Source organism: Lynx rufus, unplaced genomic scaffold (assembly GCF_022079265.1).
Source record: "Lynx rufus isolate CCGP_SWC_20201006 ecotype Redwood Valley unplaced genomic scaffold, mLynRuf1.p SCAF_5, whole genome shotgun sequence".
Taxonomy (NCBI): domain Eukaryota; kingdom Metazoa; phylum Chordata; class Mammalia; order Carnivora; family Felidae; genus Lynx; species Lynx rufus.
In genome coordinates, this window is record NW_025814867.1 from 114,764,767 (window position 1) to 114,836,855 (window position 72,089).

Consider the following 72,089-nt stretch of genomic DNA (forward strand, 5'->3'; position numbering starts at 1 on the left):
TTCTCTGTTCTATTCTCTCTTAAATATAATAAATCTCTGGTAGTAAACTCCTTTGTTTTTTTTTTAATTTTTTTTGTTTATTTTTGAGACAGAGACAGAACATGAATGGGGGAGGGTCATAGAGAGAGGGAGACACAGAATCTGAAGCAGGCTCCAGGCTCTGAGCAGTCAGCACAGAGCCCGACGTGGGGCTTGAACTCACAGACCGTGAGATCATGACCTGAGCCGAAGTTGGAAGCTCAACCGACTGAGCCACCCAGGCGCCCCAACTCCTTTGTAATTTCTATTAAAAATAATGTGAGAGGATTTTGCTTTTTAGCATTTAAAGATCTTGTATGATTAATATTTTGTACATAATTCAGAAAAAGTGTCTGCATTCTTTTAAAACAGCTATTCAGCTAAGTGAAGAGTGAGTTATAATGATACATTTTGTTGGGCAATAAGACTGAGGTGTTAAAATTAAACATGAATCTCTCAAACTTTTACGGAAATAACTAGGTTTGGCCTATGTAATTACTTTTCTGGATAAACATCTTGACAAATACCAACACTGACATAAGCATTTTATTCTTGATCCTATTTCTGCCAGATTTCAACAGTCATGTAAAGACTGCTCAAGACTGAGAAACAAAGGGTTGAATGGCAAATACGTATGATTACATTTGCATTTGATCTTTCCACGTATATGTGTTTAGTTAACTGCATTGGTCTTAAAAACTAAGACCTTTCAGTATTGCTCTAAGTATAAATTGATCTGAAAAATTCTTGTATCTTCATAATGAATTGTCCAGTAAACTCTTACTCTATGATTTTCCTCTTGCCAAAGCAAAGGAAAGATAAAAAAGTGTAAGATGAAATACCTAACCTTAAGATTTGTACAATCCAGTTATATAGGTCATAAATTAGTAAGTAAATAAATAAGTAAGCAAGCAAGGCATTTGTTTTGATGCCTCTCACATTACCAGGTTCACAAGCTTCTTTATATCATAAGCATCTCATATTCTTTTATCTTTTTAACTACATTAAATTTTGAGGAAATAGAACCAGACATTTAAGAATTTAGTCTATAACCTGACCTTATCCCTTAGACCTCAGGGTCACATTCACCAATGGAGAAAGCATGGATCCTGTTCTAATTAAAGGGCAAGAAAGATGAGCCTATACATGTTTCCTGGCTCAGCACCAACAATAAATTCTTGCTCTTAGGCTAGTAGGACAACTCCTAGAATATCTGTAATGCCTCTAACACTCTAATTTCATTTCAATTTGGTTAAAATAAGGCCACTTTAGACAGACTATAGATATTCTTTATTTGTAAAAATTGACCTTAATTTCACACTAGTCTTTTCTGTTTAAAATTGCTGTATGTTGACCTAGCCATGTGTCAAACCAGTATATCCTTCAACAATAGAATGCCTTTTTCAAGGTGACTGAACATGAGAAGTGTTACTTCACTTAACACTCTCATTAACTGAGTGCCTTTAGTGTTGTGCTCTCTGTGAATTAAAATTGGCAGATTTAGGTCTGAATTAAACTCACTCTGCCTTCTCTGCATATTTTTATCACAGACAGTCACAGCTGTTCGTTTTTTCTCCCTTTAGTATGTTAACACATTGGCGCCCCATATTCTTGTTTTGCAATAAATAGAAAATAATTTTCATGTAATGATATACCTTTAAATTTTAATTTAATTACTCCATTTAAAAAGTGACGCAAAATAATGTAAAACTTTATCAACCTTTGTCATCCTAACCAAATATAATGCAATCATAGAACAATATCACATGCTTTACCATTAATTGCTTAATTTTCACAATTACTCTGAGAGATAGTGTTTATTAAAGAAAGTAAGTGGTCCTTCAATGATCATTGGATGATTAATGATCAAAACTTGGATTGATCCCATCTTGCCTGACTGTAAGTCATATCGCTTATTAAAAGTGTTTAAAAAATTTTAAAAAGGGAAGGATACCAAATCAGAGAATAAATTATAAACACTTAGATTAATTTAAAGCCAAAAAATACCTTTAATGTCAACAACTCAAAAAAGTCAGGTTACAGTTGAAGAATGTAACTTCTAAAGAGCGTGAGGCTACGCCTGCCTCAAAAACTACAAGTAGTGTTCTAAACCCTGGTGGAAACAAGTCTCGAGCATCACCAGGCGACATAGCCTGTGCTGAAACAGAGATATATTTACACAGGATCCTGTTTGTAACTATAAAAACACCTAAAAATAGAAATGAGTGCATAATGACAGATATAAACTGGGACTATCTTAAGCAAACCAGAATATATGTTCACCCTATCACTAATATGAACTTTTCTGAGTCTTACACTCTGTTTTTTAGATAAAGCTGTTTCATCTGTTAGTTCCTCCACTAACTGGCGTACCACTCTGTACCCTCTCCAACTGACCTCGTAACATAAAACACAGCATATTGCCAACTTTCAAAGCTTTGGGCTTTTCCCCTGTTTTTTCTTTTTTTATCCCTGTAGCATAATGGTTCAGATGTTTTGGTCTCAAGACCCCTTTACACTCTTAAAAATTGGTGAAAGCCCCAAAGAGATTTAGTTAATATGAGCTATGTCTTTTGATATTTACCATACTAGAGATTAAAAATGAGGATTTAAAAATATTTACTTATTTACTCACTAAAAAATGATGATAGTAAATTTTTACATGGAAAAACTCTTGTTTAAAAAATTTATTTTCCAAATAGAATAAAAATAAATAAGAAGAGTGATATTGTTTTTGAACTTCTTTATTTCTTAAAGATATGGCTTAACAGAAAATAAACCCCCATATCTTCTGCATTCAATCTATTGAAATATATTAATTGGTTGAAATATAAGAAGAGAATCAAGCATCACACAGACATGTAGTTGGGAAAAGGAGGGCATTTGTATAGTATTTTCAGATAGTTGTAGACATTCTTTCCTACTACATAAAAACATACTAAATAGTAGTTTCTTGAAGTAGTTGCGTTGATCAATTTGGAAATACATGAATAAAATTTTCATACTTTATTACATTGGTCTGTTTGTACTTTCAATGGATTATTTACCTAAGCATTATTTTGAAATATTATGCAGTGGTTGTTCAGAAAACAGTTTCACTGAGTTATATAAATCTTCCACATATTACATATTTCATGATATAATAGCAAAAAATCGTCTTTTAAAAAAATCACAAGTAACCTCATAAAAAGTCTATCAGTATTAGCTGTTGGGCTAAAATAATGCATGGTGGATGCAAAGATCTACATTTCCCTTGAAAGCTCAAAGTTAACATTGACAACAAATGCCGCCATTTTTTAAGCAACAAGTTTATTTTGTTCATTTTCCAGAAAGAAAAAAAAAAGGTTTGCCAAATAGAAAGCCTGAAAAACATTGTTCCTTTATCAGTCATTCTTTCAAGTAAAAATGGCATTTCCCAGAAAAATAAAAGCAAAATAACCAGTTCATCTGAGAACACAAATCATCAAACAAACCTTTATTATTCTAGACAACCATATTTTTTTTTTAATTTTTTTTTCCAATGTTTATTTATTTTTGGGACAGAGAGAGGCAGAGCATGAACGGGGGAGGGGCAGAGAGAGAGAGGGAGACACAGAATCGGAAACAGGCTCCAGGCTCGGAGCCATCAGCCCAGAGCCTGACACGGGGCTCGAACTCACGGACCGCGAGATCGTGACCTGGCTGAAGTCGGACGCTTAACCGACTGCGCCACCCAGGCGCCCCTAGACAACCATATTTTTAATACACTAGAGGTGTATTATTTGTATTTCCTATTTTACCACACGGATTAAAAATAGGTGTACTCAGATTAGGATTTTTAAAAAAGAATAAATTTACTACTTCATAAAATACGTTCTTAAGTGAAAGTTTTTTGTTTGTTTGTTTTTTTAAGCTGTGATTATGTGGCATTAAAGAATAGGACATTCAGTCATACCTAGACAGATCAAAGGAGTTTTATGGAGAAGGATGATCTTGAGCTGTCCCCTAAAATGTGATTAACAGGTAATAGCCAGGTGGATGGAGAGGGAGAAATATGGAATCATAGAAGTGTTTAAGTTGCCATTGTCATATCACAAGCATGATTCCATCCTTGTACTTATTAAGATGTATTTGCTCACACTTCTCTCCTTGTGACAGAGACTGCATTTTTATTTTTTTAATCCCTGTGTGTGACACAAAACATGACACATATTAGGCATCCAGTAAATGTTTATAATGAACTAGTGACTTCTGGTAATTTCTGTGAGCCTTTAAGAGAAGAGCCAGCACCAAAACCTGTCTCATTACCTCAGTTGATTTAAAAAGAATATATCGTACTTCTTACATATACTGGGATGTAATATGTAATATAATGTAGATATGATGTATATAATGTAATATAATATATAATGTAATATATGACATAAGGGTAAATGGTCTATTTGGCTGTAAATGGAGGTTTACAAACTTCTACCAGTAGGCGAGGGCCAAAGATTTTACATTTGTGGATTTTAATATATTCTTTACTATACCTTAGAATTAATCACTTATGAAATGAAATGGTTGAGCCATGAGAAAGATGAAAGTTACACTCAAAAAGAGAATTTTTATCATTGACTGGAGACCTTATCCCTTAACGAAAATCTGTAATGTAAAGCATTACATTACATGTAATATTTTCTGATCACATTTTCAGATGCATTTATAAACATTTAGAAATAGAATGCTCTTCAGCTTTTTGAATCAGTTTCTATATTCCATGCCTGCTTTCATAAGTGGTTTTCATTTATTCTCTGTCATGTACCTTTGGCTTGTGGTGATATTTATAATGAGTCAATCAGCAAAGGTGACTGACTGAATTGATTTATGCCAGATGGGCCTATCCCCTTCACATATAAATGGCATGAACTCCATAAATCTAAGTTCTAAAGGTGTTACCCAGCTTTAATGAAAGCAGGGACATTCACCCAAGAGGAGTGAGCGATGACTTTCCCCTCTGTTCTTTTATCCTGTAAAGAGCAAGAAGAGTTCTCATATGTAGCAGACACAACTTTCGATTATTTCCTCGTTGCCATATGTTTTCTATAGCTTACATATTTTAAACTTTTGAATTTATGAATATTTCTCAGAATTATTCATATTAAGAGACCCTGAGACATTAATTAGTCAGTAGATATGAATAATAGGATGAACAGTTATTGAGCAACTGCTTTATACAAGGTATTAAGATGAGGAATTGGTAATTTCATTTATTCTTCATAAGAATCTTTTATAGTAAATCCTAAAATGGCTAATATTATTTAGCATTTGCAAAAACAAAAACATTAGAGAAGTCAGGTAAAATTCTCACAGTCACACCACAGGTAGGGACTGTAGCAACAATTTAAAACTTTATAGTCTAAGTCTAGAATCTAAGATTTAGGCAATACACTACATGACTTCTTACTACTACAGTCAAGACACTCTATATAAATAAATATAGATTTAAAAGAATCTTAAATTCCTTTATTTATTAATTCATTTATTTATTTATTTATTTATTTAAAGTTTATTTATTTTGAGAGAGAGAGAGAGAGAGAGAGAGAGAATGGGCAGGAGAAGGGCAGAGAGAAGGGGTGATAGAGAATCCCAACCAGGCTCTGTGCCATCAGCACGGGGCTGGATGTGGGTGGAGCCCGTGGCAGGGCTGGATCTCAGGAATGATGAGAACATGACGTGAGCTGAAACCAAGAATTGGAGGCTTAACTGACTGAACTACCCAGGTGCCCCAAGAATCTTATATTCTAAATTTTAAAAAGTACAAACATAATTTAATAGGAACCTGTTTAAGAGGAAACAAAAGTATATATATTTGAAAGTTCAAATAATCACCAGAATTAAAAAAAATGGGGCCATTAGCAGCAGAAAAGGAATTAGAAAAATACTAAAATAATCTAGGGAAGAGAGAAGGAAGTTCTAAGTTCTATGACAGGGAAGCTATGCAGAAGTTGGTTGGAAATATGAATCTCATGGAGATATTCCTTCTTATAACAAATAAGTATCACTTCTTATGTTTAATTTTTTTTCTGTATAAGAAATGTAACACTGGAAATAATTAAAGTGATGTTTAGTCATGGCTGTCAGCTTTGAGAATCTCTTCCTCATTGCCGTGTCTCATAAATCAGTTAAAAGAGAAAAGAGAGATCAGTCTGACTCATGGAATCTTAGGGTATAATACTGGCAGCATGTTGAAAAGTATCCACATTCACAAAAATATTAGATAGGAGTTGTTATTTATTACAAGAACATTTGTCTTCTGAAGCTACTCATTACTATCTTGCTATAACAACTCATTAGCCCTACCATTTCATAGTTGTTACTGAAATTTAAAATGTCTATATGTTCCAAAGGAGAAACTTCTGATGTTTGTATTTTGGTGATTAGGAGTAGTTTTCTAGTACTTCTTAATGAAGCACATTCTAAAATAACACTGAAAATACCCTGAATTGTCATCCTGCTCTTGAATGCTTCTGAAGGCTACCTAGTGTATTTTAAGGCCATATACGCTTTCCCTCATTGTAGCATATATATATATATATATATATATATATATATATATACATACCATCAAAAGAAAAAATTATGAATTTTTAGTTTTTGTCTTGTTATAAAAGCCTTACCAAGTGGTAATAGAGTATGAACATGTTTTCAGATCAGGACCGCTGCAGCCAGCTGTGTAAACTGTGCAGTTCATAACCCTACAGGACACCCCTCACAGCATCATCTACGTGACAGCCCCCCTCTAGACCCCGTCTTCATTGACACCAGGATGGGATATTAGGAATAAAGCGCCAATTAAGAAATTCAGACTTGGCTAAAAGAAAAAAAAAATGACATATTTAATGTGCTTTCACACGTCAGACTCAAACTTTGATTCTTTTAGGATCTGGGGCTTTATGCAATGAAATTAGGTCTTGTTAATACTAAGATTTTGTCCAACTGAGTACCTACTCATGGATATAGACCGATGCCAGCCTTTAATTCTCAAGGTGTATGAGACATCTACATAGATAAGTTAAGAGAGTGAGGAAGTGATAAAGTATTTTAATCCCAGAGGAGTGGTTGATAATTATGGGTGTTTTTTATTCCAATACTATGAACAATAAGTAATAGTCTCTTTGTATTTTTTGTGCCTTTAATATAGGTATAATTTGTAATGAAAAGTGTCTTTATATTTGATTAGGAAAATATTAGAAATTGTAAGAGTCTTTCCATTTAAATTCCACTAGAGTTTCTAGTGAAAAACATAACAGCCTTTGTAAAAAGCTACCTTCAAATTATTTGAAAATAAATTGAAAATATCTACAGCTATATTCGACACTTACAAAATGCTTTAATAGACAAGTCACATATCTCAGAGCTCAAGAGGGATATAAACTGCAAACATTACTTACTTTTTATTCATTTTGTCCAGAAGTATGTTATTCTAATGGCTAGTTAAATAAGACCAAATAATTACATTACATCTGAATTTATATCTATCAACCATTCATTTATGCCCTTTACACTAATGTCTATTTAATGCTTCGTTGTCTATTGTTACCATTTTATTTGAGAATATAAGCTCAGTATTGAAAGGGCCATTTTAGACTAATATAAAAGTGTTTTAATAATGTGGAAGATGGGCTTATCATTTTTATTTCAATAAATACAATTTTGGAATATTAAATAAAATACCTTCATTATAAGATAAGAAAAAGTGATACATAATTAAGTTAAAATATTTTCTTATTTTCTTATTTCTGTTATATTCTATCATTACAAAACTAAAATTCTATGCACAGAGAATTTAAAATTAAGTCAATTCTGATTTTGAAAAATGCTTACGTTGAGAAATTTCTTTCTTAGACATATTTACTGTATATCTCTTCTACTTTCAGCATTTGGGTACATTCCCTGAGGGTACTACACAGGGAAGAGAAAGGAGCTATTAAGAAAGACAAATGTGGTCTCATTTGACAACTTTAAGTAATACTTGTCAAAATACTGTGTTAATTCAAGCCTAGACCCCTGCCCCTAAAATAAATGTGACACGCTGGAGATGTTATCATGTTAGATTTTGCCAATAGCAGATATACCTATAGATATTTATTTTAATGGGACAAATCTTGAAAATGAGAAGGGTAGGGGCGCCTGGGTGGCGCAGTCGGTTAAGCGTCCGACTTCAGCCAGGTCACGATCTCGCGGTCCGGGAGTTCGAGCCCCGCGTCAGGCTCTGGGCTGATGGCTCGGAGCCTGGAGCCTGTTTCCGATTCTGTGTCTCCCTCTCTCTCTGCCCCTCCCCCGTTCATGCTCTGTCTCTCTCTGTCCCAAAAAAAAAAAAAATAAATAAACGTTGAAAAAAAAAATTAAAAAAAAAAATGAGAAGGGTAGAGTTTGTATAGAGTTATTTTTACTCACTATCTTTAAATAATAATAATAATAATAATAATAAAATTTACACTTAGAATGCATTCTTTTCAGAACAATATGTTAATATAAAAACATCAATGGAATAGAGGACGAACCAAGAGTTTACTTAGAGTGATGTTTTTGTTTGTTTTTTTTCATCTGCTGTACTATTCTATTTTCCAACATCACCACACCTCCAATTTAAGAAATTGTGAATCCTTCAGATTTATGCACTGACTATGGTGAAAATAACTGCAATCGAACTATCACATTATCAGGACTTCGTTTAATCATTTACTATTCAAGAGATAGTTGTAGAATACTTAAATGGGTCAGATACCATACATGACAATGGAGATACACAGTCCCTGCCCTTTAGGAGCTGACACCTTAGCATGGAAAGCAGGGGGCATGTTCAATATGTTAAATATTAAGTTTACGAGTGCTCTGATAGAGATATTCACACAGTGTGATGGGAATCAAGAGAGGTGGCATTACATTCAAATTACAGAGTCAAGGTAAGATTTGAAGAATAGATACAAATTTAAAAAAAAAATTAAATATTTTTGAGAGAGAAAGAGAGAGAGACAGAGAGCAGGGGAGGAACAGAGAGAGGGGGAGACACAGAATCTGAAGCAGGCTCCAGGCTCCGAGCTGTCAGCACATAGCCTGATGAGGGCTCGAACCCATGAACCATGAGATCATGACCTGAGCCGAAGTTGGACGCTTAACTGACTGAGTCAACCAGGCACCCCAGGATAGATACAAATTTGAAGAATAAAGTTGGATTCAAAGGATGGATGAGAATGTGTGGAAGAGAATTGCAGGGATGGAGGATGAAGGGGCCAAGGTATTTTACTTAGAGGCAATGGGATGTGCCATCACAGCTATGGGACTTTTAAATGTGGGTCTGTATAACATGTGTAGGAACTATGAAGCTAGGCAGATATTTGTGTTAGGCTTAGAGTTCTTGGTTGCATTTTAGAACAATTGTCCTAAATTGCAGGGATAAGGAGAGAATAGAGAAAGGTTCAGGGGTGATTAGATATAAAGATCCAGTGAGAAATTAGATACAGTATCTCAGATAAGGAACAGTAAGATTCTTGACTAAGATACTGGCTTTTACCATAATAAGGCCAAGAACTAACTTGAAAGGTAGAATCAACAGGACTCCTCTTTCAATAGAGATGGAAGAAGAATGAGAGAATATGGCTAAGAAAGCAGGATCCTCAAAGAAGTTGGAGGGCATGGACTTCAAATGAAAACTAAGGATTAGTAAATTGGAGGAGGCCTCTTCTCTTAATTAAGTTGATACTTAAGGTAGGTGCAATGATTGTAGATGGAGTAAATCCTAAGAATTGAAGTTGAAAATTACTGGAAGTTTCATTAATAGCTTTCATTTTCTCAGTTAAGTAGAAGGCAAAATTAACCCACTGCAGTCAAAGAGGAGATGGGAAAAGGTGTCAAAGGTGATTGGTAAATGTTTAGAATGACTGATAAAAGTAGTTGGGGAAGTAAATAATGAGGGATTGCTGAATGCCCTGTAGGTCTCACTACTAAAGAATGTTATTTTGTATATTTTATTTTTGATCTGTTTGCTTTTCAAAAAATGTGGTACAGTGCTGAGTAATAACTAATCTAAATGTCATCTATTGGCATGGATTGCAGAAAGGAGTTGAGTAGTGGTTACTGGATTTGAAGAAGCCAGGAATTTTAAAGATAGAGTTTTGGATAAGCCATTAAATAGACATTCAACTGTAAGGAATCATTAACTCATATAAGTGTGTTTCTTTTCGTCATTTTGTGTATGTTACACTTTATGTAAACATGAGGAAATACGAGTTCTTCAGGGAATTAAAATCTTATGAGGAATATGCTCTATACTTATAATATCAAAGACTTAGATGGAATTTGAAGTTATAATAGTAGTTCCTGTTGTTATAGTCATATCTGAAGTATTTGGAAACTCACCTTTCTTTTTAGACAGTGTTACTATTATTAATAGAACCACATTTCTCATATCATAATATGTATATATGTGAGATATATTTTGATTTGCCGAGTCATTCTGAAATGAGATTTAATAGTGATATTTTATATTGATTTGGCAGAGAATGACTTTGAGTAACTGTATTTCTGTGCTTACAAATAAATATGGTTAAAAGTTGAGTATTTCTACTCTCAGTATGTACAAAGAATTACTACTAACTAGTAAAGTGATTAGAATTGACTTGGAACAAACTTTCTTCCAGATTCTTTATCAACACTCATTAGAAAAGGGATATATTAAAAATATATTTATAATGTTTTTCATAAAATAGACCAAGATTGGGCTGCCTGGGTGGCTCAGTTGGTTAAGCGTCCAACTCTTCCTTTTCGCTCAGGTCATGATCTCAAGGTTCATGGATCAAGCCCCGCATCAGGCTCTGCACTGACAGCATGGAGACTGCTTCATACCCTCTCTCTATCCCTTTCTCTGCCCCTTCCCCACTCACACTCTTTCTGTCTCTCAAAATAAATAAATAAACTTAAATAAAAAATAGACCAGGATCAGCTGAAACATTTTCAAACTATCATGATTAATGTACTAAACCTGAAATAATTCAAATAAAATATTATAATGTGAGTTCATAGTCTGAGTATGCCATTTGCTTACATTGTCAGTTTTAAATAATACTTAACACAACAAATTTTAGAAGAAACAGAATTTGAGTAACAGAAAAGTGGCTTCATGCCAGCAGTTGAAGACATCATCATAGAATATGAAGTTCTAATTGAAATCTTTTCCTCTCAAAAGTAAAGGGCTTTTGACCACATTCCCCAAGAATGTAAGTATTCCAATGGTTATAGGAGATTCTTTCAGGCAGTACCTGAAACATCCCCTCCAATCTGAACAAATCCCGGCCACCTTTTCCTCACTCTCAAAAGGATCAAATCCAAAAGAAACACAGCATAACAAATGAAAGCACTGGAAAATAAAATGTTATTTTTTTTAGATGGAATCACTGGAAAAGGAATCACCTACATAGCTAATCCTGTGACTGGCATGCAGCAACCACTAAAACATGTTGCCTGAATGAACGAGTGAGTGAAAAGAGCATAAAAAGGCCTTTCCTCTAGTATTAGACAAACTTGGGTGACCAAAAGTTCTGTACTGGTGAAACTTAAACCAGAAACACTCTTCTTATTTGTAAATGGGAATAATAAAAACTCTTATAATTTTGACGAAAAGATCAAGTGAGACTTTATGCATGTCACCTAAAAGTTTTTTGGTTTTGGTTTTGTTTTTTGTGTAATAGGAAATTTGATCATTAAATGTAAATCCTTTCACTCTTCCTCCAACACATTTCTGGTAATTTAATCTGTTAATTTTATAAGGATAAGTTTTTCATTAACTATGGAAACAAGGATTTAGGGGGTTTACTTCTATACGTAAACTGTGTTGCATTAAAACATTTAAAATTTTCTGAACTTCTACATTCACAAATATTTCAAGAATCTTATATTTCCACCTGAACAAGTAGGAAAAGAACTAAACTTAGGTAGGGTTAAGTACTTTCTTGCAAAAATCCTAGTAGGATTTTATTTTAAAACAAACTTCCACAGAAACCCAATGTCCTCAAACATTAAATCTCTCTGAAGAAAGGAGAAGGATTAAAATCAGATACGCGTGGAATGCAAAATACAATGGTCCCTACTCCAGCACAGATGGGTTAAATTTGGGGACCCAAATGCTGTCGTGGGACTTATGGTCAGATAAACTCTGGATTTGTTTCTAGAGGTTAGAAACCTGAAAAATTTAATAGAGAATTAGAGCATGTCACTAAAACAGTGCAGAAATTGACGTTCTCAGAGACAGATAAGTGCTGGCTTATAATGTTCAAACTTTAGGGAGTATCTGAACTTCGAACAGCCCAAAAGTTCCATTTATGAATTGAATCACCCTACTGCCCTACAAAGAGCTTATGGCAAACTGGAATTCTACTGTTACTCATATGCTACGATTCATAACCTCGCCTCAATGGGAAGTTGGAAAGTATTTTACATGTATTTTTATGCTGGAAGAAGTATCTCAAATGTCCATCCCTATATAAAGTAAGGCTTAGAATGTCAGGAAGAGCTAGAATCAAGTTCATGGGGGACCAATTTACAAACCTGATGGCTCAAACAGCTATAAACATCACCACTGGATTCTCTCTCTTGGTGAAACTGATCAGGCATGAAAAGGAAGAAATGGCAACTGTGAATGACTCCCTCTGTGAATAACGATACACTTACATGGTCCAGGTTCTAAATAAAGTTGTAAACTTGGGAAGCCAGAAGTGATGCAATTACACTGTTAAGTGGACTCTGACAATGAACTCCCGGTGAGTTCAAATAATTATTTTTCCCAACCACAATTGGGATGATCTCTAGAGTAGTACCTCTTAAGATTTAATGTGCATGTGAATCACTTGGGGATCTTGTTAAAAATGAAGGTTTTGATTGAGTAGGTCTGAAGTAGGGCCTAAGATTTCACATTTCTAACAAACTCCTAGGTGATGTTAATGCTGCTGGTGTACAGAGAAAACCAAATAACAAGGATGTGGCCAGAACCAGCCTTAGAATCAAGTCGGTATCTGCAAATTTAATTGGTTTCCAGTGAAGCAGAATACATCAGCAGATAGACTGTCATGATCGATAAATTGCATATTCTCTGGTATTTCAAAGACTGCAACAAAATGGAATAGCATAGCGCTCACCCTAGATTGCTAGAAATATCAAGGCTCAATATAAAACCATGTTTTATTTAGTACAACAATGGCAGCCTTAGAAGCAGTTGTTCCAGGGAACTTTAAAAACTAATCATATGTAGGCCCCATCCCAGATCAGGTAAATCAGAAATTCTACAGTAGATTTCAAGGTGAAGTCAACCTGGGTTAATATCTAGAGGTTCTTATTCACCTTACTAGAGCCAAAAGCCTAGAGAAAAAAAGAATTAAGACCTAAGACCTCATATCTCCTCGGTAATTTTCTTTTCTCAAGTTTCAAGTTAGTAAAAGGGATATTAGTGGACCCAGAGAGACAGGCTAACCTGGGTAACAGCATAAAGAATTTTTTTTTTTAATTTTTTTTTTCAACATTTATTTATTTTTGGGACAGAGAGAGACAGAGCATGAACGGGGGAGGGGCAGAGAGAGAGGGAGACACAGAATCGGAAGCAGGCTCCAGGCTCTGAGCCATCAGCCCAGAGCCCGACACGGGGCTCGAACTCACGGACCGTGAGATCGTGACCTGGTTGAAGTCGGACGCTTAACCGACTGCGCCACCCAGGCGCCCCAACAGCATAAAGAATTTCAAACAGTATGATCAGCCAAGCAGGAGAATGGAGACATTTCAAGGTCAAAATTAAAAAAAAATCAGACTCTACTGGGGTCCCTGGGTGGGTGGCTCAGTCGTTTAAGTGTCTGATTTCAGCTCAGGTCATAATCTGACAGTTTGTGGGTTTGAGACCCGTGTCAGGCTCTGTGCTGACAGCTCAGAGCCTGGAACCTGCTTCCGATTCTGTCTCCCTCTCTCTCTGCCCGTCCCCCTCTTGTGCTCTCTCCCTCTTTAAAATAAATAAACATTAATAAGAAAAATAAAATAAAAAAAAATCAGGCTCTACTTCTCCCTCCCTCATATCCTGTCTTCAGCAAATTGATACACATCTACTCAAATGAAACTGCAATGAGGATAAAAGAAAATACAGGCAAGCCTTGGATTGTGAGTAACTAGTTTTGTGAGTGTTCTGCAAAATAACCAAACATTTCTGGTAAATTTTAACTTGATAAATGAGCGATTTCTCATAATATGAGTAGTACATGATGTGGAATGTCACATGATCAAAACTGAGCCAATGGTTCTCTCTCCTTCTCTCTCTGTCTCACTGTGAGATTGTGGGTGACTGTCTTCCACGCTTGGATGCTCGGTCTCCGGCTGAGGTGTTTAACAGAAATCAGTGATTTTTCAGAACATTGGAGGGTTCCCACAACTGGCACTAGTGTATTTTTTGTCACTTCAAATCACCTATGGACAGTCCTTTACTTTTCCAAACAAGAGTAAGCTTAGAAACGCTTTGCTTCAATCCAGGTCAGGCTGCCTGCAGATATAGACCCTTTCCTCTGCTGTCTTATTGCCAGTTACTTAAATACAGTATATGACAAGAGTTTATCAATACTGTACTGTAGTCAATATCCATGGGACTGTATACACTGGCCCCCATGCAGAAAAAGATTCCATTGAGCCAATAGATAGCACTGATTCTGTTAGTGACAATGAAAGTCATCCTGCACAATAACCCTCCTCTCTCTTGTCTCCCTCACACCAGCCACAAAGGTTTTCAAAGGTAAGTGCAGGTTTGTTTGTTTATTTTTCTCATTATTTTGTATTTTCATTATTATTTTATGTTACACTACAGTATTGTAATGATTTTTAGCTCAATGTTTTTGGGTTGTGGAATGAATCATCTGAGTTTCCATTATTTCTTATGAGGAAATTTGCTTCTATATACAAGTGCTTTGGATTACAAGCATGTTTCTGGAATGAATTATTTTTGCAAACCAAGGTTTTACTGTCTAAGCTTTTATTATCTTTCTTTCTCTACCAACTAAAGAAAACTATTTCTTTGGAAGCTCTGGCTTTCTTTGAAACCTCTTGCCTATAAAGAGAGATGTTAAGACAGCTGGTTGGAAGAGGTGTTTGCTTACATAAGCAAAAATAAGGAAAGTGAACAGAACTGGAAGAGAAAGGCCAATGGGGTATATCCACATTAGAAGGACTCATGGCATTGCTAAGTCTCTGTGCAAACTCTAATTGGCCAAACCAGGCAAACAAAGGCTTACAAAATTTTTATTTAGAGGAAAACTTTGATTTGCTGAGCTGACTCATACTTGCTCTCATAAATAAAACATAATTTTTTCTTAAATTAACAAATGATTCTTCAGATCAAAAGTGATAACAGGATTCTAATGGGTGATTTATTCAATTATCTTTTAAATGCTACAATTATTAAATGAAATGGCATATTTTCTATGGAAGTTTGTTAAAGCTTGTTACAATTCATATTAATATCTATAACCCACTAAATTACAGTGATTTTATTAAAATATTTTCTATCTCTAGATTTGCATAATGTTATTAAAGATTAAATATATATGGAAATTCCAAATTGGGTTTTCTTGGTTTAATTAGTCACCAATCAGGTAAATGTTCAATATTTCTGTTTTATAGACACATTCTGAGAGTCAAGAGTGCACCTTTAATAAAACATTCTTTTGAATGTTTTTAATTTTATTTAAACTATTTTACTTTTATTTAAATGTATTTGAATTTTATTCAAATAAATTATGCTTTTAGTTATTGAATATATTTTCTTATATTAAATCTCATGTTATTAATTCATTTGTTAAATAAAAAAATCCTTATTATGTGACTGTATCTTTGTGTGAATTTTGTACACCTATATATATACAGAAAACAAAACTATGGCTTATTATAGAGTGTTTTACAAATCTACATACAAAATGTACTAATTTCTAACTGCGGATACGTTCTTTAGTTTCTATTGTTGCTTTATGTTCTAGACACCTGCTTGCTCCTTGTTATTATAAAGAGTGAATTTTAATAACTGTTGCTTTTCACATGTCTATTGTACTGTATGCTTTTTACTAGAAACTATCATTTGGCTTTTGCACGCGAATAGAGATTGAAAAACTTTTGCAATTTTCTTTAAAATACCATGTAATAAGCTGCTTTTTTATTATACTAATAAAACATCTAAAGAGATTTTTAAACACTACAATAGTTTCTTTGGTATCTGCTTAGTTGCTGTATCATACGATGCTGTCTTATCATAATGTGGGGATTTTGTGGGGGTGGGAATCAGATGGCCCGACAAAGGCAGGCTTGCCTTTAATAACTATGTCTGCAAAACATTTATAAGAAGTGGCTGACACTAGGTCTGCAGGGCATTGTTGCAACCAAATGGATGGATCATGAGGCCAAATAGGATAGACAATAGTGACAGTGGTTGTGGTGTGAAAATAATATGAACTTGGATACTGTTTGCAAAATAAAGATAATTTATTTACAGTCTAAAGATAGTTAATCTAGAATACTCTACCTTGAGCTCAAATCTCTTGATAGCATTTAGTTGAATATTTTTCACTTTAGGAGTGAATTTAAATCTTCTCAGAATATTACTAGCATATGTATGAGTGTGTGTGTGTGTGTGTGTGTGTGTATGTGTGTATATCTATATATCTATATATCTATAGATATCCAGAACTTCTATTTTCATATTTACGTTTAGTTTTTGTTTTTTTTTTAATTTTTTTTTCCAACGTTTATTTATTTTTTTGGGGACAGAGAGAGACAGAGCATGAACGGGGGAGGGGCAGAGAGAGAGGGAGACACAGAATCGGAAACAGGCTCCAGGCTCTGAGCCATCAGCCCAGAGCCTGACGCGGGGCTCGAACTCACGGACCGAAAGATCGTGACCTGGCTGAAGTCAGACGCTTAACCGACTGCGCCACCCAGGCGACCCTATGTTTAGTTTTTAAACCCAGAGCAGGCCTTAAAATAATGTAATCACATTGTATTGACTGTATTAGTTTTCAAATAACAAACCCAAGACCTAAATAACTGAAGTTACTCTCTCCAGATCAGACAAAGACAAGAAGAAAAATCTGAATTCACCTAGATCTACTGACTATAGATAACGTTTTTGCAGCATTGGAGAGTTTTCCTATATAGATGTGCGTGGCTGACTCTTTTATTTCATCATTCCATGACTGTGTTACCAAATGTTTCCTTTATGGGGGTTGAATTAACAATAGCATATTTGTTTTCTAAAACAAAGCACATACATCCTGGCCCTAAGTAAATTGATATAAAATATATCTTTATATAAAACTTATTTTGAGAATCTTCAATATTCATTTATATTACGGGAGTATACTAAAGATCCCTAAAACCAGACTGTATATTATTGAATTATAATAATTTCAAAGATTTTAAATGGTATAACAGTCTTTTTCTTGTCATTATTTTTTTGTTGTTATTGTTAGGCTTTTTCTTGAAGCGTAAGCATATGTTTTTGGAATCTAACAGTGAATTAGCTAACAACTATACTAAAATATGCATGTGGAGAAACAAAAAATAAATCTCTCTTTGTCTCACGCAGACACGCATACATACACACACACCCTTCAAATGATCATTTTAAACCATGTGTTGAAACATAACCAATATATTCTGAGTGTCAAGTGCAAGAGGTTAAATAAAATTTCAAATACTATTTCAGTCATATTGCATTGAATGACTACAGTTTATTTGTATGAGTGATTCATAAGCAGTACTTTTAACTTCAGAACTCTGTCACCATGTTAATATAATTATGCTATTATTGCTGTCAATAAAAGCTAATCATTGAAAACAATCTTGTTCAAAAATTTTCAGGCACTATTTGTACTGAAATAATGAAAATTGCCTAAAAGAACACAATAACAGTACATTTTATCCATAAGAAATCAGGCAGAACAGACTGAAATTCAAAAGGTTATCTTTGAAAGGCTTAAGGGTAAATTAAAAAGATACTCATACTGTGTAAAATTTTTAAAAATTAGGAAAAAGCTAGGATTATAACGTATTTTCTCATTCATGATATCAAGGGAAAATTTTATAAGAGTTTTTTTGTTTATTTTGTTGAAAATCACTTAAGTCTGTTTCAAGGCAACATTGTCTATTTCTGTGATCCAGCAATAAAAGTTATTCTGATACCTAAGGACTTTCCCACCAATTGCTCAAACCACTGTGACATTACTGTTACTTTCTGAGCTGTTGAGTAACTGTTATGATATTGTCCAAGCTTAAATGGCTGCAGGGAGAGTCAACGTTTTATCTACGTATAATGCCCATGATGTAAATTCTGAATGCAGGCAGGGAAATAGACCTGGTGTTTTTGTTTGTTTGTTGTATCATCTTTCTTTGTTTTAATGTCAGCTGAGTGTATCATGCCATCAAAACCTGATCCAGAATTCTAGGAAGATCCATTTTATGTGGCCTTTTGGAATTCCACCTGTGAATTTTTTATAAGGGCAATTTGTTGCAAGTAAGGATGACATTATTTTAAAAGAGGATGCTTCCATACTCATGGATTGAAAGATTTAATATTGTTAAAATGTTCATATTACAAACTCTATCAAAATTCCAATTGCAATTTTCACAAAAATGAAAAAAATAATCTTAAAATCAGTGTGAAATCCCAAAGAGCCATACCAATTTGGAAAAAAGAATGAAGTTGGAGGCACCACACTTCCTGATTTCAAACTATTACAAAACTATAGTAATCAAAACATTCAAACATAGGCATAAAAACAAGAGACATATGGGGCGCCTGGGTGGCTCAGTCGGTTAAGCATCCGACTTCGACTCAGGTCACGATCTCGCGGTCCGTGAGTTCGAGCCCTGTATCGGGCTCTGGGCTGATGGCTCAGAGCCTGGAGCCTGCTTCCAATTCTGTGTCTCCCTCTCTCTCTGCCCCTCCCCCGTTCATGCTCTGTCTCTCTCTGTCTCAAAAATAAATAAGCGTTAAAAAAAATTAAAAAAAAATTAAAAACAACCCAAGAGACATAGATCAAAGGAACAAAATAAAAAACCCAGGAATAAACCCATGCATATATGATTAATTAATTTATGACAAAGGAGTCAAGAATATATAATGAGTAAAGAATAGTCTTTTCAATAAATGGAGTTAAGAAAACTGGACAGTCACATGCCAAAGAATAAAACTGAGCCACTGTGTTAGCCTGCACACAAAAAGCAACTCAAAATGGGTTAAAGAGTTGAATATAAAACCTGAGCCATACAACTTCTAAATTTTTTTTAATCTTTATCTATTTTTTGAGAAAGAGAGAGACAGACACAGAGCATGAGTGGGGGAGGGGCAGAGAGAGAGAGAGAGAGAGGGAGACATAGAATCTGAAGCAGGCTATAGGCTCTGAGCTGTCAGGGCAGAGCCCCATGTGGGGCTCAAACGAGCTGTGGGATCATGACCTAAACCAATGTTGGACGCTTAATCTACTGAGCCACCCAGGCGCCCTGAAACCATACAACTTCTAAAAGAAAGCAGCTCCTTGACATCAGTCTTTGCCATCCATGATTTTTTGGATTTGATACCAAAAGCAAAGCCAACAAAAGCAAAAATAAACAAAGGGGATTACATCAAACTAGAAAGCTCCTGCACAGCAAGGGAGACCATCAACAAAATAAAAAGACGACCTACAGAAAGGGAGCAATCTTTGCAAATCACGTCTGATAAAGGGTTAATATCCAAAATACATACAGAATTCATACAACTTAATAGCCAAAAAACCCGAAAATAATCCCAATAAAAAATGAGCAGAGGAACTGAATAGCAGTTTTCTAAAGAAGACCTGCAAATGGTCAACAGGTAAATGAAAAGGTTCTCAAGAAAACTAATCATCAGGAAATGCAAATCAAAACCAAAATGAGATATATCATCTCACATCTGTTTAGAATGGCTATTATCAAAAAGACAAGCAGTAACAAGTATTGGCAAGGATGAGGAGAAAAGGGAACCCTGTGCCCTGATGGTGGAAATGTATAGTTCCATAGTTCAGCCACTATGGAAAAGAGTACAGTTATTTCCTTGAAAAATAAAAAATAGAGCTAACTTCTATCTGTTGCAGTAATTCCACTTCTGAGTATGTACCTGAAGGAAACAAAATCACTCTCTTTAAAAGACAGCTACACCCCCATGTTCATGGCAGCATTATTCACAGTAGCATTATTCACATAGCTTAGGTTATGGAAATAACCTAAGTTTACAGTGACAGATGAATGGATAGAGAAGATGTGGTATATACATACAATGGAATATTGTTAGCCATAAGAAAGAAGGGAATTCTGTTTGCAGTGACATGGATAGACTTTGAGGGCATTATACTGAGTGAAATAACTCAGAGAAAATTCTATATGCCTTCACTTATATGTGGAATCTAAAATAAACCAAACTCATAGATACAGAGAACATATTGGTTGTCAGAGACGAGGTATGAAAACATTTCTATATTTTCATTTGTCTTTAATTCTTATTATCTTATTTTACTACCCTAGTATATGGTGTAATGTGAAGAAAAAAATACATAGATTTATTTATAGACATATTTTACAGAACCACTAAAATGCAATTCAAGAAGGCAATAGGACAAAAATTAATATATAAATAACATTCATTTACAGAAACAGCATTCGGTTAGACTTTATAATGGCAGAAACAACCCAAAAGTTGGTATTATCTAGAGAAATAATAATACAATTTTTCCAACATTTAGGATGGCATTTACTTGAAACCACAATATTACGGCCACCAAAATAACAGAAACCAGATAACAGAAGCCTACATAAAAATGGTATTATTTTTCTGACATACTGAATATGCAGCATATGAGCTTTCTAGGACTGGTGATGTGGCTCAACTATGTCAGCAGTGACCCAAGCTCCTTTCTCCTTTCTGTTTCACTATGTTAAGGAAGTGTCTTCATCTGCATATTTAACTAGTCATCAAAATCAGGCTGTTGAAGATCAGGCACTGAACTAAAATTGTTCAGTGCACAACAGACATACACATCACATTGGTAAATGTAGCTATTTAAGGATATAATAAAAACAGTATTTTATTCTTCAATATACTTGTATTTTTTTTTTCACACAGCTACTAAATTAAGATATAAGCATATATAATTGTTTGGAACTAAGTACTTAACAAACAAAATAATTCTGTTTTTTTTTTTTCAGTCACAAACATTCTGAAAAAATCTCATACACTATGGGCACTGTAAACTAAGAGAATTTGGAAACCTTTTCTATAAGGTCAATTTTTCATGGAAAGGAATCTGATAAGTCAACTTTTTACTTTTTGTAGACTCAATAGAGGTAGACCAAAAACAGGGGGATGGGGGCTTGAATGTTTTCACCTGTTGGTGTTGTCAGCCAACCTTCTGTGTATACCTCAATCCTACTTTCCTATTCATATACTTTATAAAATTGAGATGAAGATCTGTTGGTAGATTTGTCGAGTAAGCAAGAGGGAGTATCTTGCGTAGCACCCTGGACGTACCATCATTTATCAAAGAACATATTTTGTTACTGAAAAATAAGGTAGACTTTTTAGCAATGCAGAAGGATGCTCTGTGTGTTCGAAAAAGTCATAGTTGTAAATACTTGGCTAAGGGCAGATCTATTTTGTTTTATTACAGAAAAACCAGAATCAATTCATTTTAATTAGCCTAAAAATACATTCATTTGTAGACAGAATATATCACTTGTTTGATCTTATGTTGCTAAAATAAAGAAAGTACATTTTTATAAAGATCTAAGGGAAGGATCACAGTAACAAGCATGAAGTACAGGATGAGCGTTTGATGTTCCAGAATTCTGGCAGCTACGCCCCAAATCCATTCAGAAGCCTTGGCCACCACTCCACGCCATCCCATCTTTCCATTTGCTTTCATAATAGTAAACTATGAGGCTTTTATTTGACTCTGTCTTCTGAGCTCAGAAAACATGTTTAAATTTCATGCATTTAAGAAAAGTGCCAAGTAATAAATTTGCTATCTTCTTTCCTAGAAATATAATACTGAGAGTTAAGTAAAATAAAACACTCTGTATCTGCTCTATATTTTATAAGATAAAAAGTCCATTGTGAAACTTCATCCTCCTTAGTGTTACCATAATTCACTTTTAAAGGACTTCTGTATGTGGAAATGACTATGATAATATGCCTAAAAACAGAAACTTTTTGTGTAAAAATTAATGTTCTTGTCTGTTCAAAGAATACTTTTTTTTTTTACTCTGTAGTTGCCTTTCAAGATAGGGATAATGGTTTAATGATTTGGGTAAGTTTAAGTAGCCTAAATAATGCTACCTTATTTTTTACATGGTGTTTTTGTATTTTTTCAATGTGGTTTATATATCTACATTCATATTTTATCATAAATAAATTTTCATCATGAGATAGGCTTTCAATCTACACATATTTAGTTAGTTGCAAATATTTTCCATCACAAATACTTCAAAAACATATTTTGTTAGTTCAAATTATTGATATATTTATTATCATCTCTTCAACTCCTCTGCATCCTTTGAAAATGGATTAATAATAGCTATCCAATTTCATGTGATGAATATTAAGCAATGATGAATATTAAAGTGATCCAATAATAGTCATTCACTTTCTGGTTCCCATTCGCAATAGACATGATCCCATGTCTGGCTGAACTCAGGGGAACATGTAGGTCTAGGTGCAAGTCTCCCCATCATTCAATGTTCCCCATCAGGGTTTTTGTGTGTTATTCTTTGGTTCCCTGGAGAGCTGATATTCAAGGAGGGTGGAGAAGAAGCTTGCACAGACCAAACTTATAAAAGACTGGTATAAAATGGAATACCAGTGAGTGTACTTACAGCAGCAAGTATAACTAACACATAGATCAACATCCCACCAACCTTTTCTCTGTTGACTGATCACTGCTTTCTCTTCATGTCAAAACACACGCACACACACAAACACTCCATATTGTCATTAGATGTTTTCTTATGAACACAGAATCAAAGAAAAGGAGTTAGTTACATGGAATCGGTTTTTCAGATGTGACAATCACTTGATCTATAAATAGCCCTACTAGGGAAACAGGTATTTTCTCCTCTGGTGAGCACCATAAACTCCTTGTAGTACTTTAATTTAACACTAACAAACTCTTGCTCTTGTGCCCCCCTTCATGGTTTGTATTAAGAATCTTGTGCTAAGTCTTTTTTTTTTCAACTTTATTATAAGAACACAACATGAAATCTATCCTAAGTGTATGTTATTGATTGTGCAATGTTGAAGAGCAGATCCCTAGAACTTGATTCATTTTACTTAACTAAAAGTTGATGCCTGTTGTTTAATAATTCCCCTTCTCCCCCTATTTTCAGCCTATGGCAGCCACTATTCCAGTCTTTGATTTTGCAAATTTGACTATTTTAGATTCTTCACATAAGTGGAATTCTACAGTACTTGTCTTTCTGTGTCTTGCTTATTTTACTGAGCATAAAATTCTCAAGATCCATCCATGATGTGTGTGTGTGTGTGTGTGTGTATACACCATATTTTCTTTATCCATTCATTTGTTGATGGACATTTAGGTTGTTTTTGTATATTAGCTATCGTCAAGTTTTTTTAAAAAAGGATTACATTCAGTGGTATGTTGGAACAGACTGAGACTGGTTCTGGGGAGCAGATGGTTAAATATTCAGAAATTTTGCAACCTGCTTGTTAAACCATTTTTATATCATCCGTGGTGGAGGTATTTAAACCACAGTAATTGGCAAATGCTATATGGCAGGGCTTTTTCCTGAACCCTAGGAGATCCAGCTTACTAACACCCTTGGTGCATTACAAAATATATCGATTAAGTATAGCTTAAATATTTTAACAGAATCAATTCTCTGACTAAAACTTGGCCAAATCAATTGCATTTTGGACTTTCCTAAAATTCTGCAGGCATACATTTATATTATTTATGATGAGTCAAATGATTGAATTTCTCAGGCCCTAATTGTAATATTGGATGATAATTGGAATTCTGAGAGGGTAAACTTAAGTTTTGAGGGTATATATTTACCATTAATCTACTACAAAAGTCACCAAAACAAACTATAAAAAAAGGAAGACCTCACCTGTCTTTGTGTAAGGATTATAAATTACTTCTTGGCTGAATTGTTGCAGTAACTTTTATTAGACTCCTAATTCCTTCTATTCTATTCAACATTTTTTTTTTCATGTCAGCTCTCCTGAAGTAAAATTCTGATCATGTTTCTTCCTCTTTGAAACTCATACTTATCTCCCTGTTGCTCACAAAATATATAACCAAACCCACATCGTGGCATTCCAGGCTCCCATGGTTACCCCATTCGTTGCATTTCCAACTTCAATTTTTCTCATTCTCTTTCAGTAACTGACTTAGTATCCAACCACTTAACTAGCCTAATAAGAATGTAAATAAGTCTGAGGAATATATCAAACATACTATTTTTATAGGTGTTCAATATTCTTAACAATGCTTAGAGGTACCATATTATTTTGGCCTCCTGCTGAGGTAGCTGAATTCCTAGAAGCCCTTTAATTTGATTGGAGGCACATCCATAATTTCTTGAAAAGGCCCTTGATGTGACTGAATATTCTGCCTTTTAAAAATCTTTTTTAAGGTTATACCAAAAGTGTGCATAGTCACACAGCTTTTTCTTCTTGCAATGCATTTGGCATTTGCTTCTGATTTTTAGTATTTTTTCCATTGGAGACTAAGAATTTCCCCAAATCCTCCAGTCCCGGTTCCTTTTTTTAACAGATTTTTTTTTCCCTTTCACTTTCTCTCTCTCCTTACAATTTACTCTAAACAGAAAAGGAACATCCAGGAAGAAACTTCAGCACTGCTTGGAAATCTCCTTAGCTATACATGTAAGTCACTAACTTTCAACAACTGTTTTCCACACAACTGCAGAGCACAGTTTTGCTAAGTTTCTGCCATCCCACAACTGGGATCTCCCTTCTTTCAGTTTATAGTGACATGTTCCTCATTTCCTTCTGAGACCTCACCAACAGTGTCCTTAAAATCCACATTTCTACTAACAGTCTATCCAGGGCTTTCCCTAACACGATTTAGGCTCTCACTGTCAAGGTCCTCAACATTTTTCCAACCTCCAGAAACTTCCAAAGCCACTCCTAGTGTTTAGGAATTTTTTAAAGTAGTACCCCCCTCTCAGTATTAAAATATGTATGCATTTCCTGCTGCTCCATAATAAATTCTCACAAACATTGTAGCTTAAAATAACACACACATATTAACTCACAATTCCCTTAGTTCAGGAGTCCATGGGTGGGTTAGCTGGGTCCTCTGTGTAGGGTCTCACCAGGCTTAATTTCCCAGGCGGTTGGTTGCATCTTTATCTAGAGGCTGGACTGTGGAAAGATCTGCTTCTATGCTGGCTGAAGTTAGCATATTTCATCTCCTTGTGGTTTTATACCCCTGGTTGTTAGGGTAGCTGTCGGTCATGGACAACTCTCTGTTATTAGAAGCTGCTCTTGCTTTTTTGCATGTGGTCCTCTTCATAATGTCAAAGGTTGCTCCTTCAGGTTGCCTCTTCAAATCTCTCATTTCTTTCTGACTCTGACCTTAAGGCCTACTTTTAAAAGACTTGCCTAGGGTGCCTGGGTGGCTCACTTGTTTCAGCCTCTGACTCTTGATTTCCACTCAGGTCATGATGTCGAGGACATGAGATCGAGCCCCTTATCTTGCTCCACACTGGGCATGGAACCTGGTTAAGGTTCTCTCTCTCCCTCTGTTCCTACTCTGCTCAATTGCTCTTTCTCTCTCTCTCTCCCTCACTGTCTCTAAAAAAAATAGAACTTAAAAGACTTACCTGATTTTTTATTTTTTTATTTTTTTTTTAATTTTTTTTTTCACCATTTTTATTTTTTTATTTTTGGGACAGAGAGAGACAGAGCATGAACGGGCGAGGGGCAGAGAGAGAGGGAGACACAGAATCGGAAACAGGCTCCAGGCTCTGAGCCATCAGCCCAGAGCCCGACACGGGGCTCGAACTCACGGACCGCGAGATCGTGACCTGGCTGAAGTCGGCCGCTTAACCGACTGCGCCACCCAGGCGCCCCTGACTTGCCTGATTTTTTAAAAAAATGTTTATTTTTGAGAGAGAGACACAGAAAGACAGAGACAGAGACAGAGACAGAGACAAGGCACGAGTAGGGTAGGGGCAGAGAGAGTTGGGGACACAGAATCTGAAGCAGGCTGCAGGCTCTGAGCTGTCAGCACAGAGCACAATGCAGGGTTCGAACTCACAGGCTGTGAGATCATGACCTGAGCCAAAGTTGGATGCCCAACCAACTGGGCCACCTAGGTGCCCCAAGACTTACTTGATTCTTACCTGATTAGGTGAATCTCACCCAGGATAATCTTCCTTTTGGTGTTTTTATTTAGAGTCAACTTATTTGAGACCTTAATTACATCTGCAGAACCTCTGCATATAACATAACATAATGTAACCTAACATAACATAACATAAACATAAGATCACAGGAACAATCTCTTATCTTATTTACAGGTTCAGTCCCCACTCAAGGGGATAGGATTGTGCAAGACATGCATATCATGGGGTAGGAAACCTGGGGCCATCTCAGAATCCTGCCTACCAGTACAATCAGAGATATAGCAACTCTAACTGAGGTCATACCGGTATCAATGTGCAGAAACAAACAGTTCATATCTGGAATATCTGACTCCAAATACCTTATTTTAAGTTATTTAAATCCCATTCAGTTAACATGCAGTGTAATATTAGTTTCAGGTGTACAATTCAGTGATTCAACATTTATGTATAACACCCAGTGCTCATCACAAGTGCCCTCCTTAATCCTGAGCATCTATTTAACCCATCCCCACCCCCCCCCCCAATAACAACAGTTTGTTCTCTATAGTTGAGTTTGTGTCTGGGTTTGCCTCTCTTGCTCTCTTTGTCCCTTTATTCATTTGTTTTGTTCCTTAAATTCCACATATGAGTGAAGTCATATGGTATTTGTCTTGCTCTAACTTATTTCGCTTAGCATAATACTCCCTAGCTCCAAACACATCAATACAAATGGAATAATGCCATTCTTTTCTATGGCTGACTATATATACATATATATATGTATATACTTATATGTATGTATATATATATATATATATACACACACACACACACATATATATATATATATATATATATATATATGTATTCCCTCTTATTTAGCCATTCATCAGTTGATGGACATTTCCATAATTTGGCTATAGTTTTGTTTTTTCAGTTAAGTCATTTCACCTTTATTGCTAATAGTGAGTAATTCTTCATTTTTCTTCCCCTACCCTTGCTGCATTGATTGATTGATTGATTGATTTTAATTTCCATCAAAGTTAATTAGCACATAGCGCAATAATGATTTAAGGAATGGAATCCAGTGATTCCTCCCTTATGTATAACACCCAGTGCTCATCCCAACAAGTGTCTTCCTTAATGTCCCTTGCTCATTTAACCCATCCCTCCACCCACAACCCCTCTCTCCAGCAGCCCTCGGTTTGTTCTCTATATTTAAGTTTCTTATGTTTCGTCCCCGTTGGCTATTGTTGATAATGCTGCTATAAACATCAGGGTGCATGTGTCCCTTTGTTTTAGTATTTTTGTGTTCTTTGGATAAACACCTAGTAGTGCAATTGCTGAGTAGTAGGATAGTTCTATATTTAACTTTTTGAGAAGTCTCCACACTGCTTCCCAAAGTGACTGTACCAGTTTTCATCGCCACCAACAGTGCAAGAGGATTTCACTTTCTCCCAAAAACTGTTGTTTTTTGTGTTGTTGGTTTTAGCCTTTCTGACAGGTGTGAAGTGATATCTCATTATAATTTTGACTTACATTTCCCTGATGATCAGTCATATTGAGCATCTTTTCATGTGTCTGTTGGTTATTTGTATAGCTTCTTTGTAGAAATGTCTATTCATGTATTCTGCCCATTTTTTAATGGATTATTCTTTTTTGGGTTTTGAGTTTTATAAGTTCTTTATCTATTTTAGATATTCTTTATCAGATATGTCATTTGCAAATATCTTCTTCCATTCTGTAAGTTGCCTTTTCATTTTGTTGATTATTTCCTTCACTGTGCAGAAGCTGTTTATTTTGATAAAGTCCCAATAGTTTATTTTTGCTTTTGTTTCTCTTATCTTAGGAGACATATCTAGAAAGAAACTCCTATGGCCAATGTCAAAGAAGTTACTGCCTGTGTTCTCCTCTAGGATTTAATGGCTTCCTGTCTCACATTTAAGACTTTAATCCATTTTAAATTTATTTTTGTGTATAGTGTAAGTAAGTGGTCCAGTTTCATTCCTTTGCATGTGGTGTCCAGTTTTCCCAGCACCATTTGTTGATGAGACTATCCTTTTCCCATTGGATATTCTTTCCTGATTTTTTGAAGATTGACTGACCATATAGTTGTGGGTTCATGTCTGGGTTTTCTATTCTGTTCTATTGATCTATGTGTCTATTTTTGTGTCAATACCATACCGTTTTGATCATTACAGCTTTGTAATATAACTTGAAATCCAAATTGTGATGACTCCAGTTTTACTTTGTTTTTTCAGGGTTTCTTTGACTATTCAGAGTCTTTTGTGGTTCCATACAAATTTTAGGCTTGTTTGTTCTTGCTCTGTGAAGAATGCTGGTGTTATTTTGATAGGAACTGCATCGAATATATAGATTGCTTTGGGTAGTATTGACATTTTAACAATATTTGTTCTTCCAATCCATGAGCATGGAATTTTTTTCCATTTCTTCGTGTCATCTTCAGTTTCTTTTATTAATGTTTTATAACTTTCAGAGTACAGATCTTTCACCTCTTTGGTTAAGTTTATTCCTAGGTATCCTATGATTTTTGGTGCAATTGTAAATGGAATTGATTCTTTGGTTTCTCTTTTTCTGCTTCATTACTAGTGCATAGAAATGAAACACTTTCCTGTATGTTGATTTTATATTCTGTGGCTTTACTGAATGCATGTATCAGTTCTAGCAATTTTTTGGTGGAGTCTTTTGGGTTTTCTATATAGAGTATCATGTATCTGCAAATAGTGAAAGCTTTGCTTCTTCCTTGCCAATTTGAATGCCTTTTGTTTCTTTGCGTTCTCTGATTAGTGTGACTAGGAATTCCAAAACTATGTTAAATAACATTGGTGAGAGTGGACATCCCTGTCTTGTTCCTGATCATAGAGGAAAAACTCTCAGTTTTTAGTTGTAGGTTTTTCATATATGGCCTTTATTATGTTGAGGCATGTTCCCTCTAACCCTACTTTGTTGAGGGTTTTATCATGAATGGATGTTGTAATTTGTCAAGTGCTTTTTCTGCAACTATTGAAATAATCATTTTGTTCTTATCCTTTCTTTTATTAATGTGATGTATCATGTTGATTGATTTGCAAATACTGAAACTTCTCACATCGCAGGAATAAAGCCCACTTGATTGTGCTGAGTGATTCTTTTAGTGTACTGTTGGATTTGATTTACTAGTATTTTACTGAGAATTCTTGTATCCACGTTCATCAGGGATATTGGCCCGTAGTCCTCTTTTTTAATGGATTCCTTATCTGGTTTTGGTATTAAGGTAATGCTGGTCTCATAGAATGAACTTGGGTGTTTTCCTTTCTTTTCTATTTTTTGGAATAGTTTGAGAATAATAAGTATTAACTCTTCTTTAAATGCTTGGTAAAATTCATCTATGAAGCCATCTGGACCTGGACTTTTGTTTGTTGGGAGATTTTTATTATTGATTCAATTTACTTGCAGGTTATCAGTCTGTTCATGTATTTTTATTTTTTTCCTGTTTCAGTTTTGGTAGTTTATATGTTTCCAGTAATTTATCCATTTCCTCCAAGTTTCCCAATTTGTTGGCATATAGTTTTTCATAATATTTTCTTATAATTTGTATTTCTGTGGTGTTGGTTACTTTTCTCTCATTTGTGAAAGCAGAAATAAATTATATGGAAACAAAAATAAGACAAAAACAAAAAGACACTACCAAAGAGTTGGTTCTTTGGAAAAAATTAATAAAATTAATAAACCCCTAGCCAGACTTACCAAATACCATTATCTTAACTGTTGTGTGTTACTTACACTCTCAAACAGAAAGCAAAAACAGGGGCACCTGGATGGCTCAGTTGGTTAAGCATTGACTTGGTTTTGGTTCAGGTCATGATCTCATGGTTCGTGAGTTCAAGCTCTCATTGGGCTCTATGCTGACAGGATGGAGCCTGCTTGGGATTCTCTCTCTCTCCATCTCTCTCTGCCCCTCCCCAGTTTGTGTGCATGCATGCAAGTGCTCTCTCATTCTCTCACAATAAGTAAATAAACTTTTACAAAAAAAAGAAAGCACAAACAAACAAAATTAACCAAAAATTTACTTTCCTCTCTGGCTTCCCTAAGTTTCCTTACTTCCATGTTTTGTTTTGTTTTGTTTTGTTTTGTTTTGTTTTTCTTGCTCTTACTAAAATATGGAATGTTCTTCTTATGTTCTGCAAATATACAAATGGCATTGCCTCACCATCTGTCCAGCCTGATTTAAATGCCCCCCTTTTTCTCATAATGTTTCCCTTTCTTGCCTTGATGGGATAAAGCCTTTCTTTCCTTCATTCCTCTCTATTTTAACACATTATATTTTCTATCTAATGTTGCAGGTGTTTGTGTTTGGATTTTATTTATTCTTCTAGGCAACAAAAAATTTTGAAAAAAAACATATTTAGACATCAGCATTTGGCATACTAATGAGTATCTAAACACATGGGTATAGCAAATATTAAATAATCATTTGATAAGTGAACAAAAAAGTTATAGTAATTTGATGAGCATTATCACATAAATACCACTCAGTTGATATTATTTGTTATACTTGCAGATATGTTGAGTTTTTATTTGATTTTATGTGATTCTTATTTTATTCACTGTATAACCACACACACACACACACACACACACACAATGTATTTTGTTCATCTTTGATTACATACTTGTATTTAACTACTTGGGTGGCACTTTCATAGTCTGCATACATAGCTGAAGTAAATTGCATTGACAAACTATGTAAAGGCTATTGTTTGCACTTTCTCCATTCTGGGTATTGAGATCTTCACTAGAGTATATGGCTTTCTTGGACTAATGGACATAGTTAACTATCATTAAAAGGATTTTGATCTTGGGATTTCTACATATCCCAAATGGATTGTTGAAAAAGACTGAAAACATCCACATGAGAAATTTTATATATATGGTATTAAATTATATATATATATATATATATATATATATACATACATATATATATATAGAGAGAGAGAGAGAGAGAATTTAAAAAACATATTGAGTTCTGATGTCAATCTCTATTTACATCAGTAGATAATAATCCTTAACCACAATTGCCTGATTTATTCTTGGACTAATCATCACAACTCTGCCTTTCACTATTCTATTCACTATTCTCTATGTCATTATTTTTTTTATTTTTAATGTTTTTTATTTATTTTTTGAGAGACAGAGTGTGAGTGGAAGAGGGACAGAGAGAGAGGGAGACACAGAATCTGAAGTAGGCTCCAAACTCTGAGTTGTCAGCACAGAGCCCAACGTGGGCTTGAACCTACCAACCATGAGATCATGACCTGAGCTGAAGTCAGATGCTTAACTCACTGAGCCACCTAGGTGCCCCACTATGCCACTGTTTGTAAGACTCTTTACCTAAACTGTGCTATGTCTTTGTTTAAAAACTCACTCAGAACAGTTTTAAATTACTAAACATTTAACAACTTGTTTATTTATAGAATTCTTTTTTCCCTATATATATTATTTCTAAGTTTGGTCCCTTGCTTTATTAAATAACTCTGATTTGTTATTCCTATATGTCCTTTATTCTCTGTCTTCTTCTATACCCATATTCTTCTGTATATTATAGGGACTGGGTGATTTTTAAAATGTTGTTTGGCTGGAAGAATCACATTACATGTTGACTATAGATGAAAAGCTGATTTCTCACTGGCTGCACACCATGTCAATATTCATATGATACCAGAAAATACCCAAAACAGGTAATGAATTAATGGTATTATCAATTAATAACATCAATCATAATATTATGCAAAAAATTATAGATATAAATATAATTAGAAATATAAATACAAATCATAACATCATATGGTGATTAAACAGTTTTATAATAATTTAACATATAAGAATTAAACATTTGATCATTGTTTTAGTCAATTCAGACTGCTACAAGAAAATACCACAGATCAGATGGCACAAACAATAGATGTTTTTTTCTCACAATTCTGGAGGCTGGGAAGTACAAGATCAAGACGGCAGTGAATTCACTGTCTGATGAGAACCTTCTTCCTGGCTTGTAGATAGATGGCTGCCTTCATCCTGTATCTTCACAGGGTGGAGAGAGAATAATACTCTGACTTGTCTTCCTGTTTTTATAAGGGCACTAATACCATTAAGGGAACTCCACTCTCATGACCTCCTTTAATGCTAATTACTTCCCCAAAGACTCATCTTCTTATAGTATCACATTGGGAGTTAGAGCCTCAACATATGAATTTTGAGAGATATAAACATTCAGTCCAGAACAATTATCATAGGAAGCATACATAAAACAAAGTGAATTGCAGTCAAGCCTGAAATGTGCCAGCTGATTTGGGACTAAAGCTAGGCCATGGTGTTTTCCTGTTGAGTAGAAAAAAATTCACAGAACATCAGTTAAAAACACAAGATGGTTCTGTAAGCATGTCTGTTCACATACAAAGACAAAAACCCTTTGCAAACCACAGTATGACTAAAACACTTCTTTTTCCAGCTAATTTGCTACTTCTTTATCAATTACAGCTTTAACCTAGTTCCGTTTCTCTCATCCAGTGAATTAAACCAAGATAGCTGATTATAGAATTACTCTTATTTTCTGAAAGCATCTAATTCAGGAAAAAACAAAAACAAAAAGAACAACCATCACTTTCTTGAACCATCTGCAGAGGCTCAATCCTTTAAAAAGCAGCATGGAAGCCTCTCTCACTAATATTCCTGCCTGTTCCCCATGGCGTGAAATCCTTCTTGTGGCAAAAAGTAATAAACCCAACTGCGTTTGCCTAAATGTGTGATCCTAGTCATCTTTAGCTGATGGGTACAACACTGATAAATAAGTAATTGATTATGCATTTTACTGTATTATTCTAAATTTAGTCCAGTTTAGAAACAAGTAAAGCCATTTTTATATTTTTATCAAATAATGTTATAAAATGACAGAATTAAGCAGTTCACATTAAGTGAGAAGGTCACATAACGTGAAACAGCTTCCAGCCATTAGAAAGTAGTTGCATATTTTTTTTTTTAGTTTGCCCTAAAAAAAATCAATGTTTATTTTAAAACAATGAATTGTCATTTTTATTATGATATAAGGCCTTAAAAATAATGAACCATATACATAATTCCCCCTTTAAGAAACCATAAAATAAAATGGGATAATTCAACAATATATTGCATTCAAGCCTATTTGAAATATATTGTCCTGTGAAAAATATTTTCTTTTTAAAATTCTGGTAGCTGAGACATTAAACTGACACAAATAAATAGCTTATTTGTCTCAAGTGTCCAAATGAACTATATAGAAAATCAATTTTGGCTAAACAAAAAACAGATGGAAAATAATGTGATTACATTAAAATGACTATGATAGTAGTCACCACATAAAAATAAGCACTGGGTTTCATTTTCTCAAGTATGAATGCTGTAGACTAGAGAAAAGAATTATCACAAGGGAATGAGAGTAAGTCTCATGTAATTTCCTTTTATTACCCTCAGAGAAACCAGCATTATCATTATCATAAGCAGATGAGTAAAATAGAGCTCTACAATAAGTCATAATAGAAGAAGATCATTTAGAGAAAGCAGTAACATTGTCATTTTCTTTGAAATCCTTGAATGTGAATGAAAACAAAAGAGGTCTAATGAATATTTTAAATGAATAGCTTATTTAGTTACCTGAACACAAAAGATCTATTATCCAATGACTTAATTGACTGTGTGTGTGTGTTTTTTAACAGCCCAGCTATATTACTGAAAGCATTCTTCTGCAGAGTTTAAGTTGTACTCCTGATAGTCTTTTGATTTGATTCAAGCTCACCAAAGTCTCACAACTCTAAGCAGAAAAATAACTATTTCTCAGTGGAACAAAATGAATACAAGACAAAATATTGTCACAATATTTATATTAATATGCTTTTGTATTTCTCATAGTTGCTTAGGGGATTATTTGGGCCAAGAGTTTAACAAAATTTTTATTTATCCTGAGTAGTCAGAAATTATAAGGATATTCTTTCATATTTATATCAAATTGGTACACCTACATTTTGAACTTTTTGTTACCTTGGATTGTATCAACATTTTGTTTTTACCTTTTACTTTATTTACTTCCAAAAAAAAAAGAAGAAAAAGAAGATGAGGAGAAAGAAAAATTAAAGAATAAGTAACTTAAAGAATAAGGAAGGAATTTACTCTAGAAAAATTTAAAATAAACTAAGTAGTAAGACTTATATAGGAGAATATAATTATGTATTGCATATCTTTCTCAGATATGCAAAGCTACCATCAATAAAAGAGACAAAATAAAATCTCTAATTTGATTTACAATAGAAAATATTTGCAATTAAAAATACTCAAAACACAAACAGAAAAAACAAATTTAATGGTTTAAATAATGGTTAAACAAATAATGATTATCATTATCATTCCAAGATTTTGCATAGTGAGGAACACCAAAAATATATCTGGTTATAATGGTGAAGAAAAATGGATGAAGAAAAGCTGGTGATGATAATGTGAGCAAGACAAAAATGAAAAACAAAAGTAAGTTATGTCATGATTTGACTATACCTACTGGATCTTTTTTTTTTTTTTTTTTTGGTCATTTTTCTTTGCTTAAATCAAGAATCATTTGTTTCTTTTTGACTTCTTGTATATAAAACATGTTTTCAAACTTCTCTTTCTAAATATGTAACTTTTTCCTTGGCTACTTTTCAGGAAGAATCTTTACTTCAAGTACATCAGCACAATACGTTCTCTTCATATATTTTCACATCTACTTCTTTGTATCTTTCTAATTTAAACTCATTTTCTTTCTTTTGTTACATGCTTCATGATGCCAGTTATTGCTACAAGACTCTTTTCTGTTTCATCTATTCTAAACATCTGCTTCTCTGATTATTTTTCACCTCACATAATAAAAATAACATAATAACAAAATAGCTAACTATTTAACTAAACCATGAAGTCAGAAATATAATCTGTTAATAATGTTTGCTCTAAAACAAACACTCTTGAAATCTAAGCATTCCAAGTATCAGATTGACTTTTGCAGAGTTGTTTGAAGGTTACTTTGGAAGTTCTTTTATAGTACACCCCTATAATCTGTAATAAAGTGATCTATTCAGTCAGATATTGAGTAGAAATGTCATATTGCTATGCTATGCAAATCTCCCTAAGGAGTATCTAATTTATATTTGATGGGAGAGAAATGATGATATGATAAAACCCCCAAAGGGTAATTTCTTCTTCACTTTAGGTATTCTTTGCAGTTTGGCTAAGAGGTTTGATCTGTGGTCTCACATCTCCATGTCTGGGCTGAAGGAATAGCCACAAATTGGATTAGTGCAGAGAAAGGAAAAAAAACAAAAACAAAAACATGACGATTCATGTCTGGTTCCTAAAGCTTCCACCAGAAGGAATCACATTTCATGGGTACTTACATTTTATTAACTAAGGCAAGCTATAGGTCTATCTAACTTCAATGGGGGAAATATAATCTCTTCACTTCCAAAAAAGGATTTTAAAATATGTGGCCTGCAGCAAATACTTAGAGCTTTGTATAGCCCTTTCTATGGTTAAAAATTTCTTGACATAAAGCAATTTAACTATAAGTCTAAGAAATTGTGTTCTGTACAAATCTAGATAATATGTTTAGGACATTTTACATAAAAGTAACCTCTAGGAAAACTCCCTTTTTTGTTTATAACATAATATATGCTCACTTAAAAGAAATTGAAAACCACAGAAAATTATAAATAGGAATGTAAAGATCACCCAAAATTTCACAAGCAAAAAAAAATGATGTTAACATTTTGTTATATATTATTTTAGAATTTTTAACACATGCATTTTCTTATATTTTTTTGTTAAAGGCCTCAGACGTCTCATACTGTCTTGGGGGTTATTTTTACCTTTTTTTATTCAAAATACATTTTTCCATGCTGTGTAGAATTCTCTTACTAGCCACAAAATAGCTAAGACTTTGTCATTTAGATGGATTCCCATAATAATAAACTACAAAGTAGTAAAAAATTTAACCCCAGTGTGAAGGTATTAGGAGGTGGGGCCTTTGGTAGGTGAATAGATATGAGAACAGAGCCCGCATGAATGGCATTAGTACCCTCATAAACTAGACCCCAGAGAGCTCCCTTGTCCTTTCCCATGTGAGGACACAGTGCATCTATGCACCAGGAAAAGTGCTGTCACTAGTCACCGAAACTTCTGGCACCTTGACCTTAGATATCCCAACCACCAAGTCTATGAGAAATAGATTTCTGCTGTTTATAAGTCACCAAGTCTATGGAGTTCCTGTTATAGCAGCCTGAATGGACTGAAACAAATTCCACATCTGGACTTTCTAATCTGTTCCCTCAATATTTTTGTCTAACTTTACATGGAAACCACACTGTCTTGATTACTGTAGCTTTATAATAAGTCTCGAAATTAGGTAAGGTAGGTTCTCCAAGTTAGCACCCCCCCCCACCCATATCAGCTTTTGCAGTATAGTCCATTTGCTTTTGCTTTTGCTTTTTCATATAAATTTAGAAGCAGTTTGTTGAAAGAAGTCCTTCTGGGAGTTTGATTGTGATTGTGCTGAATCTTTAGGCTCTTTGTTGCAAGAGATAGATCAAGGAAGGCAGTAGCCAGCCTAACAGAAGTAAATATGGTTGCTCATCAGGATGAAGTAGGACAAATGTTACAAAAAGGGGACAGAGAGAAATAGGTATGGCACCATGTGGCCCATGGAATACCGCTCAGTATTTTATTGACCAACTTTGATAGTTAATGAGCAAGTGTGCCAACCAAAGCCAGGGAAAGCCATGGTGACCAGGGTCTCAGATCCCACATAAGCTACTAAACCAATGTGCTACTTGATGTTGTGGGGCATCTGGAATGGGTAATAAGAGAGAAAGATAATAACCATCACTCACATTTTACTGCCAGCTTCTGGGACTCGTCTATAGTTTGCTTCACCATTCTTCCCCATGTAAATTTCCCCAGGTAAGAGATAAACCAGAATTTTAAAGACCTGTACCCAAGACCAGCTTACTGTATGAAGAGTTGCTGTATAGGGGCTACGCTGTAGTAATTGCGGTGGTATACCACAAAGATCCTTCTTTACGGGTCAAGGAAGATCCCACTTACTAGGAATGTTGCCAGCTAAAGTTTTACAATTTCGTTTCTCCCCAGGAATTACTCTTGACCAGAAGGATCTGCCTATCCCAAGTCAACCCCATCTGAAAACTGATTTATGTGGGGATAAACAGACCTGACCCCTTTTCTGCAGTTTTGAACTTATCTGAATGTCGGGCTATTCTTGCTTTACAGCTACCTGTCATAAATCTTGGTTGCAACCGCATCACAGTTCAACCTCTTTAGTAATCCAGTCCTGCTCTCCATATTTTTTCACGTGTTGTTCCTTCAAACATTTGCAACACTCTTCTTCCATGTATCTCTTTTTTTTAATTTTTTTTCATGTTTATTTATTCTGAGAGAGAGAGAGAGAGCATGAGCAGGGGAGGGGAAGAGAGAGAGGGAGGCGGAGAATCCCAAGCAGGCTCTGTGCCACCCATGCAGAGCCCAACGTAGGGCTCAAACTCACCAACCATGAGATCATGACCTGAGCCAAAATCAAAAGTCAGATGTTTAACCGACTGAGCCACCTAGGCACCACCCCCCACTTCCATGTATGTCTTGATCTCAAACTATTTTGCAGAGAATAAAGTCTGATATAATCTTTTCACAGTGATTTTGAAGACCAGTCAAAATGTGCCAGAAGTAACATAACTAGCAGATTTCTAGCATACAAGAGCCACAGAGGAGATGGTAGCTAGTATGATAAAAACAACATATATACACACCACATATGTATGTAAACTTAATTTACTTTCATTAATTTTATTCATACTTTTACCCTGATATGTTATTTAAATATTTCAACAGTATCTGAAAAGTTACTATTTCTATAAAATCAGAAGATTGTTATTGCTCTTATTAAGCTTAAATGTCTTATTTTATTAGATTATATAGCAACCTGACATTTATCAAGGGTCAACATTTATGAATTTCCTCCACATTTGAAGACATTTACAAATGTAAATCCATATGTCTTCACAATGACTCTATGAGGTAGAATTTATTACTGCTCCCAATTTACAGATGATTAAACTGGGACACAAAGAGTTTTAAGTAACTCACCTACAGACATACACTTAGTAAGGAGTCTGACCTTGAAGTAGCACACTGCATCAGGAATTAGCCAATTTTCTTTGTAAAGGACCACAGAGTAAAATTTTAGGTTTTGCAGGCCACATACAGTCTCTGTCACATGGTCTCTAAAAAAATTTTTTTAAATCAAAACAATATAGTACTGGCATGAAAATAGACACATAGATCAATAGGACGGAATATAAAACCCAGACATGAAGCCACAACTATATAGTCAATTAATCTTCAACAAAGCAGGAAAGAGTATCCAATGAGAAAGAGTTACTTCAACAAATGGTGTTCGGAAAACTGGACAGCAACATGCAAAAGAAAGAAGCTGGACCATTTTCTTACACCATACACAAAAATAAAATTCAAATGGATTAAAGACATAAATGTGAGACAGGAAACCATTAAAATCCTAGAGGAGAGCACAGGCAGTCACTTCTTTGACATTGGCCATAGCAACTTCTTTCTAGGTATGTCTCCTGAGGCAAGGGAAACAAAAGCAAAAATAAACTATTGGCACTTCATCGAAATCTTCTGTACAGCAAAAGAAACAATCAACAAAACTAAAAGACAATCTACAAAATGGGAGAATGTATTTGTAAATGACATATCTGATAGAGTTAGTATCCAAACTGTATAAAGAACTTAACAAACTGAACACCCCCCAAAATAATCCAGTGAAGACATGAAAAGACATTTTTCCAAAGAAGACATCCAGATGGCCAAGAGACACATGAAAAGATGCTCAACATCACTCATAATCAGGGAAATGCAAGTCAAAACTACAATGAGATATCACCTCATATCTGTCAGAATGGCTAAAATTAACAACATAAGAAAAAACAGATGTTGGTGAGGATGTGGAGAAAGGGGACCCTCTTTCAGTGTTGGTGGGAATGCAAACTGGTGCAGCCATTCTGGGAAACAGTATGGAGATTCCTCAGAAAGGTAGAAATAGAATTACCCAAGATCCAGCAACTGTACTACTAGGTATTTACCCAAAGAATACAGTATAATGTTTATAGCAGCATTATCTACAAGAGCCAAGGTATAGAAATAGCGTAAGTGTTCATTGACTAATGAATGGATACCTCTCTCTATCTCTATCTCATCTATCCAGATATGTATAATGGAATATTACTCTGCAATAAAAAAGAATGAAATCTTGCCATTTGCAATGACATGGCTAGAGCTAGAAAGTATTATGCTAAGGGAAATAAGTCAGTCAAAGAAAGACAAATACTATATGATGTCACTCATACATGGAATTTAAGAAAAGAACAAACAAGCAAAGGGAAAAAAAAGAGATAGAGAGGCAAACCAAGAAACAGACTCTTAACTGTAGAGAAGAAACTGATGGTTGCCAGAGGGGAAGTGGGTGGCGGGATGGGTTAAATAGGTGATGGGGATTAAGGAGTGCACTATTGTGATGAGCACCTAGTGTTGTATGGAAGTTGAATCACTAAATTGTACACCTGGAATTAATATTATATTGTATGTTAACTAACTGAAATCTAAATAAAAACTTTAAAATGTCAAAATCTTTCTAAGTTCTTAGGCCATGCCAAAACAAGCAGCTGATTGAATTTGTCTTCTAGGCTATACTTTATAACCCTTGTGTTAGAGTGAAAGAAACTACTTTCTTTGTCCCTGGTTACCTATTATGAAAAATGCAGGAAGATAATATTGGCAATTCTTTGTACTACATTATTTGTTATCTCTGTAAACTAGAGATAACACTATCATTAAGTTGACTTATTATAAACATAAAATATTCAAGTAGATAATAGCAAAATGCATCTTGAAGTTCTTACAAGTCAAAGACTAAATATTTGAAAATCATTTTCTCAAAATAAAGTTAGAAATATGAATATTTCTAATGTTTGTTTTTGAGAGAGAGAGAACATGAGTGGGAGAGGAACAGAGAGAGGGAGACACAGAATCCAAAGCAGGCTTCAGTCTCTGAGCTGTCAGCACAGCTGACAGTTATGAACCGTGGGATCATGACCTGAGCCAAAGTTGGATGCTTAACTGACTGAGCCACCCAGGTGCCCTCAAAATAGGAATATGAATATCAAATTATTATGGTTATATAGGTGCTTTCATTTAACTAAGGGATAACTTGAGGTTGAAAACATAAGACATTTTATAATATGATCTTATGTCTACCCAGAGATAGATTTTTAATCAGAGAAATCAGCAGTCCTTCAAGTTAAATGCTTTAAGTACCATTTTCAATTAGCAATAACACTCTATAAGTGTCCAATTAAATCTCGGTTAAATCTTTATTTGAAACACTAAGTGTGATGGAATGTCCAGTAGGTAAGATGTAATATTTACACAGTTTGAAGATTTGTGCAGGAGAAAAGAAGTAACTTTGTGCTCAGAAAACCATATTTTATTTTATGACTCTAATTTGTGCTAGGCATATAAATTATGCTTAATGTTAATTGATGCATACTAAGCCAAAAGTATAATCAAGTCAGTTTGTATATTTGTATTACATAATTATATATTTGTATACATATATATTTATATGTAGTTATATAGTTTTATGGGTATATTTATTTATATGCTTTCAATATATATTAATAGAAAGACTTGAACACAAAAGAAAGCTATAGTTAATTATTTGCCACAATTTGTCTTGTCCATGAACCATTTCAGGTAAAGAACTGTTATTGTTTTCAGTAATGCAGTAAAATGGCAAATGAGTTGGTTAATACTAGTATGTATTAAAAGAAAGATCTTACCTATCAGTGTTAAATAAATATACTGATGAAATCATCATACAGTTCTATGTTTTAGGAAGAAGTTTGGAAATCATCTAGTATAACCTACTGCCCAAGTGAATTCTTACAATTACTTTTTTTTTTTTTGCAAATTCTGTTCTTTATAGCATACAACAAAATAATTCACTGAAAAATATATTCTGTAGTACATGAAGAGGATATTACAGGAAGATATTGGAAGACAGTAAAACAAGCCTACTCCTTTTATATCAGTATTTCCTTCAGCTTTATTGCTAACATCTGGTAATGTTGAAAAAAATAACAAAAGAATGAAAAGTATCCATTATATCTTTATTAATCACAATCTCAGGAGGTGATGTAAAATCTGTGCAATATTAAAATTTTTATCAATATTGTGTTATAGCATGATTCACATACAGGAAATGGAGAAATTGAGATTCTGGGAGTGCTTTGTAATGTCATTAGCTACATAAATCTCATCACACCTACTTGATGAGTCATTGCGTATAAATTTTGAAGAGTCAAAAAACTCTCTAAACATTCAATTTTACGTGTGAAAAGATGACATGAGGTTAAAGAATCTTTCTGAAACTTTTCAGCTCAAAATTCTCAGGGAAGCAGATCTGACTTAAAATTCATGAGCAATTTTCTTAATTTTTTTTTTTTTAACGTTTATTTATTTTTGGGACAGAGAGAGACAGAGCATGAACGGGGGAGGGGCAGAGAGAGAAGGAGACACAGAATCGGAAACAGGCTCCAGGCTCTGAGCCATCAGCCCAGAGCCTGACGCGGGGCTCGAACTCACGGACCGCGAGATCGTGACCTGGCTGAAGTCGGACGCTTAACCGACTGCGCCACCCAGGCGCCCCAAAATTCATGAGCAATTTTCTAACAAAAAAAAGCTCTCAGTTTAAAAGGCGTATCTTGTACGAACTCCTAGACAAACCTGAACCTAGGTATCTTCGCTTCCTGCATCAGCCTGATTAGGTCTCTACTGTCTTACCTTAATAGGCAAATAGGTATGACCATGTAAAAACATTTCTAGCTATGACTCATCCAAAGATGAGCTCATGCTATTCCCATGTCTGAAGAGCTTATTGACAATTTAAGTAAAGGAAGTTCTCCTTGGGAACATCTAGATGTATCATTTTATTATTTCCGTTAACATAAACCATAAAATGTACAGTAGTGCAAATAACTATTATTCAAATCTAGGATTCTTTATTTCAGCAGCCCAGAAACCATTATAGTACATAATACTCCATTGGTAGCTTTCGACACCACCCCTACCCACTTTATCTCTGACTCTATGTGTGAATCCAATTTTCTCTCTTTTTAAAGGCAATGACATGCGCTTGGAACATGATTTTGAAATTGCAATTATATTCTCAGATTAGACTTTTAATCAACTAAATCATATATCATGACTAATGGGAAAAGCATAGAATCAAGATTTATATAAGAAAACCATGAAAGTCCTGAAATTCTAGTATTAATTTAAATGACAGTTACATGCTAAATTAGAATGGATTTACATACTGTTCATTTTTAGAACATAGGAATTTTAAGGAGCCCAATACACAAAACTTTATTTTCATAAAACTAAGTATCACTTCTTTATTCATATTTTAAAACTCTGAATATATGTATTTTATTCCTCATTTATAAATAGACACTTTAATAAGAAAAATTGTTAAATCTTACAGTGAGCTCTTTTTTCAAAAGACTGAAACTAATCAAAAGTATTCCAGAAACTACCTAGACTTCCTTATGATTTTACTTTAAATATTTTCAAAAGTTTTCAATCTTTTGCCTAGACTATGCTGACTATTATGCCAATAAGATCACAATTTAATTTTCTTGATTGAAATAATGTCATTTGTGATTTTTAAAGGGGATATATTTTATTCAGGAGGATATGACTTGCTTCTTCTTATCTTTTGGTGCCCATTATAATCAGACTCACTGGTGCCACCATTTATAAAATATTTATAAACCTAAAAAGCAAATTCAGCAAATTCTGAACGACTACTACAAGAAATTGACATCCAAAAAAAATATTTTAACTAGCTATTAACCCCATAATTGGTGTTGGAAATAAGATAAATACCAAAAAAAAGATAATATGATTTCTTCAAGGAATTTTTTGTTCATAATTTTTACCAGTGCATTATTTATTGAATGATAACAAAATAGTACATTAAACGGGGGATATTTGGTTATAAAATCTCTTAATAAAGACAGAAATTTATGGTTAAAATATTTTAATAGAAAATTATATGAAAGTGCTTTATGATTTCAGGGAATTATACAAAAATTATATAAAACTTACAAATTGAGCATTATTATATATTAATATATTAACATATATTACATCCTATATGTAATATTGCTAATATAATGCTGGCACAGATTCTAACATATTGAAACCAATTATTTGTATCAAATAGCCTAAAATAAGACTCGAGTTGATATTTTAGAGTTAAAGTTATTTGTGAAGTATTAAGTTTTTCTGTTGCTATGTGTTAGCTATAAGAAACTCTTAATTACAGAGAAGAAAATGATGTTTGATGGGAGTGGGGAAAATGGGTGATAGGCATTAAGGAGGGCACTTGTTGATATGAGCACTGGGTGTCATATGTAAACAAAATGAATCACTGGACTCTACTCTTGAAACCAAGACTACACTGTATGTTCACTAACCTGAGAATAAAAAGAAAAAATCCCCCCCCCAAATAGGCTAACATATAACAATTTATTAATTTATGTATTTAAAATGTTAAAGTTTTTCGTTATGTTTAGAAAGAGAAAAAGAATTCAGCAAAGGAGAGGTATTAGATCCTAAATTTTGCAACACTAGACACCATAAGTAGTAAATCACTGACTAGAAAGAGGAGCAGTTTGACCGGATCAGTGGGTGATCAACAATTAAGTCTAAGAGTCTAGGCATCCTAGTATCAAGGACTGGAGGAGTCTGGACCTTGACTAAAAACCTATGTGTGATTTTTTTTTTTTCAGGCCCAACCTTAGGTGATCAAAAAGCCTTTACCTCCTTCACCTGCCGGGCTTCAGAGAAGAGAGCTGCCCTGCCCACAATCAGGCTTGTTGCACAGCCAGTGCTCTGTAGTCTCTGAAGGGAGTTCTCAGGGGCCGCTGGCTGACAATGCTTTCATGCATATATTCATTCCTAGCCCAGGAGCATCTATTTGGAGGCCTCTAAGGTGGAGAAAGGAGCCCTTTGCCAGAGGTATTAAGCAAGCACCTCTACCAAGACTTCCTTATTAGTGGGAGAGGAGAGAACTCTGAAGACGTTTCTCCATGCTGATGCAGTACTTAACGGTTTTCTACTCCTAGCCTTCTCCCTTGCCCTTTTCCTGGTCTCCAGGTCAATAAAACCACAGGAGCCTTTCCTCCGGGGTTCCCTCTGCAGTGAGAGGGATCTCCATACCTGTTTGCAGTGAGAGGATCTCCATACCTGTTTGCGCTGATCCAACTGAACCTTGACTAGAGCCATGCCATGGGAAAAAATGTAATGGGGAAATGGAATCGGCGCTATCTCCAGTTTAGACAGTTGCTTATATTATTGCAATGTGGTTAAAGCCTTGACAGTTATTTTCATTTTGGCTTGTTGTCTTTGGCTTGTTGTTGGCTTCTCTAATCCCTAGTAATTTGGCTCTCTTCAGCTCAGCTGAGCCCTGGACAGGCACCTAGCCAGTAAGTTTTTGTTAAAAGATACATGCTATGCTTGAAAATTTTCACATAAAATGCCTGGGGAAAATGAAGATATGAAGCTCTGATTATAATGTAGTTGTGCTTAGGAAACAAGGAGGCTGACACCAGAACAGCAGCATATTTGTCAATGAAGAAGATGTAACTAATATGCCACCTATCTCTATGCAGGACTGATGACATAATACGTTAGGGCCACCGGAAGAGCTAATATGGCACATGGATTCTGGTTGGGAATGAAGGGAAGTTGCTTTTCAGATAGTCTTTAGTTGTGCAAGAGCATAAGCAGCAGAGAATAAATTAATTTTGGGGTATTAATACATTTCAATATAGACTTGTATTAAATGGAAAATGATTCAAATATGGTAGTTCCCTCTTACCTGTGGTTTCCCTCTCCACGATCTCTGTTATTTGAGGGCAATCACAGTCTGGAAGCAGAGTATCTTCCTTCTGACATGTGGTCAGAAGAGTAACAGTAGTCTAATACCATGTCACAATGCCTATGTCACTCACTTCATCTCATCACGTACGAATTTTACCATCTCATATCTTTACAAGAAGGGTGAGTACCGTTCAAGCAGATATTGAGAGAGAGAGAGAAAGAGAGAGAGATGATACTTTGAGAAAATGAGGACAACATTCACATAACTTTTATTAGAGTGTATCATTATAATTGTTCTATTTTATTAGTTGTTAATTTCTTATTATGCCTAATTTATAAATTAAGCTTTATTGTAAGTTCTTTATATGTAAAGAAAAGACATTATATATAGAATTTGGTATTATCTGCAGTTTTGGGCATCTATTGCAGGTCTTGGTACATATCCCCCACAGATGGGGAGACTACTATGCATTTAATATTTATGAAATACATTATTCTCTGCAATACTCTTTGATTAAGCATACTTTTATGGGAAAAATTTATTTGGTTCCTCATGAGAATTTTAGAAACTTGTAAGTAAATTGTGTTAAGTTCCTCTAAACTGTTCATGAATTAAACTACCCATCTGTCTCATTCTCCATGTCCTGAACAAAAGAGAAACATAGCAACACACACACAGACATAAACACACACACACATACACTCACACAAATAAAAACTCATGATTGAACTACTATACTAGGTATTCACAAGTAATTGAATATATCCTTTTTAGCTTGTTGTCCCTCATATAGTCACAGAATTTGTACACAAAATTAACTTAAAAATTAGATATTTTAAGTCACTTTTTCAATCATTCTTAGCTAAATGTTATGAGGATACAAGAAAGGGCCATAAAAATAGCTGGGTAGAGAAAAGGAAGAGACTGATGAATTTTAGTAGAGTTGATGAAAATATGTCTTTATATTTTTCAGGAGTTTTCAGGAAAAGAAGAGAAATAATGGAGGAAAAGTAAAGATAATTAAATATGGAACTCACTATGCCTGTCAATATTAAACTGTGAAGAAATGAATGGGTACTAGGGGAAAAAATCAACACTATTTGCCTTCATTCTCTAGTGTTCACCAAAAGTCTGATGGTAAAATGAATGAATAAATGCATGAATTATAGAATGAACTAAGAAATACAATTTAAGTCCTTTTAAAAACAAAAGTAATTACTGAAGCCTTTAATATAGTTGTAAAATGTTCTAGGGAATTTGTTTCCTGTCCTCTTTTCCAGCCTGGTCTTTTATACTTTGCTGTTTTGTCATTATGCTCTTGTCACAATGGCCATCATCAAACCAGCCATATAGCTCTTAATCAAATCTGGAATTCACATACCATTTGACCCTGCAATTTCTCTCTTAGTCATATATACAAAAGAATTCTTACATAGGATCAGTGGTAAGCAGAATTCTAAGATCATCTCCAAGATCTCTCACCCCTCCCCTAATTTATATGCCAGCATAATCCCCAGAACTGTGAATTACATGGAGTCATTGCTTTGATTACATTATACTTTTGGCATAGTTGATTTTAGATAATCCACTGGGCCTGACTTAATCACACGAGGCTTCTAAAAACAGAAGTTTTTCCCCAGTCTGTCACAGAAGAGGAAGTCAGAGACTCACTTCGGATGCCCTGAAAGAAAGAAAACATGGGTGTTATGAACTGTTAGAGGCAGCCTCCAGGAGCCTGGCTGACAGCCTCAAGAAACTATGGATTTCATCACTAACAAATTGAGACCCTAATGAGGAAGGGAATTATTACTAAGTAACTACTCTACTGAGTATTCTGGGCTCTGTGTCAATTAATATTCCAACACCCTTCTCTCTTGTAGACATCCTCACCCCATCTTACCAATGAGGAAAATGCGGCTCATATCATCTCATTTGTTCCAGTTAAATGAAGCTAGCAAATTTCAAGACCACCATTTGACCAATAAGTAGTGTTTGCTTCCCTTTTCTCTGTTGTTCATATCTTAGTCTTCTCTGAAATCACACATTCAGTCAACAGATGTTTACTGAGTAGCTACTGTGTTTAATGTCCTGTTCTGGTCACCAGAGTGGCAGAGGTAGTGAGCTGTTTACAAGCCCACCTTCTGTCTCTTGAAATTGAATTATGAATAGAGTTAAGTAATTCTCCTTCATGAATTATCATGCTCCCTCAAATATGATTCCCTCTTCTGACCAAATATGGCCTCCATGTAGTCACAAATGCAAAAACAGACGTATAATACTAGTTTTACTAGATATATTTTATTCACTCTTAAATCAGATGATTGTCATTAAAACACCTTACCCTCCCACAATTTTGGGGCAGATGTGGATCATTAAGCACCCCTCCAATTTTACGGCATGGGTAGCCAAAATTATAATAAGCACTCTGTACTGCTGGAGATGTTAAAATATTCCTCAGAAGGCAGCTGGGTAAGGGCTTTTAGATTGCAAATTGATACGGCATTCTCACTGTTCAGATTGCTTTGAAGTTTTAAATGAAATAGAAAAAATAAGAAGAGTCAGTTCACCTTTAATAACATAATAGTTAAAAGCCTAGTGTATCTACTACATACTATTGCCAAAAGGCCTTGTATCTTCTGTTTCCCTATAAATCATCAAAGATACGCATCTTGGTTCAGGATACAGCCCAAAGTAAATGCAGGGCAATTATCTGATTTAAAAAATGGTCCTAGGTCAATTATCTGATGAATTTAAAGTGGGATTCTCATTCATGCATGAAAAATAAATTATCCATCTGGAAATTTGATAGGAAATCTTTGTTCTATAAACTCAAAACCTGATTTATATAAAGTATATGTTTTGTTTGTAATCTAGTTAGCCATGGCTTAAATAAAAAGCAAATCCAAACAAATTTCATTACTTCCCAAATTATGTTTTGAATCATTCGCTTACTTCATTTTCAGTGAGTTAACTATAAGGAAAAATACTGCAACTGAAGATAAGCAGCTAATTTTCTAAACAAAAAATAATTAGATATTTTGGCATACCTTAAAGATGTTTGTTTTTCTTATCATTATTATTTTGACTAAGATTTCCTTTAGCACGTTAGAGTGCCACAACCAAATAAAACTGTAACTAACAGAACATTATAACAATGCAAAATATTTCTAAAATGAGAAATAAAATAAATTTCATAATTAACCTGGCAACTATTTCATAACATTAAAATATTCAGCCACATTTAGACAGCCAAGCTTTTAGGACTTTCCCAACATGTCTCTTACTATTGACATTGATAAGAGCACACTGAAATCTCCAAAAGAGCTAATTATAAAAAGCAAAGGAGGAATTTATAAGTGTAGGACTTCACCTGATCCTAAGTAACCAATTAAGCCCCTAGTAATTATCAGAGTTTGTGTTCCCTGAATTTATGACTAACCAAAACCTCATATATAAACTTTCAAGCTGCCAGTACATTTACTCATATTTTAAAAAGCAATGTGTTTGCCCTTATTGATTTCTTGCTATTTTTTGTGATTATTTATTTAGTATTTTATTTTTCAAAGCATTTGAGCCAATGCCTCAATATAAACATGTGTACATAATTAAAATATATCTCTACCAAAATTAGTTTGACGCATGCCTAAAGCGAACCTCTCTCTGTGTCTCTGAATGTTCCATATCTGTTAAACCCTATTGAACCCTATTAAACCCTCCATATTACCAAATGCATTTTTAAAAGTAATTTCATCTGCATACCCCCTATGCTTCTATTTCTATTAACCCCCAAATTTGGTTTCACAAATATGTAAGTACATATCCCTATCAGCAATAATTGCATCACAGCTCTTAGTATTGTTTTTTTTTTTTTAGAAACAAATAGTAATCATATTGACAAAGTATACTTTACTAACAAAAACAAAAAGTGAAGCATAAGTGGAAATATTTTTAAACAATACTTGATGATTATTAAGCATTAAACTAATTTTATTTGATAATTTTGGTGATGGTCATAGTTGTAGTTTGTAATTTTGTGTAGAAAAAAAGATGAATGTAAACAGAGAATGAAGAAAAGAAGGAGAAGAATAGGAGAGTAGGAGAAAGGGAAGGCAAGGGGAGAAAGAAAAAGATGGAGGAGCAAAAAACGATTCAAATGATGAAGTAACAGCCATGGATGTCTTGCTTAACAATTATTAGCCATTAAAAAAACAGTATGTAATATTTATTTAGAATCTGTTAACACTGAAATGATTAAATATATATGCATATAAATTCATTCAATTAAACTCAAGAAAATGCCCATGTTATAGCCACATACTTCCTCAGTTGATTAAATTTTTTGATTTAATTCAATCTTTAAAAATAATATGCATTATATTATCACTTTTTTATTAGTATATTAGATTTGTGCTTCTAGTTCATCCATTCCATGTACCTCATTTAACAAAGAGAGATGTTAGGATTTTAAACCTCACTATGTGGGACTCTCGTCAGTGCTCAGCACATGTGCCCCGGGATTCCTTTACCCGGCTATCTTTGGTGTGCTTTTTACCTTCAACGGTCTCACTTCCTGTTCTGCAGAGCAGCAGGAAGCTAGAAAAGTCTGGTAGTTAAATTCCCCTGGAGCCTGACTCCTTCGTGTTAGGGTGGAACAAACTCTGATCTTTTTTATCCATTCATCTATTGATGAACACTCGGGCTGCTTCCATAATTTGGCTATTGTAAATAATGCTGCAATAAACATAAGGTTGCATGTATCTTTTTGAATTAGCATTTTCATATTCATATTCATGTGATTCCTGAATCATAGGGTAGTTCTATTTTTAATGTTTTGAGGGACCTCCATACTGTTTTCCAGAGTGGCTCCACCATTTTGCATTTCCATCAACAGTGCATGCATGTTCCTTTTCCTCCACATCTTTGCCAACACTTGTTGTTTCTTGTGTTTTTTATTTTAGCCATTCTGACAGGTATGAGGTGATATCTGATTTTTATATCTCATTTTGATTTGAATTTCCCTAATAATGAGTGATGTTGAGCGTATTTTCATTTGTCCGTTGGCCATCTGTATGTCTTTGAGAAAATGTCTATTCATGTCTTCTTCCTATTTTTTATTTGGATTATTGTTTTTGGGGGGTGTTGTTTTGTAAGTTCTTTATATATTTTGGATACTATTAATCAGATATGTCATTTGCAAATATCTTCTACCATTAGTAAGTTGTCTTTTAGTTTTGTTGATTGTTTCCTTTGCTGTGCAGAAGCTTTTTATTTTGATGAAGTCCCAATAGTTTATTTTTGCTTTTGTTTCCCTTGCTTCAAGAGACCTATCTAGAAAAATACTGCTATGGCTGATGTCAGAGAAATTACTGCCTGTGTTCTCCCCTAGGTCTCACATTTAGGTCTTTGAGTTCATTGCGGACTTTCTATATTCTTTCATCGTGCCCTCTTCTCAACACAAATACTTTGTTCATGCCATAACATTTCAACAGGAAAAAAATGAAGGTTAACTTGCCTAGATAGAGAGACATAAGCATGGAAAATTTGTCTTCTCAATTTCTAATTTTAAAACTTTTATAAACTATTTTTTAGCAAACACATTCAAAAAATATTATTAATATTTGCTTTGGGTACAGTCTATAAAAACAATTATTTGAACAGACATAGTTCTGTATTCTTTATAAGGAAACTTGGTGTCATGTGGTTCCCACAAATTGTTTTTTAGTCAAGAATGAGAAAAGAGTGGATCTTAATTCTTACTAGAATGTTATGCAGGGAGTAAGTGCACAAAATTATTTACCGTATGTAATAAAGAACTACATAAGTGAAGCTGGCTTAAAACACGGCTGGATCCGAAATTCAATATATATTCTCAGGACAGGATTTCTTTACATTCGTTAACTCTGCTTCTTCTACCCCCGTTCTCACTCCTTTCACCTAATTGTCAAGTGGGATGTTTCTATTCAGTAGTAAAAATAGTGACAGGCAGCACCAAACTTATATTGTCAGGTAAGCAATTCTGTAAAAATTGTGTGCCTTTTTCCTACAAGTTCGACATAAATCCATGGATGACTTTATCAGCTCAGGAGGTGACATAGAGATCTGATCACTGTATCAAAGGACATGTATATACCTAACCTAACCTGAACCAAATACATTAAGAGATGGACAAGCTCTGTAATCAAAGGGGAAGTGGATATCACATAGATAAAAGCAAAAGAAGTCCTGGGTAGTATCAGACCTAGGGTGTCACCAGGTTAAAGTCCTATCTTAAAATTACTACATAGTAGAGCGTTTTCACGTATCCAAGAAATTGATTGGAAGCCAAACAGAAATCGCAAAAGAGAAATCCAGGCAATGGAAGAAAGTGGTCAATGTATATTGACTCTCTCCAAGGTGGTGTGTTTAGTCTTACAGAGAAAATGTGCACTTAAGTGAATCTGACAAGACTGAAGCATTTTTGTCCCTTTTATTTTTTAAACTTCTAAAATGACACACTTTAACAGTCCTCTTAATCTTTTTTGCTTTTATCTTTATGTACATCAATGTTGATTGTAACTTACCTATTTTCAAATTTATAGCATTTATAATGCTATAATAATAAATAATATATAATGCTATAAATGCTATAAATGGGGAGGGGCAGACAGAGGGAGACACAGAATCTGAAGCAGGCTCCAGGCTCTGAGCTGTCAGCACAGAGCCCAAAGCAGGGCTTGAACTCACCAACTGTGAGATTATGACCCCAAATGAAGTTGGACGTTTAACCGACTGAGCCACTTAGGTGCCCATATTTTCTATTTTAATGTTTATTTATTTTTGAGAGACAGCATGAGAGGTGGAGGAGCATAGAGAGAGAGAGAGAGAGAGAGAGAGAGAGAGAATCCCAAGCAGGCTCCAGGCTCCCAACTGTCAGCACAGAGGCTGACACTGGGCTTGAACCAACCAAAGGCCAGATCATGACCTAAACTGAAGCTGGATGTTTGACCAACTGAGCAACCAAGTGCCCCTATTTGTTTTCTATTTAAAAAAAAAAGTGTTTACTGGGGCGCCTGGGTGGCTCATTCGGTTAAGCATCCGACTTCGGCTCAGGTCATGATCAGGTCATGATCTCACGGCTTGTGAGTTCGAGCCCCACATCAGGTTCTGTTCTGACAGCTCAGAGCCTGGAGCCTCTTCAGATTCTGTGTCTTTCTCTCTCTCTGTGCCCCTTCCCCACTCGCACTCTGTCTCTCAAAATTAAACATTAAAAAAAAATTTTTTTAAATGTTCACTGATTCTGAGAGAAGGAGAGAGAGAGAGAGAACACAAACTAGGGGGGAGGGGCAGAGAGAGTGGGAGAAAGAGAATCCCAAGCAGGCTCTGTGCTATCAGCATAGATCTTGCTGATCTAATGAACTCGATCTATGTATGCAGGGCTGGATCTGAACTGCAATGACCTGAGCTGAAATAAAGAGTCAGATGCTCAACTGACTGAGCCACCTGGAGCCCTGTGAGATTATTTATTTACAATATAGACTATAATAGATTGTGTGTTCACATTAATTCAATACTTTATTTATCAATTCACTTATCTGTTTGGCCATTATATATTATTAATTGCTTGCCAGGATTTGGGAACTAGTCTTAAGATAGAGTATGCGAAATTGTTAGCACTTATTTTCTCTTCTTGAAGTTCTCAATGTCCAGTTACAAATATATATATATATATATGGAAAATATTTGAGCTAAGACTATATTCTGCCATTGTCACCTTCATAGTACATGTATTTCACACAATATCTGGTACATAATTGTGCTCCAAATGTTTCATAAATAGGTAAGTATGTGCACAAATGCATAAAATTATTATCATACTTCCTATATATTTGAATCATTGAAAAATACACAAAACATTTAAAATGCATTTCAAACAAATCATATTTTTCCTCAAATTAAAAGGTTAAACTGGGGTGCCTTGGTGACTCGGTTGAGCGTCCATCTTGGGCTCAGATCATGATCTCACAGTTTGTGAGTTCGAGCCCTGTGTCGGGCTCTGTGCTGACAGCTCAGAGCCTGGGGCCTGCTTCGAATTCTCTGCCTCCCACTCTCTCTCTGCTCCTCCCCCGTTCATGCTCTCTCTCGCACCTTCAAAAAATAAATTAAAAAGCATTAAAAATTTTTTTAAAGGTGAGACTTAATATTCATAGAACTAATTGTTTAATTAAGCATAAATATTCTTTCATCCTCATGTTTTAGAAAGGAATTTCATGGAGTGATTTGGATAGCTTTTGTGACTTCAAAAGTATGTACTAATTTAAAATGATGACATTGTTTTTTAAGAAAATATATTCTACTAGAATATAGAGATACTAAAATAATTTTATTATTCTTCTGAAAAATGTATTACTATAGCATTTACTTAGAGACAACATCACTGAAACGTCCCCTTTGATGGTAGAGAAACATAGATATCTGAAATTTCAGGCTTTGGTGTTTGATTTCTCTTCATATCATTTTCTTAACATTAAAAAGAGTGATTTGGATTAGAAAGATGAATGTGAGTTCAAGAGATCATTGGGAACCAACCACTTTGCTTTCAAAAAGTTGATAAATGTTATACATTATAAGTATTTACCAAAAATACTGATAATGTAAAATTTGTATTTTTAAAATTTTCTTTATCCAAAGGAGAGATCTTGGGTGCAATAAAAATAAACCAATAGTTAGAAACTAGATGTGCTAATTAGATCACATTGAGAATCAGTAAGGTAAAATTTGGAGTACTGAAAATAAGAAAGTACAGAACGTAGTTTGGGATATGAGAAACATATTAGTTATATATAGCAAGCAACATTTTTAGGGGTGTATATTTCTTTGGACTTTCATTACAAAATACCATAGACTACATGACTGAAACAACAGAAATTTATTTCTCATACTTCTGGAGGCTGGAAAGTTCAAGTTCAAGGTCGAATTTTTGATGAGGTCTCTCTCATCAAAGGGGCATACAGCCCCTTTCTCCTTACCTGGCCATTCCTCTGAGCATACACTGAGGGAGAGAGGTTGTGGGGGAGCTTGGATTGGGCCCCACCTTATGACCTCATTTAACCTTAATTACTTATTTAAAAGCCTCATCTCCAAATACAGCCATAACGGGTGTTAGGACTTTAACATTTTGAGGGGATACATTCAGTCCACAATAATATAAGTGATACCTAAAAATCAAATACTCAATTTAGTTGTATTCCTGTTTTTCCTTTCCTGTGAATTCTTCTCAATGTGTTTACTCAGTCTCAAAATAATTAAGGAAAATCAAATTTTCTATAGCTGGCATGGTGACTATAGTTAATAATACTGTATTACATATTTAAGAGGTGCTAAGAGAGTAGGTCTTAAAAGTTTTTGTAGCAAGAAAAATTTTAACTATGTATTGTGATAGGGATGTTAATTAGATTAACTTGATAATTTAGCAATATATAAACATGTTGAATGGTTAAACTGTATACCTGATGAGAAGGAAAACCAGGAAGAGCAGGTAAAAAAAAGGGCCAGCCAGATGTCTGAGGTCAGATATTCCCCTTGCATGCTTTTGCCTTCTGGAATCTTGCTTGTTTCTTGCATCAGCCAACTGCCCACATAGCACAATGTGCTTCCTCAACCCTGCCCGCCCCCGCCCACTCCCCCCACCTCCCATGCAGCCAATAGAATGTTTCCAAGTACCCAAAAGCTAGCCAGGTTTCAAAGGAGTCAGCACCAGGGCTCAGGGCTCAGCCTTTGGAGGTGAGTCCCTCGGCCAGCACCAGTGCAAAATAAACAGTCTTTTCTGATTCCCCCTAGTGTATGTTGATTGTCTCTTCCCCGGGTGTTTGCTGTAACACTGAAACTAATATAACATATGGCAATTATACCTCAGTAAAAAGAAAGAAAATCAGGGGCGCCTGGGTGGCGCAGTCGGTTAAGCGTCCGACTTCAGCCAGGTCACGATCCCGCGGTCCGTGAGTTCGAGCCCCGCGTCAGGCTCTGGGCTCATGGCTCGGAGCCTGGAGCCTGTTTCCGATTCTGTGTCTCCCTCTCTCTCTGCCCCTCCCCCGTTCATGCTCTGCCTCTCTCTGTCCCAAAAATAAATAAACGTTGAAAAAAAAAGAAAAAAAAGAAAGAAAATCAAATTGTATCATTTACCACACATTGCAATTTTATACTATCTTTAAACCAAAATTGCAATAGGAAATATTGTTATTTTCCTTTATATAATGGAATTTAAATCCATTAATATCCTTTGCAGTTTTTCCTTAAAACTTTCCTTAAAAAAATATTAGAAAACTTCTATGGAAACTTTGAATTTGGACACAGAATAATATTGTCTGCTAGGGGATAGTGGAGAATATATATATATTGGTTTCTGCCCTCTGGTTTCTAGCACAGTTTCTGAAACCCTTGTAATTTCCTAAGTGATAGGAGCACCAGAAGCATCTTTGTTCGAAGATTTGGTTTTTGACTCTGGTTCCTGACACAGAGCTTCTGAAACTTTTGTAGTTTCCTGGATGATAGGAATGTCTTTTGTTCCAGTGAGGTGACTCTGGGTACACTCCTGGATGGCTCTTGGGTGGGTGCTGGTCACTGGAAAGACCAAGCCATGATTAGAAGCTTGAAATTTTTAGCCCCACCCTCCCATGCTCTCCAGAACGGATAAGGCATGAAAATGGAATTAATGATCAATGCCTACCTGATTAGGCTTCCATAAAAAATCCTAGTAGTAACAGTTCAGGGAACTTCTAGGTGGGTGAACATGTGGAGAGAATAGAAGCTCCCATGCCCCTTACCACATACCTTGACCTGCTCCTATCTTTCATCTGGATGTTCAACTGTATCCTTTATTATATCCTTTTATAATAAACCCGTAAAAGTAACTAAAATGTTTTTCTGAATTTTGTGAATCACTGTAGCTAATCAATTGAACCTGAGGGTCATTGGAATCTCCACGGTATAGCTGGTTGGTCCCAAGTCCAGATGACAGTCTGGGTTTGGGACTGCTGCCTGAAGTGGGGTGGAGGACGGTCTTGTGGGATTGAGCCCTTACCTGTGAGATAGTGTTAGCGTTGGGTTAAATTATAGGTCCCCACACTGACGTTATACAAAATTGTAGTGGGGAGAAACTGCCACACACTGGTGACCTGAAGTAAAGTGTTCTGTGTGAGTAGTAAAGGAGACTGACAGGAAAGAAACACACGAGAAGAAAAAACTTTTTTTTTTCTCTATAGGAAGGAAAAAGCTGAGTTTTTTCCTTTTTATCCATATTTTCCGTTTTTATGCAAATTTGGAATTTTTCCATGTTCTTGTAAAATGAAGGTGTTGTCTTTGGGTCTTGCACAGAATATTTGAACTGACAATCAATAAATACAATTTTACCATTAAATTTTGTGCCTTGAAAAAGTTATCTGATTTCTTAGCTTCCTCAGTTAAAGAAGATGGACATACAAGGCACATTTCTTTACTGAAATATACTTATGAGTTTACTTAAGCTCCTGCTGTTCTACCGTTCTCTGCCTTTCTCTATTCCTCAAACTTGCATAATCCAAAGATAATTTCTTATGGGTTCAAGTCAGCCCTAATTTTAAAAAATAATCTTACCAAGATCAGTAGTTCTCATTGGCCATTCAATTACTTTGACCAAAGTGGTATTTCCTGAATGTTAATTCAGTGGCTCAGCTATTGATTCTGGGTTTTTCATTGAACCATTTCTTTCCTAATCCTTCCTTCCCAAGTAAAACTCTGAGCCAGTGTATTTGCATTTGGTCATTAGATCTTTTGATGGAGAAAAGAAGTATAAATATTCATTATATTATGATTGTCTTCCAAAATCTACAATAACCACTCTAAATAAATTATCTTTGTAACTTTTTCTATACTTTTTTAAAGGTAAGTCATAGGTAAGGGGTTTGAACATTACAGAAATTCACCAAGTTTCGGGATGAAAATTTAGATGTACTATGGCTGTGCCTGGGTGGCTCAGTTGATTAAGCATCCGACTTTGGCTCATGTCATGAGCTTGTAGTTTGTGAGTTTGAGCCCCACGTAGGGCTCTGTGCTGACAGCTCAGATCCTGGATCCTACTTCAGATTCTGTGTCTCCTTCCCTCTGCCCCTCCTTTGCTCATGCTCTTTCTCTCTCTCTCTCTCTCTCTCTCTCTCTCTCAAAAATAAATAAAAATTGGGGCACCTGAGTAGCTCAATCGGTTAAGCATCCAACTTCGGCTCAGGTCATGATCTCCCAGTATGTGGGTTGGAGCCCTGCATTAGGCTCTGTGCTGACAGTTCAGAGCCTGGAGCCTGCTTTGCATTCTGTGTCTCCCTCTCTCTCTGCTCCTCCCCCACTCATGCTCTATCTCTCTCTGTCTCTCAAAAATAAATAAACGTTAAAAATTTTTTTTAAATAAATAAAAATTTAAAGAAATAGATTGTACCTAATTAAAAAATCCATACTCTTTCCTCAAACCATAGTAACGTCTCAATCAAATCTTTGATGATATTACTTCCTGTGCTCCATTATTCTGACCTGGTTTTACATTTTCTTTCCTTAGTTTCTGTTCCATTGCTGACCACCAGAGGTCTCCCCACCTTTTGGAAACCACAACCCTGCCTCTAAATCTTCCCTATCTGGCACCTGATCTCCTTTCTCATTTTCTCTATTCTCAACAGTGCAGAAGCATGTGGTGAGTTCATCTATTCTTCCATCAGTATTTCTTCTAACTCCAGATTATTAACTGATTCTATGGGTTCCCTGAAACTGTGCCCCTAAATCCAGAATTGACAAAGGCTGAGTCCTATCAGCTAGCAATGGTCATGGGACCCTGGGATCAGCAGCCCTATCTAAAAATCTTCGAAACACATTCCTCCATTTCTCAGATAAAATCTTTACAAACAAATCTTTGCTTCTCTGGGGCATTGTTACTCTTTCCTTCCAATTTTCAAGGTATAGGCAGTTTCCCCAAACATAACCGTATCCAATATAATGATATATAACTCAGAAAATATTTGACTTATGTATTTTTTATTTGTTTTAGATATTCCTTTGTAGTTACCAACATAATCTTTTTGCTGTTGTTTTCATTGTTGTTGTGGAAAAGTGTTCTCTCTTTCTGGGATCATTTGCTTGCTTGGCAGATGGTGAGAAAGAGATCTTCACATTAAGAAAGCTTAAAATATACATAGTATATAAATATCATACTATAAAGAACTACTTGGTTTTAGTGCTTTTATTCACACTGATCCTTTTAAATTTCTTTGCACTGCATTATGACTTATGATATAATTATAGGTAAAATATATAAAAATTAGTTTGCCTTATTCATATCACTGTGGTCCTATTTTAATTTTTTAAATGTTTATTTATTTACTTATTTTGAGAAAAAGAGAGCAAGTGGGGGAGGGGCAGAGAGAGAGGGGGAGAGAGAATCCCAAGCAGGCTCCATGCTAACAGTGGCCTCAATCCCACAGACCATGAGATCATGACCTGAGCCAAAATCAAGAGTTGTCCAACTCAACCTACTGAGCCACACAGGTGTCCTGTCTTATTTTAAACATGTAGACTCTACTTAGGTGTGTGTATATTATTTTACTTTTGTCATAACATTTGTATTATTGGAAAGGAATAGACTGAGAGTTAAGAAATGCTTACCTCAGGATAGTGGAATAATATGTAATAAATAGTCTAATTTGTGACTTTAACTTCCAATTTTCTACATTGGAAATGGATTCCCTTTGTAATTAGCAAATAATATATAATTCTTCAATATGAAAAAAACATTGTATACCTATGAAAGTACTTTTTGATAAAATAGCTTGTCATAGTATGTATTTGTGTTTAGAATGAAGTAATCATCATGCTGTGACAAATCTGAAATCTGCAGTATGTATTTTAGTAAGAGAAGAATACATAAAAATACTTGAACTGCCTTACTAGATGAAAATGAAAAAAACTACCATGAAGCTTTGCAGAGGATATTTATCTTCATTAGGTAGCAATTCTTTTTTTTTTTTAATATATGAAATTTATTGTCAAATTGGTTTCCATACAACCCCCAGTGCTCATCCCAAAAGGTGCCCTCCTCAATACCCATCACCCACCCGCCCCTCCCTCCCACCCCCCATCAACCCTCAGTTTGTTCTCAGTTTTTAACAGTCTCTTATGTTTTGGCTCTCTCCCACTCTTACCTCTTTTTTTTTTTCCTTCCCTTCCCCCATGGGTTTCTGTTAAGTTTCTCAGGATCCACATAAGAGTGAAACCATATGGTATCTGTCTTTCTCTGTATGGCTTATTTCACTTAGCATCACACTCTCCAGTTCCATCCACGTTGCTACAAAAGGCCATATTTCATTTTTTCTCATTGCCACGTAGTATTCCATTGTGTATATAAAACACAATTTCTTTATCCATTCATCAGTTGATGGACATTTAGGCTCTTTCCATAATTTGGCTATTGTTGAGAGTGCTGCTATAAACATTGGGGTACAAGTGCCCCTATGCATCAGTACTCCTGTATCCCTTGGATAAATTCCTAGCAGTGCTATTGCTGGGTCATAGGGTAGGTCTATTTTTAATTTTCTGAGGAACCTCCACACTGCTTTCCAGAGCAGCTGCACCAATTTGCATTCCCACCAACAGTGCAAGAGGGTTCCCGTTTCTCCACATCCTCTCCAGCATCTATAGTCTCCTGATTTGTTCATTTTGGCCACTCTGACTAGCGTGAGGTGATATCTGAGTGTGGTTTTGATTTGTATTTCCCTGATGAGGAGCGACGTTGAACATCTTTTCATGTGCCTGTTGGCCATCCGGATGTCTTCTTTAGAAAAGTGTTTTTTCATGTTTTCTGCCCATTTCTTCACTGGGTTATTTGTTTTTCGGGTGTGGAGTTTGGTGAGCTCTTTATAGATTTTGGATACTAGCCCTTTGTCTGATATGTCATTTGCAAATATCTTTTCCCATTCCGTTGGTTGCCTTTTAGTTTTGTTGGTTGTTTCCTTTGCTGTGCAGAAGCTTTTTATCTTCATAAGGTCCCAGTAATTCACTTTTGCTTTTAATTCCCTTGCCTTTGGGGATGTGTCGAGTAAGAGATTGCTACGGCTGAGGTCAGAGAGGTCTTTTCCTGCTTTCTCCTCTAAGGTTTTGATGGTTTCCTGTCTCACATTCAGGTCCTTTATCCATTTTGAGTTTATTTTTGTGAATGGTGTGAGAAAGTGGTCTAGTTTCAACCTTCTGCATGTTGCTGTCCAGTTCTCCCAGCACCATTTGTTAAAGAGACTATCTTTTTTCCATTGGATGTTCTTTCCTGCTTTGTCAAAGATGAGTTGGCCATACGTTTGTGGGTCTAGTTCTGGGGTTTCTATTCTATTCCATTGGTCTATGTGTCTGTTTTTGTGCCAATACCATGCTGTCTTGATGATGACAGCTTTGTAGTAGAGGCTAAAGTCTGGGATTGTGATGCCTCCTGCTTTGGTCTTCTTCTTCAAAATTACTTTGGCTATTCGGGGCCTTTTGTGGTTCCATATGAATTTTAGGATTGCTTGTTCTAGTTTCGAAAAGAATGCTGGTGCAATTTTGATTGGGATTGCATTGAATGTGTAGATAGCTTTGGGTAGTATTGACATTTTGACAATATTTATTCTTCCAATCCATGAGCAGGGAATGTCTTTCCATTTCTTTGTATCTTCTTCAATTTCCTTCATAAGCTTTCTATACTTTTCAGCATACAGATCTATTACATCTTTGGTTAGATTCATCCCTAGGTATTTTATGCTTCTTGGTGCAATTGTGAATGGGATCAGTTTCTTTATTTGTCTTTCTGTTGCTTCATTGTTAGTGTACAAGAATGCAACTGATTTCTGTACATTGATTTTGTATCCTGTAACTTTGCTGAATACATGTATCAGTTCTAGCAGACTTTTGGTGGAGTCTATCGGATTTTCCATGTATAATATCATGTCATCTGCAAAAAGCGAAAGCTTGACTTCATCTTTGCCAATTTTGATGCCTTTGATTTCCTTTTGTTGTCTGATTGCTGATGCTAGAACTTCCAGCACTATGTTAAACAACAGCGGTGAGAGTGGGCATCCCTGTCGTGTTCCTGATCTCAGGGAAAAAGCTCTCAGTTTTTCCCCGTTGAGGATGATGTTAGCTGTGGGCTTTTCATAAATGGCTTTTATGATCTTTAAGTATGTTCCTTCTATCCCGACTTTCTCAAGGGTTTTTATTAAGAAAGGGTGCTGGATTTTGTCAAAGGCCTTTTCTGCATCGATTGACAGGATCATATGGTTCTCTTTTTTTTTTTGTTAATGTGATGTATCACGTTGATTGATTTGCGAATGTTGAACCAGTCCTGCATCCCAGGAGTGAATCCCACTTGATCATGGTGAATAATTCTTTTTATATGCTGTTGAATTCGATTTGCTAGTATCTTATTGAGAATGTTTGCATCCATATTCATCAGGGATATTGGCCTGTAGTTCTCTTTTTTTACTGGGTCTCTGTCTGGTTTAGGAATCAAAGTAATATTGGCTTCATAGAATGAGTCTGGAAGTTTTCCTTCCCTTTCTATTTCTTGGAAAAGCTTGAGAAGTATAGGTATTATCTCTGCTTTAAACGTCTGGTAGAACTCCCCTGGGAAGCCATCTGGTCCTGGACTCTTATTTGTTGGGAGATTTTTGATAACCGATTCAATTTCTTCACTGGTTATGGGTCTGTTCAAGCTTTCTATTTCCTCCTGATTGAGTTTTGGAAGCGTGTGGGTGTTTAGGAATTTGTCCATTTCTTCCAGGTTGTCCAGTTTGTTGGCATATAATTTTTCATAGTATTCCCTGATAATTGCTTGTATCTCTGAGGGATTGGTTGTAATAATTCCATTTTCATTCATGATTTTATCTATTTGGGTCATCTTCCTTTTCTTTTTGAGAAGCCTGGCTAGAGGTTTGTCAATTTTGTTTATTTTTTCAAAAAACCAACTCTTGGTTTCGTTGATCTGCTCTACAGTTTTTTTAGATTCTATATTGTTTATTTCTGCTCTGATCTTTATTATTTCTCTTCTTCTGCTGGGTTTAGGCTGCCTTTGCTGTTCTGCTTCTATTTCCTTTAGGTGTGCTGTTAGATTTTGTATTTGGGATTTTTCTTGTTTCTTGAGATAGGCCTGGATTGCAATGTATTTTCCTCTCAGGACTGCCTTTGCTGCGTCCCAAAGCATTTGGATTGTTGTATTTTCATTTTCGTTTGTTTCCATATATTTTTTAATTTCTTCTCTAATTGCCTGGTTGACCCACTCATTCGTTAGTAGGGTGTTCTTTAACCTCCATGCTTTTGGAGGTTTTCCAGACTTTTTCCTGTGGTTGATTTCAAGCTTCATAGCATTGTGGTCTGAAAGTATGCATGGTATAATTTCAATTCTTGTAAACTTATGAAGGGCTGTTTTGTGACCCAGTATATGATCTATCTTGGAGAATGTTCCATGTGCACTCGAGAAGAAAGTATATTCTGTTGCTTTGGGATGCAGAGTTCTAAATATATCTGTCAAGTCCATCTGATCCAGTGTCTCATTCAGGGCCCTTGTTTCTTTATTGACCGTGTGTCTAGATGATCTATCCATTTCTGTAAGTGGGGTGTTAAAGTCCCCAGCAATTACCACATTCTTATCAATAAGGTTGCTTCTGTTTATGAGTAATTGTTTTATATATTTGGGGGCTCCGGTATTCGGCGCATAGACATTTATAATTGTTAGCTCTTCCTGATGGATAGACCCTGTAATTATTATATAATGCCCTTCTTCATCTCTTGTTACAGCCTTGAATTTAAAGTCTAGTTTGTCTGATATAAGTATGGCTACTCCAGCTTTCTTTTGGCTTCCAGTAGCATGATAAATAGTTCTCCATCCCCTCACTCTCAATCTAAAGGTGTCCTCAGATCTAAAATGAGTCTCTTGTAGACAGCAAATAGATGGGTCTTGTTTTTTTATCCATTCTGATACCCTATGTCTTTTGGTTGGCGCATTTAATCCATTTACATTCAGTGTTATTATCGAAAGATACGGGTTTAGAGTCATTGTGATGTCTGTCTGTTTTATGCTTGTAGTGATGTCTCTGGTACTTTGTCTCACAGGGTCCCCCTTAGGATCTCTTGTAGGGCTGGTGTAGTGGTGACAAATTCCTTCAGTTTTTGTTTGTTTGGGAAGACCTTTATCTCTCCTTCTATTCTAAATGACAGACTTGCTGGATAAAGGATTCTCGGCTGCATATTTTTCCTGTTTAGCACACTGAAAATATCATGCCAATCCTTTCTGGTCTGACAAGTTTCAAAAGAGAGATCAGTCAGGAGTCTTATAGGTCTCCCTTTATATGTGAGGGCACATTTATCCCTTGCTGCTTTCAGAATTTTCTCTTTATCCTTGTATTTTGCCAGTTTCACTATGATATGTCATGCAGAAGATCGATTCAAGTTACGTCTGAAGGGAGTTCTCTGTGCCTCTTGGATTTCAATGCCTTTTTCCTTCCCCAGTTCAGGGAAGTTCTCAGCTATAATTTCTTCAAGTACCCCTTCAGCACCTTTCCCTCTCTCTTCCTCCTCTGGGATACCAATTATGCGTATATTATTTCTTTTTAGTGTAACGCTTAATTCTCTAATTTTCCTCTCATACTCCTGGATTTTTTTATCTCTCTTTCTCTCAGCTTCCTCTTTTTCCATAACTTTATCTTCTAGTTCACCTATTCTCTTCTCTGCCTCTTCAATCCGAGCTGTCGTCGTTTCCATTTTGTTTTGCATTTCATTTAAAGAACTTTTCAGCTCCTTGTGACTGTTCCTTAGTCCCTTGATCTCTGTAGGAAGAGATTCTCTGCTGTCCTCTATACTGTTTTCAAGCCGAGCGATTAATTTTATGACTATTATTCTAAACTCACTTTCTGTTATATTATTTAAATCCTTTTTGATCAGCTCATTAGCTGTTGTTATTTCCTGGAGATTCTTCTGAGGGGAATTCTTCCGTTTGGTCATTTTGGATAGTCCCTGGAGTGGTGAGGACCTTCAGGGCACTTCCCCTGTGCTGTGGTGTATAACTGGAGTTGGTGGGCGGGGCCGCAGTCAGTCCTGATGTCTGCCCCCAGCCCACCGCTGGGGCCACAGTCAGACTGGTGTGTGCCTTCTCTTCCCCTCTCCTAGGGGCGGGATTCACTGTGGGGTGGCGTGGCCCGTCTGGGCTACTTGCACACTATCAGGCTTGTGGTGCTGGGGATCTGGCGTATTAGCTGGGGTGGGTAGGCAAGGTGCACGGGGGCGGGAGGGGCAGGCTTAGCTCGCTTCTCCTTAGGTGATCCACTTCAGGAGGGGCCCTGTGGCAGCAGGAGGGAGTCAGATCCGCTGCCGGAGATTTGGCTCCGCAGAAGCACAGAGTTGGGTGTTTGCGCGGAGCGAGCAGTTTCCCTGGCAGGAACCGGTTCCCTTTGGGATTTTGGCTGGGGGATGGGAGGGGGAGATGGCGCTGGCGAGCGCCTTTGTTCCCCACCAAACTGAGCTCTGTCGTCCGGTGGCTTAGCAGCTCTCCCTCCCTTTGTCCTCCAGCCTTCCCGCTTTCCGAGCAGAGCTGTTAACTTATGACCTCCCAGAAGCTAAGTCGAGCTTTCTGTCAGAATACACTCCGTCCGTCTGGCCCCTCCGCTTTTGCAAGCCAGACTCCGCGGCTCTGCTTGGCCTCGAGCCGCCCCTCCGCCCCGGCTCCCTCCCGCCAGTCTGTGGAGCGCACCTCCGCCCCGGCACCCTCCCGCCAGTCCGTGGAGTGCACACCGCCTCGCCACGCACCGCCTCACCGCTCTTCCTACCCTCTTCCGTGGGCCTCTCGTCTGCGCTTAGCTCAGGAGACTCCGTTCTGCTAATCCTCTGGCGGTTTTCTGGGTTATTTAGGCAGGTGTAGGTGGAATCTAAGTGATCAGCAGGACGTGCGTTGAGCCCAGCGTCCTCCTACGCCGCCATTTTCTGTAAATCCCCTAGGTAGCAATTCTTTATTCCATGCTCCATGATTCTTTGGGAAAAGATTTATTTTTTCATTTTAAAGCAAGTTGATTTTTATATTTTCTTTTCTTTTTTTTTTTGATTTTTATATTTTCTAATGACCATAAAGGAATTTGTATGAGACACCACAAAATGAATGTATGATGAACCAGAAAAAAAGGTAAAAAAAGCAAAAGGTAACTCTCATCACACTGTGCCACAAACACAACAGACATTTATTTTATGCCACACTGGGGATTTTATGTTAACAAGGCATGTAGGATCCTACATGGCAAACAGCATTGTAGAACATCATGAATGTGAAAGTACATGGAATGTTCACAGAACTTAAACATTGAATGGCTCATGAGTTTAATATAATACAGTTTCCTTTTTTTTTTTTTTTTTTTTGCTGAAGCATAGGCTTCTGGTTTACAAATATAAATGTCACTGATCATATTACTTGAAGAAAATATCCTAAGTTTTCAATGAGGAGAATGCATTCACTATAGGCTGTTGATGGGTTATGAATAAAAAGATGCCTAATGGTCAGTTAGGAATATTCTTCTACAACTTAGGAAGAAACAGGGAATTAATTATAGATTTGGAAATCTATAAGAGTATTTTTTTTAACCTGTAAGTGTAAAGTTGCCCACGATGAGACACTTAGATGATAAGAAAAGAAAGGAAATCCCAGCATCTTGAGGATTTAAAGAGCGGGATGAAGAGAAATAACAAACAATGTATACTGAGAAGTAGACTTTAGTCAGCACAGAAGATATTTTGGCAGACAATGGTGTCTGAAAACCAAAGGAGAAAATTTCAGGAACATAGGTGTTTTATAAGGCAAAGTGGATAAACTTTCGCCATTTCACAAGTATGAATATACAAGTATGAATACAGAAAAGTATTTTCTGTAAATCAATATTAATAATTTATATTTTACATTAAATACTACCCTTGTGCAAGGAAATAATCCAAAGTGTTAATTGATATTATGTTATTTTATGTTATAATAGTTTTACCCCAGAGGGTTAGTGGCTCCAGGGACCTTCTCTTTTATCCCTATGGAAAAGTATTATGGCCAGTATCTACATGGGAAATAATCTATTTCCCAGGAATATGACTAAAGTTTCATCTCTCACTGCAGAGCAGTTTGGTGAAAACTGGGGTTCAGAATTGATCTTCCAGTGTTGTTAGCTTTGGGGCTAATTGTACCACAAGGGGGTTTTGGAACAAACTGTATAGGGGCTCTAGGAGGATCAGCATTAATGTGCAGGGACCAAAAAGATAGGTGATAAGATTTTAAGATCAAATTTAATTATATATGCACAGCAAAATGCAAATTTACCTAAATAAAATATATAGAAGTTTAACTAGCATGGATTGGGAAAAACAACGCTGAACAGTAAAAAAAGAAACAGAATGACATGTCTGTTGTTTAGATTTACAGCCAAATCATGAATAGTCCTTTAGTGAAAATGTATCTACAACTGCTTTAGTTGTAGTGAATACCTTTAGTGAAATACCACATACCTTTAGTGAAAATGTATCTACAACTGCTAATGATAAATCATGATAAATATATGGACAGGGGATGTGATAAATGAGAAGTTATCATATAGTAAATGTTTCTTGCTCTTTTCTTCACTGTCATACTGATAGATTTAAAAAAATTAATATTGCATACTTCTGTTAGAGTTAACTAAAGCCTTGGCTCAACTATTGTTACTAAAATAGAAGTATACTGGATAGTACAGTGTTTATGTTCTTGAATAAGAGAAGTAAGAAACCAAAGGGAACTATCAAAAGGAAAAAAAATAGATCGATTTTAAATGATCTTTGTGTTTTTTTAATCTATAAAATAAAAATCAAAGCCTTTTTCTCCCTTTGTCTCGAGGTTACCTTACAAGAAAAGCAATCAGTATGAGAAGATTAACAGAATATGGAGCTATACTGAAGAAAAAAATGAAGTTGGAAAGTAGAAAAAGGTATTTATCTTTGGATAGATAGATGCATATACCCATTTTAAAGGTATAAATTTTCTTTTTAAATGTTATTTGCATTGATTATTTCATGCAGTAATTGTTTTATGTATTTACTTAATAGTTTAAAGTTCTTTTACTGTGGAAGTTGCTCCAAGTTACACAGAAACTCAAATCTCAGGGACACTGTGGGAAACTTACCATGTCCACAAAGTCCAAAGAGTTTCAATACGTTCATCACTTTCATGGGACAGACACTGCTTGTCACAGGACCATAGCTCTTTCAGATGTCACGAATTATGTCAGACTTGGGAAGTCGAAAGAATGTGGTGGCCACAAAGGTCACAGGACTTAACTGTTCTGTGGACATAGGGAGAGGAAGCATTCGCTGAAATGACACTTTGCTGTAAAGCAGACGTTGACACAAGTCCTGTGCCAGTCAGAAGAACAACATATATGTCTTCTCAACATAACATATGGGCATGTTCACTCTAACAAGAACAGAGGATTTGCTGACATCAACTCAAGAGCCATGCTGCTCTGGGACCTGGGATCCAGTAGCCTTGTAAATGCAGGCTCCCTCCCCTCCAAGGGCCACTCTGGGTCTGTTTTCCTCTAGATCCTAATCCACTGTCCTTCTCCCTGCACTCCCAAATAATCCTAACCCTTGGGGGCTAGGTGCATGAATTGCTTCCCTCTCCTACTCCTCAACCTGTTGCTTAGTATCTCCTAAGTGTTCTGCTTCCTTTGGGATTATTTTTTTTTTCTTGGCAAATCAAAAAACTTCAGCTTTTAGGATTTCCATTGTGTTTGCAAAAATTTATTTCTAATCTTAAAAAAGAAAATAAAATACTGAATATTTATCATTCCTTTCTTGTTGGTTCCTTATAAAACAATTCCGTTTCTCTAGGTAGGTGATGTGGGTGTGAACTAACTACACCTGCAGTAATTTACCTTGGAAGGCATTTGGAATGTGTATGAAATAGCTTTAGTTTCCAAAATCACTAGGTCTTTTATTGGCATTTAGTGAGGCAAGGTAAGGAATCCTAAAAATCCTGAAGTGTGGGCCACAGAAATGAGAAAAATTCTCCCAGCCAGAATAACAATAGCACCCTGTTAGGAAATATTCAAAGAGAAGAGGCTGCTTATAGGAATTATAGTAAAGAAAAACACAGCAGTGAATTTTTCAGGATTGTTTCCCTACCTATCATAGTAATTCTAGTATAGAATATAGAGAACTATAGAGATCGTTGTAGATAGGATAATTCGTAGAGATGAAAAGAGGCAGAAATTCGCCTACTTCATCTAACAGAACAGTGGAATGGAAAGGATAAATTTAGAATGTTGTTGGGGCGCCTGGGTGGCGCAGTCGGTTAAGCGTCCGACTTCAGCCAGGTCACGATCTCGCGGTCCCTGGGTTCGAGCCCCGCGTCAGGCTCTGGGCTGATGGCTCGGAGCCTGGAGCCTGTTTCCGATTCTGTGTCTCCCTCTCTCTCTGCCCCTCCCCCGTTCATGCTCTGTCTCTCTCTGTCCCAAAAATAAAATAAAAAAAAAAAAAGTTGAAAAAAAAATTAAAAAAAAAAAAGAATGTTGTTGGTAAATAGAGAGTATCTTATTATGTACTAGGTTAATGATGAGAAACGGTGGATTTTCTTTGTAAAACAGAGATCTTACACGGTGCTGGGTGTAGGTGCTCTGTATTTTTTTTTAAAGATTTTATTTTTAAGCAGTCTCCACATGAAATGTGGGGCTTGCACTAACAACCCTGATATCAAGAGTCGCCTGCTTCACCAACTGAGCCAGCCTGGTGCCCCTGTAAATTTTTAAAATGACATGAACTAAACTTAATAAAAATATTATTAAGAATAAGTTCTACTATGCACACATACAAATGAAATGTTTCTAAGTTTGTAATATGATACTTAAAAATATGTCGCATATTTTGGAGAGCTAGTCCACTTTTTAACCAGCTGTTTAATTTACTTATCGCAAAATGCAGTGCTGTAATTTTCTGGTACCGCCGAATTTTTTTCTTTTCACTTCTTATCATTTTGTTTCTCCTCTTTAAAAGAACACAAGCTAGCTCCGTCTTCTACTGAAGTTAGCTTCTGGGTGTTGAGCAGTTGGTTAATTATTTAATTCCGTTTCCCTCTGTTTACTCCAACATGTTTAAATAACACTGAAATAATTCCATAGCATAAGTTAGACTTGGAACTGGCCAGACCAAAGCTTGACCAATTAAAAAGACATCTAGAACCATTAAAATAGAGTGAGGTGCCAAATGCACTTTTATGGAGGATGATTAGCAACTCAATTGTCAAGCAAAGGATGAGTCCTTTAGAAGGTACAATGTCAGAATAGATTTTGTTGGTTTTCAAACAAACAAACAAGCCAAAAACCTTTCCATCTGGTTATGGTTTCTTTCTATACTGAAAGTTCAATGTTTTTAATTGTGATATCATATTTTAGCACATTTAAGCAAAACTGAGCAACATAGAAAACCAGAAAAAGCCTGTATGTAGCACGTGTAAGATCTATACCGTAGATCCTATATCACTCTCAGAAGCAAGGAAAAATGAAAAGAAGCAAAAAATTACAATGATGTAAGAAATGACAAGTTGGAGATACAGAAACATATGTACTGGGAATCAGGTCCTTGGGTTCTCATTCTGGATCAGTCAGTAACTGAATCTTGACCTCAAGCTTCTCTTTTATAAAAGTATATAGAACTAGAGAATGTCTCAAGATCCCTTATAAGACTGAATATTGCTTCCATATTTCATTAATTATAAATAATTATAAAGAATTTGAGTTCTGGACATTGATGGCACATATTCATGAAATAACCCATGAGTTAAATGTACTTTCTCCTCTCTGTCACTTTTTCGCCCCATAATTTGAACATCACCTGTATTAGAATTATTTTTGCATTTCCATTTACTCACAATAGATTGTAGGTTTCTTGAGGGCAAAGAGAAAATCAGTTTCTAATGCTTATATCTAGTGCAGTGGCATATAGTAACCACTTAATCAAAACAGGACTAATACTTGTAGGAAATGTAATAAAGTCTTGGATGAAAATAAAAATTATTTTCAGGTTGAGGACTTGACTATTCCTTGATATTGACCAAAATTTGCCTAGGATTGTGGTAATTATTGTATCATGTACCACATGGAAGGTCTGTTTCTTTTTTGCTGTTGTGCTTTGTTTGTTTTGAAAGGATAATGAAACATTTATCTTGTTAGCTGGTCCAGAACAGTAATGAAAGACTGAGATCAAGATAAGTAGTTGATAAACTAAAGAGAAGGCTACTGTATCCACAGTGAGATTAGGATTTCAGATTGATTATACCCAGTGGGAGACAGGAAAAGGGCAGTGATTATCTGGCAAGAGTTTAGTTTGAAAGCCCTTTCCATAATACATAGACATTTGTTTACATGCTTGTTTTGTCCTTGTATTTTTCCTGAACCAAAATTACATATCAAAAGCAGATTGTTGCAGCACTGACGTGTTATAAAGTTTGTTTTCCAGTTTTGGTAATTGTAGAACTGATTTCTAGCTCATCTGTTTTCGCAGCAACACCCATCACCAGTTTCCCAGATATAGAAGTAGAACTGGCAAAGTGTTCACAAGTAATTTCATTCTTCTACTGAATACACAACACATAGTCTTACATTTTAAACTGCTATAATTTTACCAGAGTTGTCATACAGAAGTTCTGATGTGGGAAGGATCTTGATGAATGACCCCATGTCGAAAAGAAATTTTTGCCAGCTGCAGTGATTACTGAAGTATCTTATTAACTCTATCCTGTAAAAACACCTCTTTTTCTGACGCTCACGTTGGGGATCCTCCCACGGGTGGCGCAATAAAATGGAAGACAGGGTGTATGAGCAGAAATGATGGTGTGCCAACCCCAAGCCAGTATTTAAAGAGGCATTGTATATTTTTGGGAGATCCTGCTGTTTTCTTTAATGCCACAGTAGTGTTATGTCCCATAAAGGGGTTTTCCTTTGACTTTGGACCCCAGAATAAGACGACTTGTGGAACAGAGTAGCTGCTCTGCAGCAACTGACTTGCAACATAAGAGTACTATTTGTTCTTATAAGCCACTGGGGTGTCTCATTCTTGCAGGTGATTCTGACTAGGGGCATGAATTCTTTACACTGTGACAAGAGGGGCCAACTTAAATTGTATAAATATTTCCCTCAACTTCGACTAGAAAGAACACCAAAGGGTGAGGGGCAAAAAAAAAAAAGAAAAAGAAAGAACAAAGAGAAAAAAAAATCAAGGTATTTCAAGATTTTTCTATGTCGGTCCAGGGAAAAATAAAGAATGAAAGTTTGAGGCCTTGGCAGTTAAACTAATAAGGAGATAGGGCACACATGATATCCAAGGTAAATGTGAGAGTTGTCTTCTCTTATGTACATGATATATTTTCATCATTTTTTAAAGTTTTTATTTAAATTGCAGTTAACATACAGTGTAATATTAGTTTCATTATTTTTTTCAAATGTGATCTAATTTTTTTCTTCTTTTTTTTTTTGCCTCCTAATTTCTTTAAATAATTTAGAAATAGGTTGTT